General features: G+C 42.8%; 1 protein-coding gene across 1 annotated transcript; it reads left to right on the top strand.

The window, feature by feature from the left end:
• The first annotated feature begins 27,420 nt into the window (after positions 1–27,420).
• Positions 27,421–44,026, top strand: LOC125506858. The gene is made up of 12 exons (XM_048671560.1): positions 27,421–27,717; positions 27,790–27,945; positions 28,024–28,176; positions 28,317–28,480; positions 28,877–29,155; positions 29,248–29,378; positions 29,604–29,721; positions 29,826–29,918; positions 43,057–43,134; positions 43,238–43,325; positions 43,409–43,477; positions 43,741–44,026. Exons 1-11 carry the CDS (start codon positions 27,471–27,473, stop codon positions 43,459–43,461), a joined length of 1,560 nt encoding a protein of 519 aa, XP_048527517.1. The 5' UTR covers positions 27,421–27,470; the 3' UTR covers positions 43,462–43,477; positions 43,741–44,026.
• The last annotated feature ends 25,511 nt before the right edge of the window (positions 44,027–69,537 follow it).

The raw sequence follows: 69,537 nt of genomic DNA, 5'->3' as shown, positions 1-69,537 counted from the left end.
AGATCATGATACTATGCATTGCCAATTCCCATATGTAGCTGCTACCATGATTGCAAACCTTTGATGAGATTGCTATTTTACTTTGCAAATCATTGGCACTGTTTATGCTCTTTCCTTTTTCTTTTTTTTTGTTTTCTTTTTGAAAAGGAGGAAAACCTCCGGCCTCTGGATCAATTGTTGCATGCAGCCATATTATTAATAAAAGTGTATAAAAATTTGAGATCTACAAAGGTTTCACAATCCGAGTGCAAAACGAAGATAACATAAAGAACAGGCTACGATGCCTATACACCTAGCCTATTATTAGCTCACCATCCAAATCAGCTGAAGATAGACCGTGCCACCATTTTCCAACGGTTGCACCCAATAACCAAAAGCTCCCTGTAGTCCGCATGAGTGAGTAAGGAACACATAAGGATCCAGACTGTAACTCTGTAGATAACCTGCAAAAAAATAGTGAAGTTTGTCCATTAAAAATCAAATCATTTCTAATATTCCATATCGCCCAAAATAGTACGCATATCCCTATCGAATATGTTTGGCTATATGTATGTCCACATCATTAAGCCACGTCCCAAATAACGTGTTGATGCTCGTTGGGGTTGAACGTTAAAAGCTATATTTATTAACGCCATAATAATTTTGCAAGTGGACAGTCGAGAAAGAGGTGTTTAACCGTTTCATTTTGATCGCAGTAACAACATCTGGAATTACCAACCCAACTTCTTTTCAGCAAGTTATCTTTGGTCAGTATGACTCCTTTGTGAACGAACCACATGAATATTTTAATCCGGAGCAAAACTTTAATCTTCCATATGTGCAATGATCTAGACAATGGCTCGGAATTAATTAGGTCCAGATACATAGATTTCACTGAAAAGGATCCATTCGCAACTAACTTCCAGCGAATCGTATCCTCATGGTCCGACAGTTGAACATCCATCAACCTGCGGACCAGGTGCAACCAATCATTCCAATGTTCCCCCACTAGGGATTTCCTAAATCGGATATTAAGCAGTACCGAATTTAATACTGTGGCGACATAGTCTTTCTTACTTTGCACAATATTATACAGGGAAAGATATTGCAGAACCAAGGGGGACGCGGAGTTTCTGCACCCGAGCTCAAATGAGCTCGGGTGAACAGTAAAATCAAAACAAAATCAAAAAAAATTAAAAAAATCCAATTTTTTTTGGGAGAAACATTGACAAAAGTTCTAAGTGCTTGCAAAAATTCACCATGAAATCACATTTCTAGAAGGCGTGGCAAAAAAAACAAAATCAGTACTCTGAAAAAGCTACTTTCAAAAGCATTTTGGAGCACTGAATTTGTTTTTTTGCCATGCTTTACAGGAATGTGATTTCATGATAAATTTTTGCAAGCACTTAGAACTTTTGTCAATGTTTCTCCCAAAAAAAATTTGGAATTTTTTGAATTTTTTTATTTTATTGTTCACCGAGCTCAAATGAGCTCGGGAGCAAAAAGGCACTTTCGAACCAAGGGCATCTCCCCTACTCATGTATCTTCCTAGAATCTAGTCTTGGTACCATTACCTACAATGAACTTTACCTGTTGGAAGAAGGTTACCTTTATCCTCATTAACCCCTTCCAAAAAGGCAAGTCCGTAGGCCTAGCTGTAGCCTGGGCCAAAGTCTTGGTACGTAAGTACTTATTAATTCCTTCTTGTTGGTCTTGGTATGTAAGTACTTATTAATTCCTTCTTGTTGTTAGCTCTGCTTTTCTTAACTGGCCATCAAGTGTAATATAATAATTAAAGTTAGTTTAATGTGATATGTGGTTGCATCAAATAGTTTCATGCTCTAGGAGAATCTTGATAACCTGATGAAAATGATGCATGTTTTATTGTTTGCATGTTTTAAAATTAAAGCTTTCTTCCTGGGGCCACACTACACATCGGCCGACGGATCTTTTTCATCGCAAGCCATGGGATCTGACAGTTTGAGTGACCGAGCCTTACCCTCTATCATTGCAACACAGGTCACGTTGCGAATATTTCTGCAACATGGGTCATGTTTCGGACATTTTTGCAACATAGGTCAAGTTGCAGATTTTTTGTTTGTAACAGACATCTTGTTACAATCTTTTTTTAACAAAGGTCTTGTTACAATTGTTTTTCTTGCAACAGAGGTCTTGTTGCAATTTTTTTTCTTTCTATAGAGGCCTTGTTACAGTTTTTTTTTCAACAGAGACCTTGTTGCCGAAACTCTCCATAGCGGACAGCAAGCAGCGACCACGACGGTGGAAAAGAAGGGCTGCCGGCTGTCATGGCCTCGAGCAGAAGCTCGGTCTGGGAGGGAAGGGAAGGAGAGGTGTGGGAGGAGAAGAAAAAGAGGAAGGGAAAGGGCGGCGACGGAGGCCTGCCACACCAGTGAACGGCGGCTGGTGGCGAGCATAGGCATGCAGATGGCATGGGCGAGCTCTCCCCTGAGGGCGCTGATTTAGGACAAAGGGGATTGGGGAGACGAAGGGCCTGTTCGGCCCTCCTCCGCTCCACACTCTCACTCCGGGAGCTGGCGGAGCAAAGTTAAAAATCCCGGAGTGAAGGAGTAGGTGCTATGCAGATCCTCAAATTTGACGGAGCTAGTGGATCACCAAACAGCGCCGAAGTATGAGAGAACAAGATGTCTCAGTTGGGATAAGGATAGCAGTGGGGTTGGGCTCCACCGGCATATACACAAATTTGAGGATCTGCATAGCACCTACTCCTTCGCTCCTTGATCTTTGAACACTTCATCCACACAAAACTTTAATAAAAACTTTGTGAGATCCGTTAGTATAATAAAACAAATCACTATCTTTAGGTATTGTTGCAAACTCATTCCAATTTCATATTAGAACTATATCTACTGTAATCCAACTTCACCATGGTTCATACCCCCCAATACTACCTATAGATTCATCAAAATAAGCAATCAACACATAGAAAACAGAATCTGTCAAAAACAGGACAGTCTGTAATAATCTGGAAGTTTAGTATACTTCTGCAACTCCAAAAAATTCTAAAAAATGACAATTTAAACAATTTGTACAAAAGTAATGTGCAAAAAGTTTCAGAACCATTTGACTTTCCAGTAAAAACTGTAAAATTACGCGCTACAGCCAAAGTTTTTGTTTTTTTACTGTACATAGTAAACAAGCAATCTAATCATCTTAAAACCAATGCTTGGTACATTATTTTTATAATAATGGATATATACAAGGGGATTATTATTTTTAGAGAAGCTTTCATGAAATTTTTTACATTGTTTCCATGAGCATGAACACACGTGTTCAAGGTCAACCCTCATTTCTCCAATGCATAACCTTCCAACCATTTCACTAATTGAAAAACTTTTTAGGTATGAGAGGCAAGTAAATTTTTTTGTATTTTCATTCTTTTAATTTTTTTATATGTTTCACCCATAACTAAACAGAAACAAAAAAGGAAAAACAAAATATACTTAGTGAAGAAAGCAAACAAGCATACACAAGAATATCAACCCCACGCTATTGCTTCCCGGCAACGGCGCCAGAAAAGAGCTTGATAATCCCCAAGTGCAGGGAATCATCGTAGCAATTCTCAATGATGGAAGTGATAAGTATGGAGTGTCGGACTCACAAGGAGCTAAAGGTAAGATCAATATTCTCTCAATCCCTATCTGCTACTGATACAACTCTATGTACACCAAAAGTTTGCTTCCAACGACCCGCACCTTGTCAGTGTAGTCGGAGCATCGTCATCCGCCAACGACCCGCACGAACGAAAGCACGCAACCCGTCTTTCCACCTCTAGCATGACTAAGAACCCGCAAGCCCGAGCCATCTTCCTCCATGCGCACATTCGTGGGCCCGCCAACACACCACGGTTGTCGCACCAACTCCAAACATACAATCGTACACAAAGGTGGCCAAATGGGCCAGTCCTGGCGTGCTGGCCCGATAGCTCGCGTGCCTGGCCTATGGTGGGCCAGGTTGACACGTTTATAATTAGGCCGAGTGCATGCACAACACGACCCATTTACTTTTTTTCAAGAATAATATATATTGCCCCCCAGAACAGCCCGAATAGGCCTAAAAACAGCCCAAAATCAAGAGAATTCCTTATTTGGCCCACTCTTAAAATTTAGTTTCCTTTTTGACCCAGAAAACTGTTTTCTTCCCTGTTTGACACTCAAACTTTATTTTGTGCCTTATGTGACACTTTCATTATTTTTTCCATCCGGAGGTGTTAACTGACACGTGCAAAGACAATTTTGTCCCTGGTGATAGTATGTCACTAGAAAAGGGTAGAGGAGGGTCGTGAACAAACAAAAAATACGACGAAGTCCACCTGTGTCATGTCCGGTTAGATACATGTGTACATGTGTACGTTCGTGCGGCCATCAAACTAGCTAGCCTTTTTTTTAGGGTATCAAACTAACACAAAGAGGGTATCAAACCAGCTAGCTATTGCGTGCATTTCCTGTGTGTGCAGCTAGCCGGATGGATCAAGCAGATTAGTCTGCTGTTTTATACGTGCGTGAGATGCTTGTGTCAACGGCCGGTGTACGTACGTCACGTACGTGTGTGGCGTACGTAGCTAGCTTTGCTAGTCTCGGTCGGAAGTCTGTTGCTTCGTCCGTCATCATCATCGTCGCGCGCTGCCGTTGCCGAAGTACTCACGTAGTCTGTACTGGGCCAACACAACCCGTCACGTATTGCAGCTTGATCCCTGAGAGCCGATCTGTATTGCAATGGCCTGTGCGTGTGCAGCACTTAGGCATGAACACATCTATGCGACATGACCCATTGACATGCCGTGTTCCTTATCACACGCTAGATTAATGTCTACAAATTTATATGCTACAGTAGAGACTAAATAGGTTCGTCACTGTTCCACTCATCGTATTATTATTATTATTAGTTATATAAATAATTTTGTTTGGTTTACTTATTTAAACAGGACAAAAAATTTCACATTACCTTTGTGTTTGCATGTAAATAATCTGTTCACATACTATATTAGGGGTAAAACAGTCTTTTTAGGTCAGACTTAACACCGTTACTACCAAAACTGACGGAAGTGTCACATAGGAAACAAAATGAAGTTTGGGTGTTAAAAAGAAAAGAATACAAAATTCTGGGCCAAAAAGGGAACCGAACTTTTAAAAAGGGCCAAATAAAGAATTCTCTCCCCAAAATCAGACGGGATGGTGGGCTAAACATGTTAGTAGGACGAGCCATTTCCCTGATGTGTCTGTGCCTGGGCCAGGAAGTGTGGCACGAGTGCCGGCCCGACATGGCCCGTGTACTAGGCGTTTCTGGGGTGGGTTGTGCCATGCCTGGCCTGTTTAGGCCAGGGCGGGTCGTCCCGGCCCGTCTGGCCAGGCCTGGCCGCACAACGGCCGCGACCCCATGACACTGATCAGGCCCGGGCTGGGTCCAGATCTAGCCCGCGCCGCGGCCTCGTGTAGAAAAAAGCGATCGACAAAAACGAAAGGATCCGCCGGTGGATTCAACGTTTCCCTTCTTCCTGGCTATGTTCAAAGCTAATTACTCATGGCTCGGGACTGTTTTTTGGTATTTCCCTAAAAAGCATGTGAGTTCATGTCACCGCATTTTTATGGGTGAAGTCAATGCACTTTTGGCTCACCTTTGCAATGTTGATTAAGAAGTAAACTTTGGAAGAACAAACATTCAACACTCAGACAACTAATACCCTGGGGCGTGCTACGCATCCGCCGACTAATCTTTTAAAAAAACCGGCCAGGTCACGAACCATCAGATCGTGTGACATCGAGTGGCCGAGCGGTGTTCTTCAATTTTGCAACAGAGGCAATGTTTCTGAAATCTTTGCACCAGAGGCTATGCTGCAGTAATCTTTGCAATTGAGGTCATGTTGTAGAAAACTTTTGCAACAAAGGTCATGTTGCAGAATATTTTTGTCTTCGACTTTTTGTAACATAAGTGATGTTGCAGAAGAAACTTTTGCAGCATAGATAATGTTGCAGAAAATTTTGCAATGGAGATGATGATGCGGAAATGCCACCCACCATTGCCGACGCATATTGCAACAACACCCCCTTCGTTCGTCGTTGTCGCAATTGCAACATGGAGGCAGCCCATGATGATTGGGAACTGCATGGAGGAGGTCGGCGGGGCTGTCCCAAACTCGGGTGCTTCGCTGCGGCCAATGGCCCTGCAGCGGTCGACGGTCGTGGTGAAGGCAGTCGACGAGTTGGTGAACTGCGGCACCTCACTAGTGCATGCGACCTCTCCATGTTATGCATGCGACCTCTCCATGTTCGTGAGTTCCTGATAGAGAGAGCTCAGAGAGAAAAGAGGATTTGGAAGGGATAAAGAACGAGCAACTGAAGTGAGATAAGGGAGAAAGGATTAGTGCGGTGTACGGGCCCATAGGGGACATGTGTCATGCGCTAGTGGCGGCAGACAACCCGCGCTGAACGGCTGACCATAATTATTTCCCTAATATCCCTCACAAATGAAAATTAAATGTTCATTTTTTTTCATAAAATGTTCAAAATTTTGAAATGTTGGTGAGTTTTTAAAAAATGTATATAGCTTTCATTTTTTTAAAAAAAATCACTTTTCAAGAATTATTATTTTGAAAAAATGTTGAAATTTCTAAAAAAAAATCTTCAAAAAAGTGAATGAAAAAAATAGTAGTAATAAACCGCTGGAATAGTAACCCGAGCGGCTACAGTGCCCAATAAGCTGCAGTTCAGAAAATATGCGCGCACGAATTCCTACACATCATGATAACCCACGTGACACCTTAGCAGTTGTGACTCCTATGCTTCTTTTCTCTTCTTCAAATATAATGCTAAAATAATACAGTGGTTTCTTAGGTTTGGTTTATTTCCATTTTTTGTTTTGGCCGAGTTTTCTACTGGTTTTTCCTTTTTATTATTTTTAAAACGAAATATGTATATGGCAACCGTGTGGCAGATTGCGAAATTGCCACATATTTCTTTCCTTTCCCTCACGTCCTCCCCCGATTTATTTTCTTTCCCGCACATCCTCCCCTCCCCCGATTTGATTTTATCGAGTACACCCGCTCGTACCTTTCTAATTTTCGTAATCATCATTTATGGCCCCACATGCCTTCTTGATTTTCAGCAAAATTAATGCTTGGACTAGGATTTGATCTCTGGTCTATAAGTAATTAACAAATGGAGCTAACCACCTCACCTATGACACTCATTGTTGAACATTCTAAGGGAAATACTGTTTTCGACATGTTTTTGCCTTTAATATGTTAGCATTTTTTTTTTGTTTCAAGCATTGTGGTAACTTTGATCATTGGAAATAAATTTGTTCAAGCCGCCCCCGGTAATTTCTGTAAATAGCACGATAACATTCACACCATAGACCTGATAATTTAGATACAAACGTCATGGTAACTTTAACCATTGGGGAAGACAAATGCGAAAAGATATCCAAATAATTTATGTGTAAATAGATGGTAATATACGCAGCACACATCTGACAACTGAGGTAGAAGCACCATGGTAACTTTGACCATAGGGAATATTTTTTTTGAAAATATACTCCGGTATCTTCTGTGTAAATAGCACGGTAGTATACCTCCCTCCCCTGGCATTTTTATGTGTAAATAGTATGAAAACATATGCACTGTGATAACTAAACATCATGATAAGTTTTTGACCCGTGAGGGGGGGGATTTGTTGCTGAAATATATCTCTGATAAATTTTGTGTAAATAACATGATATTTTAAGCACTACGGGCTTGATAGGTTACCAAGAACCACCATGATAACTTTTTGCCCTGAGAAAAAGTTGTTCAAAACATCCCCAATATTTTTTGCGTAAAAAACATGATAATATAAGCACCGCATAACCGATAAATTGCAATATAAACATGATGGTAACTTTTTTAACAAAGGAAAATAAGTTGTTAAAAACATACGCCCGCCTCGCATGTGGGCCTCTTGGATGAACACAACACGTGGCGTGCCACGGGAAAGCCACATAATATTTAGTGTCATGAGGGGCACACATGCTATAGGCGTGATAAGTTACGCAAAAACATCATGGTAATTTTTTACCTATGGAAAAAGGTACCGAAACACACCCAGGTTTTTAGGTGCAGGTACCATGATAATATACAAACCGTAGACCCGGTAACTCATGTACAATCCCCCATGGTAACTTTGGCGGGGGGGTTGATGTACATATACCATGATAACTTATGTGTAAGTACCACGGTATTTTATACATCGAAGACCTTATAACTTGTGTACAAAACACAGTGGTAACTTTGAAGGGGTGTAGTTGTTGAAGCATAGTACCTGATACGTTCTATGTAAATAGCACGGTAAGTTATGCAACACAGGCCTAATAACTTGCATACGAATATCATGGTAACTTTGTTACCATGATATTCGTATGCAAGTTATCGCAGAGTACTTGCTCATATATTTTGTGATCTTATTTAATGGAACACACAAAAACATGAAATGCGGTTGTGCAAGAGGTTTACAACACAGAGCGTTACCAAAAAGTAAAAAAAATTGTATATTGCACCTCTCTCAAACATGAGCATTACCAAATTATTAGTTGACCTCCCTAGCAATTGTACATCTTTGGCATTCTTGATGGAGTCGAAGACGTTGAATTGCTTCTGAAAAAGGTTTGCAACCACCACAACCCAATGCCTCTTGTGGACAACTTGGAAGAAAAGTTGCAATGGAACAAGCAACAAAAATAAGACAAGAGCTTTAGCTCAGAAAAATGGGGAAAATGAAACCCAACAAAATAGAAGTTGGAAAAGTTAGAAGGAAAAATGGAGGAGTAAAAAGAGAAAGCTTACTAGATCACATTTTGAGATATTATTCTTCTCACAAGCCTTCCTGAACTCTCTTTCGCACTTTTTGGGATCAAATACATCAGGCTCAGCAGCAAGTTATACCTGAAACTTTTTTCTTGTTGGTCTTCTTCACATGACTGCGACCCACTTTAGCTGTAGTATCTTGCATGGTCACCAAAAAGAAAAAGGAAATGTTGCATGAGTATAGTTAGTCTTTGCCATATAAAAAAAGCTTGCAACAGGAGGGATGCTTGCCAAAAAGGTTATAAAAAATGAAAAAGCAAGGGTGAGACAAACCTGGAGATCTAACACAAAAAGGGGTTGCAACAACAATTGGAGATACATCATAAATGGCCTTCTGGATGTCAGTTGGCTTGGGAAGCTTTGGATCAGTATCGAAAAGAAGCCCAAGGATGTCGGTTGGCATTGGAAGCTTTGAGGAATTGTCATTTTTTCGGACCAAGATGTGAGTTTGCCTTGCTATCTCTGGAGTGTCATCAATGGTAGGCCCTACTGAACCCGGTTGTTGCACAACAGAGAAGGTAGCAACTGAGTTTGGAGTGTGCAAATATTTAGATGGACTCTCATGTATGCTTTTAAATCACTCGTAGTCTGCACTTCCCTTTGGAAAAAGGTTGCTAGATGGGCCATGTTTGAAGGAAATATGCCCTAGAGGCAATAATAAAGTTATTATTTATTTCCTTATATCATGATAAATGTTTATTATTCATGCTAGAATTGTATTAACCGGAAACATAATACATGTGTGAATACATAGACAAACAGAGTGTCACTAGTATGCCTCTACTTGACTAGCTCGTTAATCAAAGATGGTTATGTTTCCTAACCCTGGACAAAGAGTTGTTATTTGATTAACGGGATCACATCATTAGATGAATGATCTGATTGACATGACCCATTCCATTAGCTTAGCACCCGATCGTTTAGTATGTTGCTATTGCTTTCTTCATGACTTATACATGTTCCTATGACTATGAGATTATGCAACTCCCGTTTGCAGGAGGAACACTTTGTGTGCTACCAAACGTCACAACGTAACTGGGTGATTATAAAGGAGCTCTACAGGTGTCTCCAAAGGTACATGTTGGGTTGGCGTATTTCGAGATTAGGATTTGTCACTCCGATCGTCGGAGAGGTATCTCTGGGCCCTCTCGGTAATGCACATCACTTAAGCCTTGCAAGCATTGCAGCTAATGAGTTAGTTGCGGGATGATGTATTACGGAACGAGTAAAGAGACTTGCCAGTAACAAGATTGAACTAGGTATTGGATACCGACGATCGAGTCTCGGGCAAGTAACATACCGATGACAAAGGGAACAACGTATGTTGTTATGCGGTCTGACCGATAAAAGATCTTCGTAGAATATGTAGGAACCAATATGGGCATCCAGGTCCCGCTATTGGTTATTGACCGGAGACGTGTCTCGGTCATGTCTACATTGTTCTCGAACCCGTAGGGTCCGCACGCTTAAGGTTTCGATGACAGTTATATTATGAGTTTATGAGTTTTGATGTATCGAAGTAGTTCGGAGTCCTGGATGAGATCGGGGACATGACGAGGAGTCTCGAAATGGTCGAGACGTAAAAATCGATATATTGGACGACTATATTCGGACATCGGAAAGGTTCCGAGTGATTCGAGTATTTTTCGGAGTACCGAAGAGTTACGGGAATTCGCCGGGAGAAGTATTGGGCCTTATTGGGCTATACGGGAAAGAGAGAGGGGCTGCCTAGGGCAGGCCGCGCGCCCCCCAAGGCCTAGTCCGAATTGGACTAGGGGGAGGGGCTGCGCCCCTTCCTTGTTTCCTACTCCTACTACATGGAAGGACTCCTAGTTGGACTAGGAAAGGGGGAATCCTACTTCCGGTGGGAGTAGGACTCCCCTAGGCGCGCCATAGAGAGGGACGGCCCTCCCCTCCTCCACTCCTTTATATACGGGGGCAGGGGGCACCCCATAGAAACACAAGTTGATCCACGTGATCATATTTTTAGCCGTGTGCGGTGCCCCCTTCCACCATAGTCCTCGATAATATTGTAGCGATGCTTAGGCGAAGCCCTGCGACAGTAGTACATCAAGATCATCACCACGCCGTCGTGCTGACGGAACTCTTCCCCGACACTTTGCTGGATCGGAGTCCGGGGATCGTCATCGAGCTGAACGTGTGCTAGAACTCGGAGGTGCCGTAGTTTCGGTGCTTGATCGGTCGGGCCGTGAAGACGTACGACTACATCAACCGCGTTGTCATAAAGCTTCCGCTTTCGGTCTACGAGGGTACGTAGAAAACACTCTCCCCTCTCATTGCTATGCATCACCATGATCTTGCGTGTGCGTAGGAAATTTTTTGAAATTACTACGTTCCCCAATAGTGCCATCCGAGCCTAGGTTTTATGTGTTGATGTTATATGCATGAGTAGAACACAAGTGAGTTGTGGGCGATATAAGTCATACTACTTACTAGCATGTCATACTTTGGTTCGGCGGTATTGTTGGACGAAGCGGCCCGGACTGACATTACGCGTACGCTTACGCGAGACCGGTTCTCCCGACGTGCTTTGCACATAGGTGGCTTACGGGTGACAGTTTCTCCAACTTTAGTTGAACCGAGTGTGGCTACGCCCGGTCCTTGCGAAGGTTAAAACAGCACCAACTTGACAAACTATCGTTGTGGTTTTGATGCGTAGGTAAGATTGGTTCTTGCTTAAAGCCCGTAGCAGCCACGTAAAACTTGTAACAACAAAGTAGAGGACGTCTAACTTGTTTTTGCAGGGCATGTTGTGATGTGATATGGTGAAGACATGATGATAAATTTTATTGTATGAGATGATCATGTTTTGTAACCGAGTTATCGGCAACTGGCAGGAGCCATATGGTTGTCGGTTTATTGTATGCAATGCAATCGCGCTGTAATGCTTTACTTTATCACTAAGCGGTAGCGATAGTTGTGGAAGCATAAGATTGGCGAGACGACAACGATGCTACGATGGAGATCAAGGTGTCGCGCCCGTGACGATGGTGATCACGACGGTGCTTCGGAGATGGAGATCACAAGCACGAGATGATGATGGCCATATCATATCACTTATATTGATTGCATGTGATGTTTATCTTTTATGCATCTTATCTTGCTTTGATTGACGGTAGCATTTTAAGATGATCTCTCACTAATTATCAAGAAGTGTTCTCCCTGAGTATGCACCGTTGTGAAAGTTCTTCGTGCTGAGACACCACGTGATGATCGGGTGTGATAGGCTCTATGTTCAAATACAACGGGTGCAAAACAGTTGCACACGCGGAATACTCAGGTTATACTTGACGAGCCAAGCATATACAGATATGGCCTCGGAACACGGAGACCGAAAGGTCGAGCGTGAATCATATAGTAGATATGATCAACATAGTGATGTTCACCAATGAAACTGCTCCATCTCACGTGATGATCGGACATGGTTTAGTTGATTTGGATCACGTGATCACTTAGAGGATTAGAGGGATGTCTATCTAAGTGGGAGTTCTTAAGTAATATGATTAATTGAACTTAAATTTATCGTGAACTTAGTCCTGGTAGTATTTTGCAAATTATGTTGTAGATCAATAGCTCGCGTTGTTGCTTCCTTGTGTTTATTTTGATATGTTCCTAGAGAAAATTGTGTTGAGAGATATTAGTAGCAATGATGCGGATTGGATCCGTGATCTGAGGTTTATCCTCATTGCTGCACAGAAAAATTATGTCCTTGATGCACCGCTAGGTGACAGACCTATTGCAGGAGCAGATGCAGACGTTATGAACGTTTGGCTAGCTCAATATGATGACTACTTGATAGTTTAGTGCACCATGCTTAACGGCTTAGAATCGGGACTTCAAAGACGTTTTGAACGTCATGGACCATATGAGATGTTCCAGGAGTTGAAGTTAATATTTCAAGCAAATACCCGAGTTGAGAGATATAAAGTCTCCAACAAGTTCTATAGCTAAAAGATGGAGGAGAATCGCTCAACTAGTGAGCATGTGCTTAGATTGTCTGGGTACTACAATCGCTTGAATCAAGTGGGTGTTAATCTTCCTGATAAGATAGTGATTGACAGAATTCTCTAGTCACCATCACCAAGTTAGTAGAACTTCGTGATGAACTATAGTATGCAAGGGATGACGAAAACGACTCCCGAGCTTTTCATGATGATGAAATCGATGAAGGTAGAAATCAAGAAAGAGCATCAAGTGTTGATGGTTAACAAGATCACTAGTTTTAAGAAAAGGGCAAAAGGAAAAAGGGGAACTTCAAGAAGAACAGCAAGCAAGTTGCTGCTCAAGTGAAGAAGCCCAAGTCTGGTCCTAAGCCTGAGACTAAGTGCTTCTACTGCAAAGGGACTGGTCACTGGAAGCGAAACTACCCCAAGTGATTGGCGGATAAGAAGGATGGCAAAGTGAACATAAGTATATTTGATATACATGTTATTTATGTGTACTTTACTAGTGTTTATAGCAACCCCTCAGTATTTGATACTAGTTCAGTTGCTGATTAGTAACTCGAAACGGGAGTTGCAGAATAAACAGAGACTAGTTAAGGGTGAAGTGACGATGTGTGTTGGAAGTAGTTCCAAGATTGATATGATCATCATCGCACACTCCCTATAATTTCGGGATTAGTGTTGAACCTAAATAAGTGTTATTTGGTGTTTGCGTTGAGCATGAATATGATTTGGTCATGTTTATTGTAATACGGTTATTTATTTAAGTAAGAGAATAAATTGTTGTTCTGCTTACATGAATAAAACCTTATATGGTTACACACCCAATGAAAATAGTTCGTTGGATCTCGATCGTAGTGATACACATAATCATAATATTGAAACCAAAAGATGCAAAGTTAATAATGATAGTGCAACTTATTTATGGCACTGCCGTTTAGGTCATATTGGTGTAAAGCGCATGAAGAAACTCCATGCTGATGGGTTTTTGGAATCACTTGATTATGAATTAGTTGATGCTTGCGAACCATGCCTCATGGGCAAGATGACTAAGATTCTGTTCTTCAGAACAATGGAGCGAGCAACAGATTTGTTGGAAATCATACATACTGATGTATGTGGTCCGATGAATATTGAGGCTCGCGACAGGTATCATTATTTTCTGATCTTCACAGATGATTTGAGCAGATATGAGTATATCTACTTGATGAAATATAAGTCTGAAACATTTGAAAAGTTCAAAGAATTTCAGAGTGAAGTGAAAAATCATCGTAACAAGAAAATAAAGTTTCTACAATTTGATCATAGAGAAGAGTATTTGAGTTACGAGTTTGGCCTTCAGTTAAAAACAATGTGAAATAGTTTCACAAATTCATGCTACCTGGAACACTACATCATAATGGTGTGTCCGAACGTCATAACCGTACTTTATTGGATATAGTGCAATCTATGATGTTTCTTACCGATTTACCACTATCGTTTTGGGGTTATGCATTAAAGACAGCTGCATTCACGTTTAAAAGGGCACCATCTAAGTCCGTTGAGACGACACAATCTGAACTGTGGTTTGGCAAGAAACCAAAGTTATCGTTTCTTAAAGTTTGGGATTGTGATGCTTATATGAAAAGGTTTCATCCTGATAAGCTCAAAACCAAATCGGAGAAATATGTCTTCATAGGATACACAAAGGAAACAGTTGGGTACACCTTCTATCACAGATCCGAAGGCAAGACATTCGTTGCTAAGAATGGATCCTTTCTAGAGAAGGAGTTTCTCTCGAAAGAAGTGAGTGGGAGGAAAGTAGAAAACTTGATAAGGTAATTGCACCTTCTCCCTTATTGGAAAATAGTTCATCACAGAAATCTGTTCCTGTGACTACTACACCAATTAGTGAGGAAGCTAATGATGATGATCATGTAACTTCAGATCAAGTTACTACCGAATCTCGTAGGTAAACCAAAGTGAGATCCGCACCAGAGTGGTACGGTAATCCTGTTCTGGAGGTCATGGTACTTAACCATGACAAACCTACGAACTATGAGGAAGCGATGATGAGCCCAGATTCCGCGAAATGGTTTGAGGCCATGAAATCTGAGATATGATCCATGTATGAGAACAAAGTATGGACTTTGATGGATTTGCCCGATGATCGGCAAGTCATAGAAAATAAATGGATCTTCAAGAGGAAGACAGACGCTGATAGTAGTGTTCCTATCTACAAAGCTAGAATTGTCGCAAAAGGTTTTCAACAAGTTCAAGGTGTTGACTACGACGAGAGTTTCTCACTCGTATCTATGCTTAAGTCTGTCCGAATCATGTTAGCAATTGCTGCATTTTATGAAATCCGGCAAATGGATAAACAAAACTGCATTCCTTAATGGATTTATTAAAGAAGAGTTGTATATGATGCGACTAGAAGGTTTTGTCGATCCTAAAGGTATTAACAAAATATGCAAGCTCCAGCGATCCATCTATGGATTGGTGCAAGCATCTCGGAGTTGGAATATACGCTTTGATAAATTGATCAAAGCATATAGTTTTATACAGACTTGCGATGAAGCCTGTATTTACAAGAAAGTGAGTGGGAGCACTACAGCATTTCTGATAAGTATATGTAAATGACATATTGTTGATCGAAAATAATGTAGAATTATTGTGCAACGCATAAAGGAGTATTTGAAAGGAGTTTTTTGAAGAAGGACCTCGGTGAAGCTGCTTACATATTGAGCATCAAGATCTATAGAGATAGATCAAAACGCTTGATAAGTTTTTTCATTGAGTACATACCTTGACAAGATTTTGAAGTAGTTCAAAATGGAACAGTCAAAGAAAGAGTTCTTGCCTGTGTAACAAGGTGTGAAATTGAGTAAGACTCAAAGCCCGACCACGGCAGAAGATAGAAAGAGAATGAAAGTCAATCCCTATGCCTCAGCCATAGGTTCTATAAAGTATGCCATGCTATGTACCAGATCTATTGTATACCCTACACTGATTTTGGCAAGGGAGTACAATAATGATCTAGGAGTAGATCACTGGACAACGGTCAAAATTATCCTTAGTGGAATAAGGATATGTTTCTCGATTATGGAGGTGACAAAAGGTTCGTCGTAAAGGGTTACGTCGATGCAAGTTTTGACACTGATCCAGATGATTCTAAGTCTCAATCTGGATACATATTGAAAGTGGGAGCAATTAGCTAGAGTAGCTCCATGCAGAGCATTGTTGACATAGAAATTTGCAAAATACATGCGGATCTGAATGTGACAGACCCGTTGACTAAACTTCTCTCACAAGCAAAACATGATCACTTTTTGGGTCTTAATCACATAGCGATGTGAACTAGATTATTAAATCTAGTAAACCCTTTGGGTGTTAGTCACATAGAGATGTGAACCAATCACATAAAGATGTGAACTATTGATGTTAAATCACATGGCGATGTGATCTAGATTATTGACTCTAGTGCAAGTGGGAGACTGAAGGAAATATGCCCTAGAGGCAATAATAAAGTTATTATTTATTTCCTTATATCATGATAAATGTTTATTATTCATGCTAGAATTGTATTAACCGGAAACATAATACATGTGTGAATACATAGACAAACAGAGTGTCACTAGTATGCCTCTACTTGACTAGCTCGTTAATCAAAGATGGTTATGTTTCCTAACCATGGACAAAGAGTTGTTATTTGATTAACGGGATCACATCATTAGGTGAATGATCTGATTGACATGACCCATTCCATTAGCTTAGCACCCGATCGTTTAGTATGTTGCTATTGCTTTCTTCATGACTTATACATGTTCCTATGACTATGAGATTATGCAACTCCCGTTTGCCGGAGAAACACTTTGTGTGCTACCAAACGTCACAACGTAACTGGGTGATTATAAAGGAGCTCTACAGGTGTCTCCAAAGGTACATGTTGGGTTGGCGTATTTCGAGATTAGGATTTGTCACTCCGATCGTCGGAGAGGTATCTCTGGGCCCTCTCGGTAATGCACATCACTTAAGCCTTGCAACCATTGCAGCTAATGAGTTAGTTGCGGGATGATGTATTACGGAACGAGTAAAGAGACTTGCCGGTAACGAGATTGAACTAGGTATTGGATACCGACGATCAAGTCTCGGGCAAGTAACATACCGATGACAAAGGGAACAACGTATGTTGTTATGCGGTCTGACCGATAAAAGATCTTCGTAGAATATGTAGGAACCAATATGGGCATCCAGGTCCCGCTATTGGTTATTGACCGGAGACGTGTCTCGGTCATGTCTACATTGTTCTCGAACCCGTAGGGTCCGCATGCTTAAGGATTCGATGACAGTTATATTATGAGTTTATGAGTTTTGATGTACCGAAGGAGTTCGGAGTCCCAGATGAGATCGGGGACATGACGAGGAGTCTCAAAATGGTCGAGACGTAAAAATCGATATATTGGATGACTATATTCGGACATCGGAAAGGTTCCGAGTGATTCGAATATTTTTCGGAGTACCGGAGAGTTACGGGAATTCGCCGGGAGAAGTATTGGGCCTTATTGGGCCATACGGGAAAGAGAGGGGGGCTGCCTAGGGCAGGCCGCGCGCCCCCCCAAGGCCTAGTCCGAATTGGACTAGGGGGAGGGGCTGCGCCCCTTCCTTGTTTCCTACTCCTACTACATGGAAGGACTCCTAGTTGGACTAGGAAAGGGGGAATCCTACTCCCGGTGGGAGTAGGACTCCCCTAGGCGCGCCATAGAGAGGGCCGGCCCTCCCCTCCTCTACTCCTTTATATACGGGGGCAGGGGGCACCCCATAGAAACACAAGTTGATCCACGTGATCATATTCTTAGCCGTGTGCGGTGCCCCCTTCCACCATAGTCCTCGATAATATTGTAGCGGTGCTTAGGCGAAGCCCTGCGACAGTAGTACATCAAGATCGTCACCACGCCGTCGTGCTGACGGAACTCTTCCCCGACACTTTGCTGGATCGGAGTCCGGGGATCGTCATCGAGCTGAACGTGTGCTAGAACTCGGAGGTGCCGTAGTTTCGGTGCTTGATCGGTCGGGCCGTGAAGACGTACGACTACATCAACCGCGTTGTCATAACGCTTCCGCTTTCAGTCTACGAGGGTACGTAGACAACACTCTCCCCTCTCATTGCTATGCATCACCATGATCTTGCGTGTGCGTAGGATTTTTTTTGAAATTACTACGTTCCCCAACAATGTTCCCATTCCAAGGCAGCTCCCTACATTGCTTGCACTGTGCCCTGTGATAGAATCACCTTGCCGGCCTTGGTGGTGTCCCCCGAAACCTCCTTGATGCAACCAACATTTAATATTGCCTCTGCATCCTGATGTGTCGCATCCTACTATTCCACCTCCTCTTGTTGCACATCCTCCTATTTCAACTCCACATGTTCCTTTCTTACTTGATCGCAACTATGCCCATGTTTCAAACCAGTATCCCCATCACCTTGAGCATTGTTGATATTGGAACCAGTTGCAACTTGGCTGTCGAGTCCAGCTTATTTTGCTGAGCCACTTGTATCAGGCGCAACTATTGCGTTGCCTGCAGAGACAACAAACGTAACATCTCCTTCTTCACCCTCATGCTCCTTGCTACGTGTCTTTGGTGGAGTGGGCTTCAACCGAAAGCTCTCCCATCCTCTTACAGAAGATAGCATGTATAACCTGCCCAACCGAAGCCAAAGTGTTCTTCACCTCAACAACATACAATTTCTTATGCTTCTCATAAATATGTTGCATGTGCTTTGGGATCTGCTTCGAACAAAAAACACAGTGAGGACAAGAAAGGAAGTCACAAAAATCCGATATAGGATGATAGGAAAAATATATTTAAATATAGAACATGTCTACTGACATAAAAAACAAGGCAAAAAGGTACACATGTACCTCCAAGTCTAGGCTTGAAGGCAGTGGATGCAATCACTCGTCCAGATAGCCACAAACCTCGTCGCCTATCTCATTATCATCTGGAACTTGCACACTTGGTGCATCACGTATGTTTGCTTCTGCCCCGTGTTGTTGGTTCTGGCCCTCGACTTCATTGCAGGCCTCATGTGTTGCATATGGCGCCTTTGACAAAGGATGAAGCTGCAAACAACCAATAACATAAGCTGGACAACAACAAACAAACAAAAACAAGTAAGAATAAAATTACATTGAGCTTTCATCTTACATTTGGTTTCCCACAATCAATCTTGTGAAGTGTGAGCTTGTTCCTATCAATTTATGCAACTAGTTTGAAATCAGCATCACAAACGCAGCACACCCTGGGAAGCGTGTAGTTCAACATGTGCTCAGTAGCCAATGTCCTAGGAACATCCAAAAAGTCCATGTATATTACCTGTATTTTATTGATGAAAACAAAGGGAAGTCGACGGTATTAACATGGCTTGTTGCAACCAGAAAAATATGAACTTGAAAAAAGAAAATGAAATGGGCATACCGCAAACATCGGTAGACAACCGCCAATCTAGAAGACAGCTAACCCAGCCTCCCTCTTTTGTTGGTACTTCTTCACCTCTCTCATAGCAACAACCAGAATATGCTCGTCCCACGCAAACTGATTGAGTTCAGCCATGTCCTTCAGGCGAGCAAGATACTCTAGTGGTATCGTGTTGCTAGTGCTAGGGTTAGCACGAGGGCGAGGCATAGTAGGACCCAATTTATCTCTATGCTCACAACATCGGTGTTGCTCACCTCCTCAAGCATACTGATACAATGCTTGATGGGGGTCCTTGACCCTACTCGGTAGATGTCACACAGCTCGTGTGGTTCATTCCTCTTTGGTAGCTCCAACGTCCTTGTTTCGGATGGGACATTGAATTTTTTTGCACCATGTCGCTCGTAAAAAGCATATATAGTCTTATTTTTATGACTGAAAAAGAATAAGCAGTAGCAAGACACATGTCATTGACTGGAAAAAAAAGATGATGAGCTATCTGACAAGAAAAGCAATGCAACAAACATATTTGCCAAGCATGGGGTATACCTGAACATGCTTCGATCGGGGTCAATTTTCATAATCACCCGGTCCATACGATCGCCTGGTACAAAGAATGAGGCGATATTCAATATCGATCTGAAGCTGCACTGGTTTATGACTGCCCACTTAACATCATCTACTTCCAGAAGTTTGTGCACGACCATATGCAACCGAGAGGCTAAAAATCGTGATGAGAAAGACCCATCAGTAGGATCCTCATCATTCATTGTCGAGTCTTTGCAAAAACAGAAAGAACAACACTCATGACATATTATACGGCTTTGTTATGAACCTATGCAACAATAGCGGTGGAAATAATTTGAAAATGAAAACACCACTACACACCATTGCGACACCAGTGAAGAAAAGAGATCAAGCAAATCATCGCAATATAAAACCTCAAAAGCAAAAGATAGTATGTATGTCAGTATGTGCTGCACTCAGTGTTTCATGTTAGTCAACTGAAAATGCGCATTGGCCAACATGTAATTCCTAGTCCATACCTACGACTAATTACTGAAAATGGCCATGTTAAAACAAGACCTGTTAGTGTTCTACAAACTAGACAAATTCCACGACAGAACATAGCAGCCGTGCCAATGACATGACCTCTAGTGGATTCATGGGAAGATGCAAATTTTATTAAACATGTTTTCCCCGTCCTTTTCTCATTCTATTCTACTGCGCAAGCATCCCAATGAAGCCCCTCAAGAACAAGTTGAATTTCAAGAGAGGGGCATTGTCAAGCCTTAAGATGTTATATACAGAAGAGTGCAGAGCCTACCTCTACAATTATTGTATGACTATCAATCCTCCAATCGACCGTTCAATGTTTCGCGGAAGAATTAGTTCTATTGAGTACTTTAAATCCAAAGTTACAGTTCCTACGATGTTTACTAGCCTTATGTACTCCAGCTGCACCTGGGCTTTCCTTCATTACTCAATTTGCTTTGCTATCTGTATCAAAACACAAACCCTAGATATGCTACTTGAACACTATGTATACTAGTGGAATGCCCGTGCGTTGCAACGAGCAAAAGCCGAATGTCCATGTGTTGTCACATAATAATAAAAAACATAGAAACATTGATCAAATTATTCTTTTAATTCGGAAATATGTGTTAAGAAAGGTGGGCATCTGATTTCCATCATACATCAACAAATAAAGACTCTCTTCCACTTGTTTTTTTCTCGGTAGTCATTGTGTCTCCTTAACCAACCAAATCGTTCGCTAACTGGATATATGTCGTCAACGATTAAGTAGTATTAATATTACTCAACTTCACGCATCCATGGGTGCCACTATTATAAGGTACACAAAGCTTGACAATTCCTCAGACTTATAGTGCGCCTCTTAATTTCAGCAATAATAGCACAAGAAGATATATCCAATTTTGTGAGATTGTTCTTCATCGATAGCATGGATGTTTCATTCTCCATAGCAATAATCAGCCTGACAATGACACTACAAATGGTTCAAGTCCGTGTCAAATATGAAGCCGAAGCTATTAACTGCGGCAATTTTTCAACCAACAACACATCACCCTTGGTAAGTATATAGTGCACCATGGCTTGTACCGCACCTGAATTCGGCTTGTACATACAAATATGTTTTTTAAACTGAGAAAAAGTCTACAAATGGGCACAACATGAACCGATAATTTTTACAAAAATCAAGTACCTTTTGAATCTCAACTAATGTCAATTACCTTTTGAATCTCAACAGATGTGCACTAAGTGGATATCTCTATCCATGTAGAACCATCTATGTGATCAATCTTACTGAAACTACAAAAAGTATGCAAAAGACAACACGTTATATCAGTGAACACCGGAAGATTGCATTCTTAAGTAAATGAATTTTAAGAAATTCATAAGCTCCAAAGCACGGCAGATTAGGATTAGACCAAATATGCTTTGACATGTAGGACATCCCCTAATTCCCAAGGAGAGGTGACACAAAAATCTAAACTATGCCAAAAGTACATGGAAGGAAGCTTTTAGATAAACACTCTTATATTTTTTTTACGGAGGGAGTAGTAAACAGGCACCCGAACGTTTCTGAGATGTGTGCAGACTATAGAATATACAGTGTGCACACATAAAAGCTAATAATTTGATGTTGCAGACTGCAGAATATATAATGTGCACACAAAAAAGCTAATAATTTGATGTGTATTGGAGTAGACATGCAATTTAAATTCTAATAATTGGTGTGAGCTCCTCTACACAATCTGAAGAGAGGTGACTCTGCAGATATACACTGGCGCATATAATCCATTGGCAAGAACAGTAAAACGCATTCCTGCTCCCGATGCAATAAAATATAGCCATCAATTGCTCATGGATGCACGTTGTGCTTTGCCACGGGCCAACAAATGTGGACCATGTATGGGCCTACAGATGTGTGCTTGTGGTGCGAGATGGGTGAGACCACATACGAACCACACCTGTGTGTGCGCGTGCGTGCGTGCGTGTGTGCGTGTGTGTGTGTCGCATCATCCTGTTTCACACCATGAACTTATTCTAACTCCAAAATTTGTGGAATAAGGTATCTTGTGCTCCTCGTCTCAGATACCTGATTCACCTAAGTGACCTTATGCTCCACACGGTCAGTTTCCAACAAATATAACAAATTATCAAGTCGTCAATTTATGTTGTATGTTTAACTTTCATAAAATAATCATGCATAGCAATGCCTTCACTAAAGGTGGATTTCTGATAATTTAAGAATCTCAAAAATATGGAGATAGCATACTACTCCCTCTGTAAACTAATAGAAGACTTTTTAGATCACTACTTTAGTGATCTAAAAAGTCTTATATTAGTTTACAAAGGGAGTAGAATATAAGAGTAATGCATTATCTATTTTTTGCAAATGCATGTACTTCTATACTTCGGTTGGCATCACAAATAACTCTTTGTGTCGGGTTATATTCTGGATATCACAAATAACTTGGTTGGAATCCATGATGGTCTCGATAAGTTGGATGGTTGGCAATTGCTTGAACCATTTCGGCCTTCTAAATCTCTCACAGTCCACGCAGGAGGAGCCTTGCCCAATAAGTTGCCTGAACCATTTCGGCCTTCTAAATCTCTCGATAAGTTGGATGGTCGACAATTGCCTGAACCATTTCGGCCTTCTAAATCTCTCGCGGTCCACACAGGAGGAGCCTTGCCCAATGCCTGAAGAAAACATGGAAAAGTGAACAACACAAGTGCATAAATTTTCTGTAATTACAGACCTAGAAATTGAAGTCCATTACTCTTTCAACCCAAGGGAAATTTCCAATAATTTAATTTCATAATATAGGTCCAAACAAAGCTTTTTACCATCCTCAATATGTGTTTAACTCCTTGTTGAGAAAGTATATACGGTTGGCATACCTTATATTATGAAAAACAATAATAGTTCAATATATTCCTTTCACCATGCTAAATCCCTTCCTATTCTCAAGTTTTCACCGCCACATAGTCAATAAACACACATCTTACCAAGTGGTCCGATCCGCTTGGTAAGCTACCAACAAAAAAAATAAATAATAACACACATCTTGCGAACAGTTAATCATCAGGTAGAAACAAAAATAGAATTCCCCAAACATTCATAATCATGTCAACCCTCGAAAAAAAATATTGTTACTATCTTGCTATTACTAAGCTTGCGGTTGCACTTGAGAAAACCATGGCGGTAAGGGCTGAGGAAACAACACATGAACTGAACACATGAACCTCGCTGCAGTATAGAAGGATCCGGCAATATCAGACGGTGTCATCCTAACTCATGGTCACTAACACATATTAATCAACACCAAACCTCCCTCCAAGGTCCTCAAGTACTAACCAAACAACTTGGAAGTAACCAATCGAGTATGTCTACTGACCCATTATCCACCACACGGGACAAACCATAACAAACTCCAAATTAAGTCCCTCGATGTAGCTATTTTTATCTCATATATTAGCCATATAATTACATCATCAATGCATCAATCAAACTGCCATACATATTTCGTTTTCTGAAATTTCAAGCGCACCAATTATTGTGGTAAGACAAGCAAATGATAAGAGTATCCACTTTCGCGGTGAAAATATGCCATTTACCTTTATTTGTACTTGTTCAACTCATATCTTGTTATGACCCAAGGAATATCGCTCACCATTAGCAGCTCTCCCATAAGGAAACATTAGTCTGCAAGAGGTAAGAGAAGATATCAGTTAAAACAAAGAGAACAAAGTACAAACCAAAACAATTCGACACCACAGGAGAATCTGAACAGCCTAATCGCGCGTAGTGGCTTGCTTGTGAATGCAACACCTATCTACCTGCGTGAGATAGGCTGCAGGAAATGCATTGATTGTTTCAGGCTTAATAATTTACAACAAAGCAATATAATAGGTCCATGGTTGGACAGAAACAGGCATCTACCTGAGTAGAAAATATTGCTACTAAAGCGAGTTAGTACTTATAGCACTAAAATATGAGGAAAACTACAACACCAAAGTCGGTTTTACTACAAACAGATCAGGGGAGATACATATATAAAAAACATGTATACATTTCTTTCTTAATCAAAACAAATTATACACTTATGTATATGGAAAGAGAAACCAGATTTGTCAATATGATGTTGGACTGTCACTACTTGCAAAACTGGGCTTTCTTCTCTCTAGTAATTTCTTCCTTAAAAGATGATAAATTAACTCATGTCTGCCAAAATACAAACATGTGGATCAATAGATAATTTCTTCCTGAAAAGATGTTAAACTCAGAACCTTTACTGGATGGTTGGTGCACGGGGCAGCACGACAGAACCGGGGAGTGCGCTGGGAGCGGACGGTCGATCTGGCTCTTCATTGAGTCGTGCTACAGTCCTCTCATCCAAATAAGTACATGTTCTTGCAGGACAAGAGATTTAATTGATAGCTAACAAGTACCCGATGCTTGCAATTAGCCTGATTTACGGGTCTGATTTTATTAAAACTGGTGGGTAGGTCCAGCTCCTCATATTGATGGCCATCAAGATGCGCTTTGTGCTGGCATATGGTCTCCTTCAGCCTCTCCAACCTCTGTATCACGACGCATCATTGTTCAGTTCACAGTAAACAATTTTGTTTAGGTTAGAACATATGCAACAGTGCAAAACATATGTTGGTGTGTGGCCATGCATGGCTAGAGTTACCGTACATACCTTTCATAATGTTCCTCTGTAGCTGAATGTTTGCCATGCTTCTTATATCCACCACCATGCCCATGTCCTCGTTCGGCCCAAGCAGGTCATTTTGCTAGGTTCAGAAGGAGTGAAAACAAGAGATGGCTTCAGTATTAGTCAAATAGGTTCAGAATTCACAAACTGCTTTCAGAAAAATATACAGACCGACCATTGAAACTTGGCACATAGAAACTACAAAGAGAAGCTTCCTTGGCAAGTGCCCCGGAGCCCCTCATCTCTTCCATGATGTGGAGGCTCGCCCGCCATCTTCCTTGAAAACTGGAGGTCCGGCCACATCCGACACTCCTCGGCATGGCATCCTTCTGCTGGTGTGTGGCTTGAACCCACAAATTGTTACTACTTACCAAGTTACCCCCAATGCGAAACCTAACGTTAGTGTATATTACTTCTAATCATTTTTTATCACACCCTCATGCATCATTACAACCAAAAGAACATCAGCTAGAAAATAGAATGAGTGAACATGTACTTGTGAAAGAGAAAAAAAGCAAGATGAAACCAATATACAGTTTTTGAAGCCTTCCCAAGCCAACCAAGGCCATGCTGACGTTGATTGTTCCGTCTGCATCGCCATGTAAGTCGCATAGCCATCCTGCATTGCTACCCAACCCAATGCCTGGAACACACACAGGCCATCGTCGTGATCCTCCCAGCAGCTGGCACGTGATCTCCACACCAACCATAACCTCCGTCGTCTCCACTCCACCACATCTTGCGCCTGGTCTCTCGCCAACCAAGTTAACTTCCTGACAGTCTCATCCCCTTCCAAGCGAGGGCCAGCACGCCCTTGCAAGCATCCGCATTGGAGTGTCCGACCATCCTGCGTTTCATTGGATCGAGCCCCTGGCAACCACCAGTATCGTGACTTCAGGGAGAGATAGGAGACGATGGTGCGGCGCCGGATCGGGAAGAGATGGGAAACGGGGCGGCGGTGTCGGGAGAGCTCCATGAACGGGATATGAGCCCACCCTCGCCGCAGCCACCGTGGACTGCCCTCGGATACGCCAACCCCGGCGTCGGGGGTGGCCCCTCCCCGTCGCTGATGTCGCCGCCCAGCCGTCCGCCCCTAGCCCGGATTCCTGTCCTCACACTCCTGAACATCCTCTCGATAACCGCACTGCTCTAGCATGGTCTTGAGCGTCCTCCGCCGTAGCTGCAGCTCCAGGGCCTCTGAGGCCGCCCTTCGCATATTCGCCGATGACATGGAGGCCGCAGGCTCCATCGAGAACCCTAGGCGCACGTGATGGATGGCGGCCGGCTGGCTTCAATTCGCGGCTAGGGAGGAAGAGGGACATAGGTTCGTAGGTTTCAGTCACGCTGGTTTTTCTTGCTTGTTTCTTTTGTGCGTGCAGAATCGTGGGGAATCCTCGGGGATTGTGCGATCGAGGTTTGGGAGTAGGAAGCGAAGATACCACCTACCAACTGAGTAGAGATCAGAAAAGGTAAGAATCAATGTGTTAGGAAAGTTAGGATTTGAATTGATTTCCATGAAAATGGGTTTTATTGTTTGTAACGTGATATCAATACCTGCCCGTTTGTGACATGCCTACCAACTAAGTAGAGATTAGAAAAGGTAAGAATCAATGTGTCAGGAAATTAGGATTTGAATTGATTTCCATGAAAACGGGTTTTATTGTTTGTAACATGATATCAATACCTGCCCGTTTGTGACATGCATGGTTAGGAAAGTTTGCAATTGTTAAGAAAGTTTTTAATGGGAGAGTGAAAAAAATCACCGTGAGGATATAATAATGGAAGGTGAGACAAAAATAAACCAGACGAAAAAAACGACGAAAAAAAATCTACGAAGGTTAACCTACGAAAAAAAAACCGGACGAAAGTGGTGGGACGAAAATTGACCGGTGAAGACTACCAACTGCTCCATTAGAAATAGAGATTCGATGTTTCTTTATTAATGAACTAGTCAATGTGTACTTGCAATGCATATTAATTAGGAAGTAAATCAATTGCATGAGGTTATTAAGTACAATATTATCTGTAGGATTAAATCAAGATAACAACGCTAAACGTGTTGAATACTCGTTACTGAAATAGTTTAGGTCGTTGGATTGACTTGGTTTGACGACCGAAGGTAGTTGAATCTATATATTTAATTTTTTTATGTCGGTATGGATATAGATATAGATAATTAGTGTTCAATTATTTGTCGGGTTAGATCGAGATTAGAGAGTTTCTTAAAGAAAAAAGATCGAGATTAGAGCAGGTCCTCTTCCAGGACTGACATGGTCGCCACATATGCGCGTCCTTAAAAAAAGACTTCTTCGATCAAAAAAAGGGGAAAATAGGTGGAAAAAAGAGACGCGGACCCACACACTCGACGCGGACGCGAGTCCATCGATCCCCAAACCGTCTCCCGGCCTCCCCGGTGCAGAGGCGGCGGCGCACGAGGCGAGAAAGATGCCGAGGGCCGTCAGGATCCGCGGCGACGAGCCGGAGACGGAGCGGAGAGCGAAGAGGCGAAACGTGGCAGGGGAGGAGGAGGAGGAAGGGACAGCTCTCCGCTCCACGAGCCCTAGATCTCCCGGCGACCGCGTGGATCGGAGGAGGAGGAGGAGGAGGAGGAAGGGAGCTGTTCGGACTTCCCACCCAGAGATGCTCTTCGCGGTCTTCGAGCCTGACAAAGATCAATCAGAAGGAAAACAAGGTGATTTTCCCTCCACGTTCCAACATCTTATCCTCCTCGTCACGATGCTTACTCGTTCGTTGTCTTCTGTAGATCGTGTGTACGATGTGGACGAGTCGGCGACGGAGGAATCCTCCGATCCACCCAGCCCTCCGATCTACGAACCCTACATCCCCGACGAGCTGGTTGATGATCCGGACATACTCGCTGCCTTCGACTACGCCAAGGCCAATTACGAAGCAGAAAAGTGTAAAATCCCCATCCTTTTCTCTTCTTCTCATCGCTAATTTCCGGCCTGATGTTAACTTAATTGTCTTCTTTTGGTAGCTCGTCGAGCTAACCTCTTCACTATGGATCACTACGGTTATGAAGCACCTTCTTGCTTGTTCGATGACCATCGCTTTCTACCTATTCGTGAACGGGCAACGGGTGCAGTACTTCTTGCTGCTAAATCCGTCGTTTTACTGTCATCATTTCTAGGTGTGTATGTAACATCATAATTGCTTCTAAATTAGTACTTCCTCTGTTGAGTTAGTACAAAGTTGAGACACTTATTTTGGGACGGAGGGAGTACTATATGCTAGTCGACCAAATGTGTGTGACTTTTGGTTGCTTTGCAGGGAGTCAGCCACTCAACAAGTGTTGTGGTTTGTGGTTTCAAAGGAACGACAGAAGCAAAACCGCCCATGTTTTGACGTCTGCGCATCTCATTCGTGAAAAGAATCCCTCCGTGAAGAACCATTGGAAATCACAGTGGATAGGAAAATATCATCGTGGCGCTGAGGTGACCTTCTTAACAACATTCACTAGTTGGCGTGTAGGAGCCTTGCACTTCTATACAAGGAAAACTAATAATTCAGCAGTCTATTTATTTACCCGCACGGCTCACTATTGATTGTTTTCATTTGTTTGTTTGTTTGTTTGTTTGTTCTCTCTATGATTAAATTATTTGTAATGCATCTGTTGCTAAACCGTAGACTAGTTACAAAGTAAGTGTGTCATCATCTTCAACTTTCCCAAAAGAGAAACTGGACTAGTATTTATTTATACACTCTGTGCACTAACAAAAGATTTTATTCTGCTGCTTGACTTTCATGATAGTTGACTTCTAAAAAATATTTTCGTCAATATAAGATCTCTAAAAAATGTAGCATCATAACTTTTACCGCCGTTGTTTTAGGTCAATGTTCACTTCCTCGACAAAAGAGTTGTACCAGGCCAACTCGTCTATCTTCAGGAGCATTATGAACTTGCTCTTTATGAGGTTAAAGTGAATAAACCAGTTCAGCTGCCCACTTTTAATGACTGTGTGCGTTCTGGTAAAGATGTTTTTCGACTTGGAAGAGATGAAAATCTAGATCTGAAGATAACACATGGTATGGCAGCCTATGAGGTTCCATCTTGGTATGAAAGATGCCACTACATGTATTTTTGTCGTGATGCATCTAGTCGCAAACTGGTGCGTTATATCTCAAATTTATGTTTTTCTATTTTGATCTTGCTATCTTATTACTACAATCATAATATTTTATTACTCTTACTATGCTATAGCTTGCTGATGATGGAGGACCGATCATTGACTTAGAAGGGAAGGTTGTGGGTTTAGTTAATAATCATATCAATGAGACATTCATACCTTCGTCCATATTGCATAAGTGCTTTGATTTTTGGAGAAGATTCGAGTATGTATTTTCCTCATTTTCTCATAATTCTTTGTTACTACTTTTTTGTGATATACTTCGTCCGTTCCAAAATAAGTCGTGATTTTAGTTCAAATTTGAACTAAAACCACGACACTTATTTTGGAATGAAGGAAGAAGTACTAATGTCTTGTAAGAGTAATCATGTTATGATCTTTTTCTTAAATTTGTGTGATACTTATTTAGCCTTTGTTTTATTTCTTACAGTTGTATGCCTCGCCTTCATCTTGGAATGACGTTCACTTCAATCAAGCATTTAGATCCTATCTCTATTGAGAGAATGACTCGAGATCATAACATCGAGTCCGGTCTTATTGTTGAACAGGTATATATTGTGGTGCTTATTTTATTTTTTCTTTCACTTTTCTAATAGTTTCTTCTAAAACCATTTCTCATATGCATATTATGTTGTAATAATGCTAAAAATAGGTGTCTAAAGGATCGCATGCTGAGAAAATTGGAATTCGTGAGGGTGATGTTATTGAAAGCTTTAATGGAAAGTACATTTCTACTACAATCGAGGTATGTGTATTGTGTATTTATTGAATTTCACTTTTTTCTGCATCTAGGCTTAGTTACACTCTAATCCACCTTAGATTAATCTCCCGTGTCCTATAATCGGTAGCAAGTAATTTTGTATTCTTAATCAAATAATGACGTGCTCTTCAGAGTATCACCAAAGAACTAGAGGTCGGGGTAGACCGAATTTGACATGGGAGGAGTTCGTAAAGAGAGATCTGAAGGATTGGAGTATCACCAAAGAACTAGCTATAGACAGGGGTGCGTGGAAGCTTGCTATCCATGTGCCCGGACCATGAGTTGGTCGTGAGATCTTATGGGTTTCACCTCTAACCTATCCCAACTTGTTTGGGACTAAAGGCTTTGTAATGACGTGCTCTTTAGAGCACCTTCTTGATTCTTGGTTGGATAGGTCAACTTTCTGCACGGATGGTTATTCTCATTAGTTGGATCAGGCCACACCCATTGGTCAACCTCAAAGTAACCTCATGGCGCTTGTCATCTTAGTATTGAGCTTTCCCGGACTAAATTCCACTACAAAGTGCAAGTAGCTTGTTGACCCAATGATGTCGAGGGATGTAGACAAGCCTTGGTCCAAGAAATACTTCTCACTGTCGTGGTTTGTTTGCACTCAAAACGCGTGCCCCAGAGATATGGGTGCCAATGGTGCACTAGATGGACGATGTGAATCAACTCTCGTCCTTATGCAGCGACTTTGACGTGGCACGAGGCTATAAGGCGGCTGAAGAAGGCTACAACTCGATCCGCCTTGGTGTAACACAAACCCCAAACTTAAGGTGTCGCGGTCAACGATGAATTGCTTTCAGAAATTCTTCATGTGTTGTACTGGTGTCATCGTGAGTGTTGCTTCAGTTTGTCAAAGTCAGTTGTCGCTTGAGCCGACGAACGATGCCCCTCTTTTTTTAAGAGCGTCATTAGGGGTTATAGCCCTGAAGTCGCAAATGAACTTGCGGCACGAGGCTATAAGGCGGCTGAAGAAGGCTACAACTCGATCCGCCTTGGTGTAACACAAACCCCAAACTTAAGGTGTCGCGGTCAACGATGAATTGCTTTCAGAAATTCTTCATGTGTTGTACTGGTGTCATCGTGAGTGTTGCTTCAGTTTGTCAAAGTCAGTTGTCGCTTGAGCCGACGAACGATGCCCCTCTTTTTTTAAGAGCGTCATTAGGGGTTATAGCCCTGAAGTCGCAAATGAACTTGCGGCACGAGGCTATAAGGCGGCTGAAGAAGGCTACAACTCGATCCGCCTTGGTGTAACACAAACCCCAAACTTAAGGTGTCGCGGTCAACGATGAATTGCTTTCAGAAATTCTTCATGTGTTGTACTGGTGTCATCGTGAGTGTTGCTTCAGTTTGTCAAAGTCAGTTGTCGCTTGAGCCGACGAACGATGCCCCTCTTTTTTTAAGAGCGTCATTAGGGGTTATAGCCCTGAAGTCGCAAATGAACTTGCGGTAGTAGCCCACCAGTCCAAGGAATACATGCAAGACGATAATGGTTCATGGTGCCGGTCAATCCCTCACACTCTGAACCTTGGCAGGATCCATAGCTGCCCCCCTTTGCTGAGATGATGTGGCTTAACATGCCATTGTTTCATCCCAAAAAATGCACTTGGGCCGTTTAAGCGCCATCTGATGCTACTACATCAACTGGAATACATCATGCACATGGCGTAGGTGGTCAACCGAAGATTTGCTACAAATCAAGATATATTAAGAAACACGGGGACAAATCTTTGTAAGAAGGGCCAAAGGACGACATTCATCAAGTCTTGAAATGTCAATGTAGCGTTTGTCAAGCCGAAAGGCATGGCTAGAAACTCAGCCTCCCATGGGTGCAGGATGCTGTCTTGCGGGTGTCATTGACATGCATTATGATTTGGTGGTATCCCGAGCGCAAGTCGAACTTAGTGAAATAGCAAGCGACCTTGAGTCCGTTGAGAAACTCGTCCACCAATGGGATGGGGAACTTGTCCTTGGGGGCGTGCTTATTGAGGGCGTAGTAGTTGATGCAGAAACTCCATGAGTCATCTTACTTCCTGACCAAAAGGATTGGGACTAAAATTCATAATGGCTCCTTCGAATCAATTCCTGATCTAGCATATTGGGGCATTGCTGTTCAATCTCGTCCTTTTGAGGTGTGATAGAGATATGGACGGACCACCGACGACGGTACTGAAAACCGTTAGTAGTCCCAATAGGGCAGAGCGCGTGACCGGAAGTACTAGAAGGGATCGCACATGGGGGTACCTAAGGTTCGGACCCTTGTCTTGGAGATAATACCCTACTCCTGCTTTTGCTTTGATTGATGTGGGGAAAACGCCTCGTGTGAGGGGGTTACAATATGCATGGAGATGTTGCTATTGAGACTATGACTAGATGTCAGATGGCTCAAACTACCCCTAGGAGTCGCCTTATAAAGGGAGACGAGTCCTTAAGTTACACGGTTTGCTTACCAACCTAGAGCCCCAATCGGATGGATAGCCTCTGACTTGCATCAAAGGTTCGGATCTTCTGGAAACAAGGGGGGCGCTTGGTGAGAGCCCCATGGGGTGGGCACCACCATATCGTGCACCGTCGGGTATGAGCCATCGGTGTTGTACACCGTCAACCAGCATTGGAGCCACCCTTTAAGGCACTATTAGGGAAAAGGTTAGCAGTAGCGCGGGTTTTAGGTATATCAGTAGCGCGGGGACCGGCGCTACTAATAAGGCGCTACACCTAACACGTACCAGTAGCGCGTGCTCACCAGCGCTACTGCTACACAAGTGTAGCAGCAGCGCGCTTCATGAAAGCTCGCTACTGCTAATAGCTCTAGTGCTCTTTGCCTGGACGCGCTACTGCTATCGTGGCGTTGTTGCTAACTTTTCTCCACTCGCTACTGCTAATTTTAGTAGTTTTTGTTTTTTTCTGCATATTTGTTTTGTATTTGAACAGGCTTTATAGAAGAATCTTTAGCAGATACAAATGTCATCATGATACACATACCAATGGCTGCGAGACAACAAACGTAATCATAGCATAAACATACAAATAGTCTCATCATAATCATCATCCAACACAAAGTGGTATCTCGTCATCATCTCGAAAATAGCGATACATGCAAGTCTCGAATACTTGCAACTACAACGTCATCCATCTAAACAATGGTATATGCGAGAAGAGCTATCACTATGAGTGAGAACGGAACTATGCAGTACATGAGGCGGCGGTTACGAGTCCTCTCTCGCGCTAGCGTGAACCTCAAGTAACTAGCTTCTCCTTCTTGTCTACATCCTCAACGACATAGCACCGCCATCTCGCCATCAAGAAACTAGGTACCTGTTAGAGATGCATATTCATCAAGAGGATGTACAATCATATGCAACAAAATATATTAGAGCAACACGAAAAAGAAAGGGTTAATTAGCAACTAGATGCAACATACAGTACGCAAACTAATTAACTAGAGGTGCGCAGGTCGTCGTACCCAAACAAACAAAGCAGTGTTATGCAAGTTCGGCAGGGACCGTGGACATCGCAAAGTTTCATCGCTATAGAAAGTATACAAGTTCAACCGACACGTATCATCATCATCGGCATCGTAAATCACTAGAAGTTCCATCCTTCCATATCATCGAGGATGGACCCTAGCTTCTTGAACGGCGTGAGGTCTTGACGTTGCATGCCTATGCGAGTTCGGACGTCAGCTCGTGATATTGGGCCGTGGTGGAACATCCCCTTCTCATCGATGACTTCTTTCATGATGATCGCCGCAATGTCCCTTTGGATGCGAAAGAAGTCATCTCTAAGTTTATAATCCGCTTCTCCATGAGAGTCTAGCCACTTGTGGATATGTTCATCATTTATGCTTGTCATGCGAAGCTTTTGGTGATCCGTGTTGAACTCAATCATGAGATGGAGGATGTAGAATCCATCCTTCTTGCTTGGTTTTGGGACATGGATGCAGCAGAAGTTAGTTTTATGTGCAAAACCCATCTTCTTGTTCCTTTGAGGGTCCCGCACGATTGAACTTAGTACTGACGAACTCTGCTGCGTGGAGTCCACGTTCTCTCCGCCGACATGTCCAGCCCCTTCTCCTCCGCCATGTCCGGCCCCTTCTCTGCCGCCATGTCCGGCCTATTCTCCGCCGCCATTATCGATCATCTCTTCGTCTTGCCCACTGTCGTCATTGGCTGCCCCGTCAGCGTCCTCAACATCATCATCCTCATCTTTAATTATCCACCGAGTATAGCCATCCATGAAACCGGTCATGAGCAGGTGCGCTTCGACACGACCTTTGTCATAGGGGTCGAGCCAAACTATTCCTTTGCATCTTCGACATGGACATAAAACCTTTGTCAGGTTATTTTCTTTCATGGCCTGCACCGCCGACCGCAACCACCTGTCCACCATTGTTCCACTGACCATCATGAACACCTGCACGGTAGTAATAAACAAATTGATTATAAAAATGCGTGCATGCATCAAAGTCATACAAAAATTCGGCATGACCTTCCCTAAAAATAGGACATATATAGATCTAGAGTTTGCCCGGAATTCGCCGAAACGGAAATAAATCGACATTTCGGCAAAACATAGGCAACTCAAAAGCATAATTCAGCGTCAACTCATGCCACACACACAATTTCCATCATATTTCCCAATTATCATATCACACACACACATACACATATTTCCATTTTGCAAAAGCATGAAAATTTAATCACCTCTAGCTACGAGATCGAGCACACGGTGTGGATGATGATGTAGGGAGATCAAAAGTGCACAAAGCTCTTCTTGACAAAGAAAGATCTAGTTAGGGGGCAAATAGGTCACTTAACTAAATGCTACATCTACCTAGCTAGCTAATTTGGGAGGATACAACTTCAACTAGTGGAGGGGGAAGGAAAAAAAGAAAGGAGATGCACTAATGGAGGTGGTGTAGTTAGCTAGGAGTAATGAAGAGAGAGAAAGGTAGGTAGAAGAGGGAGAGTAATGGGGGGAGAAGTATTGAGGAAGATGAAGAGTGAGAGAGGGAGGATGTGGGAGGTAGGGGAAAGGGGGGAGAGATGGGAGGGGGAGGTGGAAAAAGGTGGTGGGTGGTGCCTCTTAGCAGCAGCGCGGGAGCAAAAACGCGCTACTGCTATGATCGTAGCAGCAGCGCGCTTTCCTATCACGTGCTACTGCTAAACGGGCCAACCGTGTGGACAATTTCAAAATTAGCAGCAACGGCGTGACTAAAAAGAGCGCTACTACTATGGCATTAGCAGTAGCGCGCTTCTTGACGCCGCGCTGCTTGTAAAGTTAGGTCGTTGTGTACTGTCGGTGGATTTTTATAGCAGCGCGGTTTAAACATCACACGCTACTGCTAAATTTACATCAGTAGCGCGCTTTCCCTAACCACGCTGCTACTAATTAGCAGCATCGCCTCTTTTTGTGTCGCCCTACTGCTAAGATTCTGTGTATAAGGTTTTCCCTAGTAGTGAAGAGGTAATGGGGCCATCACATCACCATGCTAAAGGTAATGTGTGCGGCTTGATGAACATGCCCTCAAAATCCTCTAGCGAGGTTGTTAGGAGGTCCCTCCCCTCACAAACAAGGGAACGAACGCCCAGGGTCGCCTCCCTGTGCAACGTGACTGCATGGTCATGATGCCAAAAGGACATGGTGAGCTTGGTGAGTCCCAACGAGCCCCTAGCCATTGCATGCTGAGCACCGTGTCGTAACTCTACAAAGGAAGGGTGTAGGAGTCGATGGTGAATGGTTGTGTGCCCACCAAAACTTCAAGGCTACAACAGATCCTACGACTGATGAGCTTGTTGCCATTGGCCACATGCTTGCGTGTTGGGAAAGCTCCATGTTGGTGCGCATGGTTGCCTGGTCTGATAGGAAATTGTGGGTGGAGCTAGAGTCAACAACAGCGATGAGGATGATTTCACAGATGACAACTGCCAACTACATCGTCGAGCTTTTGCGAATACCTGTGAGTGCGTGAAGGGAGACCTCTACATCCGCATCCTTCTCGATAGAGTCACCATCGTCCCTCTTAGGCACCCAGATAAAAAATTTCTTACAGTAGTGACAAGGTGTGAATTTGTTGGTCACCGTTGAAGCAAAGTTTGGCACGACGGTCGTTCATCTCTGTAGTCGTGAGGCGCTTGAAGGGCCTTCTACCTAGTGTGGCCCGCGTGATTCCTGAGGTTTCTATTTGTGCAGCCTTTGTAGGAGCAGTAAGGGCCGGGGTAGACGAGCGAGTGGGTTGAGAGGGTGGGTGTTCGGCAGTAGCCGATGGACCCTAGTCCTCGTCCTCTGTCTTGTCACAGTCTCACATGCCTGGGCTTGGTGCATTGTGTCTCTTGTGTCGCCTTATAAAGGGAGAAGAGTCCTAGGGTCACAAACTCTCCCAGGTAGCATGCTTTTTCTTAGACTTACGGGTGCATTAAATTGTGAAGCCTCTACTGGTTCACGGTGAACACACCTACTATTAGATTTGCCTGCCATCACTTGTGTACGACCATGGTTCAATCATGAAGTACAAAAACTGGATTATAAGTAAATTCAACCATGATTCAAATTACTTATCATATCAAGATATCTCAAAATCTGGGACACCCATATGACCAGAATTGCAATTAGATGGCTTAGATTAGTGTTTCTGTAGGATCAATGAGAGGGCTTGAAAGGCGCCTCATAACATTATCATCCAACATATTAATTTCCCAACTTGTATTATTTCCTAAGTTCATTTATTGGGACTATATACTGCTTTTGTGTTAATCACTAAGATATACTAAAAATTGAGTTGACTGGATCTGAATGTTTCAGTAATCTTATTAACCTTGTAAGTAAATTGCACTGTATACAAATGAAAGAAAATATGAGCTGCACTTTACTATTTAAAATGAGCTACAACTTAAAAAATTATCAGTTTTACGTAGATAGATATGAATGAAAAGTTTGGATCTTACAATACAATACGTAAGGTGAAATATTAGACCATAATGTCTCTGGCTAAAACAAAACTAAAAGCTATATGTATCCTAAACTGAACCTTTACATTCACGAATTTGCAAGGCCATCAACTTTGAATTCGTAACTTTCATAAAAACACAGATTTTCCTAATTGATGTCAGCTGAAGCTAATAACCTTCTCAACCATCTGAAAGAATTGTTTCATTTGTCCCATCCAGTTGAAAGAGGGGTGATACAATCGATCACTAACAGGTGAACAAATAAGGAGAATAGGTTGAGGCGATAAAAACTACAATGCAAATAAAAATTAGCATACCAAATCTATCAGTAACAAAATGGAGCGGCAATATAAGAAGAGTCAATCACATAAAAATGTCGGTCAGTTAAATAAAAATGCTGCGAAGTGAGAAACATTACTGCTAAAAAAATTGGAAGACGCATGCAAAGATCAGCTTGAGTGGTACTTCAAGGAAAACAATAAATAGTTACACTCATGAATTCGTGATGCGGGACTCCAAATGAGAATGAAAGCAAACAACAAAATAAGTTCACGCTCTGAAAACATAGGTGAAGGTTGGCACTGTAGTAGATAAATGTTTCTAGATTAATAAGTGGAATAAATCATTTCATCAACCGTTGAACAAAGGGGTCGTTATGTGCATAACTTTCATGTAGCTAATGGCGAATAAGATGGCAGGCGAACAACCATCTGAAAAAAATATCCACACATTATTCTTACCATATTTTTAATAACAATTTATTGATGTCAGAAGCCACAGGTATCTATACATTTCTCTGGCAGTTGGAAGAGAAACTGAGATCCACCAAGAGAGATATCATCCATACCTGTGAAAATCAGCAAATATGACCATCATGTACAATAATCGTGGGCTTTTTTTTAGAGAAAAAGGGCTTTCGGCCCCGGCTCCATTTTGTATTACCAAAATGAAACCACAACATTCAGACATCCTGTTACAAGCACGCGGGGGGGATCCAGCAACACACGCTGCCCCAGCAAGATAGAAGTTCTAGCCTCCACAGTAAAGTGCCAAAGAACAGCTATCAGCGATAGAGACTAAGCTCCAGCAAAACATAAAAGAACAAACATCTCGAAGGGAGAGGGAGAAAACTACAAAAGCGCTCGCCCAGATCTTATGCATTGCCGCAATCGAACAGCAACTCCGAGCACTTCAGGAGTCCTAGCCAGGGTCTGGCCACATCAGGAGGGGGGGTGCACGCGCTTCCTGCTCCATCTTTCTCACCAAGTACATCCCTCTTTCTTTTGCACCGCCTGAGCATCGGACCATCCAGCTGCTTAATATAGCAGCAGTTTTCCTCCTCAACACCTGCATCCCAAGCCAGGGAACATGTTTGAAGCAAATGTCATTGCGATGATTCCACAAAGCCCAAAGGGCAGCAGAGTGTAACATGCAGTCTGCTGAGAGATTTTTGTGATTAAACCACCAAGCTAGCATGTTCTCAATGGACATACCAACTTGTTTTTTAGATATGTCAAAAATCCCTCTCCATAGCTCTATCGCAACAACGCAGCCAAAAAATAAATGATCAATAGATTCAGATTCTCCACAAAAAAGGCAGGTAGCGTCATCTACATGCTGTCTTTTTTGCAGATTGTCTCTTGTTAAAAGTTTGTTTTTGGCCACGAGCCAGAGAAATATCTGGACCCTAAGGGGAATGTTAATTTTCCAAATAATTGTAAGGTTGGCCGGATCAATTCCCCTAAAGTTGATAAAGTTGTAAAAAGATTTGACAGTAAAGACACCTTTGGCTTCAAAATTCCAGCGCACGGTGTCTTCAACGTCATTTAATTTTACATTAGCCACTCGGCTGAACAAATCGTCCCACTCTGCTAGAAGCTTATGGGTGAAACACCTTCTAAAAGTAATTTTTAGATTGGTGCCATCCCAGACCTCACTAACAGAAACATTGTGGTCGTTGGCAATAGAGTATAGCTCCCAATATTGGGTAGCTAGGGTAGTATGTCCCAGCCACTGGTCTTCCCAAAATCTAATATTCTTGCCATTCCCCACTATCCAGGAATATCCTACATTGGCAGCTTTAGCAGCCCGTAGTATTCCTTTCCAAAATGGGGAGGCACCATTTTCCGGGCAAGTAAAAATATTAGGGCTGTGAGTCTTATACTTGGCATCAATAATTTGTTTCCAAATTTTGCCCTCATCCAGGAAATATCTCCTGATCCAAGAGGCTAAAAGACATAAATTCATATCAGCAATATTAGGAATACCCATACCCCCATGCTGCTTTTGTAAGGTTACATTACCCCAGGCAGCAAGATGATATTTAAAATGACCCTCATAATCGTCCCAAAAGCAGTGAGCTAGTTGAGAATTAATCAGATTGATGGCCCATTTTCAGAATTTAATAATCCCCATAAGATAACTAGGGATAGTGGATAAGCAAGTTTTCACTAATGTGAGTCTTTTGCCCGAAGACAGAAGTCTCCCCCTCCATCCAGCCCCTCTCTTGATAATCTTATCAACAGTAGGTTGAAGCTCACTTTTCGTAAGCTTCCTGTGATGAAGAGGAGCACCTAAATATTTAATAGGGAACTCACTCAATTTGCAACCAAGTATTTGTGCAAAGATATTGGCATCATCCTCATTGATATTAATGGGAACCAGGTCACATTTATGAAAATTAATCCGCATGCCAGATAGATGTTCAAAGCAGGAAAGTAACCACTTAAGGTTTTTCGCATGGGATTTATTATTGCTGAGGAAAAGTAATGTGTCATTCGCATATTGCATACTAATGATGCCAGCAGGATTGGAACTAGGGAAGAGGCCTTCCAGGATATTATTTCTGGAGGCTTTAATAAGAATTTTTGTAAAAACATCAGCTACTAGGTTGAAAAGCAAAGGGGAATAGGGGTCCCCTTGCCTCACTCCTTTGCCCGCAATAAAAAAATCACTATTCCTATTATTGATAGTGACCCCAACAGAACCTTTGTATAAGAGAGATTTAACTTTCCTCATCCAGTTAGTACTAAACCCTCTCTTATACATCATGTCTATCAGGAACTCTCTGTTAATCATGTCGTAAGCTTTCTCGTAGTCTAGTTTAAACACAAAACCAGTCTGCTTGCTAGAGTGAACAGAATGAATAATTTCATGGGCTGCAATAATGCTCTCAGCTATATACCTGCCTTTTATAAAGGCTGTCTGATTCACAGAAATTAAATCTTTGCAAATGTGTCCAAATTTATTCGCGGCACACTTGGCAAAGATCTTGAAACTACAATTAATCATAGCAAGAGGCCTAAATTTCTCCATCTTAGTGGCATCAGCCTCTTTAGGTACTAGAGTAAGTAAAGAGAAATTGAGCCTATATAGGTCTAGCTCACCTTTCTCCCAATCATCAAATAAAGCAAATAGATCACCTTTAATAAGGTCCCAAAATTGTTGATAAAATAAAAAAGGAAAGCCATCTGGCCCAGGAGCTCCTTCAGCATATGAGCCAAAGACAACATCCTTTATCTCCTTTTCTGAGAAGGGGGTATCCAAAATGCAATTATGTGCATCAGTCACCCTCTCTCCATCTTCCCAAAAATCATTTTTCAGGTTAATGTTGATTTTATCTTGGTAGCCAAAAAGAGTTTTGTAGAAGTTCACAGCATAATCGTGGGCTTCTATGTCAGTAAAATAATTCTGAATTTTGAAAACAGCAAATATGACCATCAGCAAATAGGATCACCGCAGCAATCTTCTTTGTTGATTCTGAATTTTGAATTGTAACTAAAGAATACACAACATGTAGAATGGGGAGGTTCCGGTTGGTGAATATAAATGTTCAAATTGCACTATTTTCCACATGGTCATCTGGCGACCTTTTTTACAGCTCCATGTAGGGAACCTGGTCGTAACTCGTAAGCAGGCACAGATTGATACTACATGTACTCTTCTCTAAAACAAACCCTACAACTTCAAGCATGAGAAATTAGGATGTACGTATGCAAAAAGAAAAAGAAAAAGAGTTCTTGTCAGTGGGTTGCTTTATGATCTGAATTTCTAATCAAACAAAAGTTCATTGCAGTTTCTACAGAGATTTGTTTTTACCATTAACCGGTATGTGCCAAATGGAAAGCTCTAGCACATATTACGATTCCGAGTCGTTACAGAAGTGCCAGAAAATCATAGCTATAAGAAAAAAGTGCATTGCCTATACATATACTGAATTGTGAATAAATTATTGTCTTATTTAATATTTACACGTAAATGCAGATGTTATATTTTTGGCTAGTGTAATAGATTTCTTGCACAATTAATGTCATACCCAAAAGGAAGTTAACAAAATATCTGATACTACAAAAGTTTTGACTGATGTGAGCAATTATTCTTTACAGAAATTGTGACTATTACCTTCTAGGTACAAAAGTAGGAGATGTATCATTAGGTTGAAAAGAATAAACTTACCTATATAACCAGCCATTGACACTACCAGATACAAAAAATGCTCACCAAAGAAAACAGAAGTGAGGATATTCTAAATTGCATTTAACGCAAACCAACTGGCATACTGTTTAGAAGGGAGTGAAAAGATGTGTTTTAGGTACCCAGAGTTGATGTTCAAAAAAAATATCAGGTTATTAGATAATTTTATCCATATCTTAGGTACTAATCCTTTATATATCTTTGAGTCCAGGATATATTAGCATGCAAGAGAAAGAAACCTGAGCTTCTAAAATGCTAAATGAGGATTGCTCCTTCAGATCATTACATTTGTCAGCAGAAAAAGTTGGAAGAACAAATACCAAATGGATAATCCATGAGATTCTCCAAGTAAATATGCGACAACATTACACCTTATGACAATACACTTGTATTAAATAATCAATAACAAGAACTCAAGCTCACCAAAATAAGTAAAAATATACTGCTCCTGCAGTGAACACAGATGGAATACCTGATTAATTATCATGGCTGGTGTAGAACCTATGCACCGAAGTCTACTCTTGTAGTTCAATTGCCGAAAGAGGCAAAATTACAACACTATTTTATTAAAGGAGAATATGTTAAAATTATTATCACAACCAGAAAATATAATAGGACAGTGGAAAGATAGAAAATGCATGTACTGTGAGAAGACACTCACAGAAGCTAAGATAGGAGTGACACTGAGCTGTCAAATATTGACATTCTTTTTATTCAGCATTTCATGCTATGCTTTCTAGGTTCGTGGTACAGTTATATGAAGAAAGTTCCTTGCTTAATCAAGGGACCATACATTCTCATGTTGTGCATGTTCTCACCAACCTGAAAGCAATCAAGCATCATGTGCGCAGAGCTCGCTGCTCCCCTTGTCACCTTCACTGTCACCTTGCCAACAGGGTTGTTCTCCTTGTTCTGTGGATTGTATGCAAGAGCAGGAGCCTATCTACATTTGAGGCACGTGTTCTTTCCAACCATCAGCTACCTCTGATGCTCAGACCTCACCTTGAGCACCGGCTGTCATAATTCTCCGTAGGCTGCGTGCTGCTCCCTTGAGTTCTTGGTGTGCTTCAGTTTATTAGAGATTGAAAAGTAGATCTGCTCCCTTGTGTTTTCTGTTGCGTGCTGTCTGTTGTAGTGTCGTGTAGCTGTGCCTCCTATAACCCCAAACTCTGTTATCTTTGCATAATAAAGTTTCAGCTGGGGCAGAGCCGCACCCTTGATCTGCTCGAAAAAGAGGCATAATTAATTTTATTTCCATCTACTGAAACGTATTCCTGGGAACCATAGAACGCACATGAAGCATGAAATTCTCACGATCCAAACTGGCATCCAACAATTCGATCCAATCATCAATAAATCCTCAAATATGGAGTATGTTCTTTCAAAGGAAGTATATAATATTTGTTCATTTGATATTACAGAGTTTGTAATATGGATCATGGAGTATGCTAGTTTAGTGGAGGTGCTTTTGATATGAAATATCTTTAGAGTTGTAGACATTATATATTTCAAAAATCACACAACAAGGATCTTTATGAAATATCTTTAGAGTTGTAGCCATCTTGTATTTAAAAAATCACAGAACAAGAAAGAATCTCGTGTGAGGGAGAGGGAGAGGTGCGAGGGTCAGTACACTTGGTTGTAGGGTATATTCTCTATATTTTTAATGTGACACTCGACTTTTGCAATTTCGCCAGTTGGAGCAGATGTTGATAGACATATGCTGGGAACATTTTGATCAAGGAAAAGATTTATATGCTGAAAAAGATGTTTCGGTAAGTTATTTCTATATTGTAACTATGAATAACTTAATTCATGCCGACCATAGCACTACGAAAAAGATGTTTCGGTATGTTAATTCTATGGATTACTTTATAGGTGAAAATATTTGATGCCATCAAACATCGCCGGAGAACTAGAAACTTGACTGTAATTGTATCGGATCTTGGAGAAGACATTGTGAAAGGTAAACATGTCTCTATTATAAGTCATATTTCACAGGAGCCAAAGATACATCTACTCTAATTGTGATGTTTTTATTTGTTGTAGGCACTTACCCTATCATGGGTAAAGAAGCCATGCCAGTCTCTTATGATTCTTGAGCTTGGCCTGAGAGAGGTAAACATCTTCCTTTTTAACATAGTTTAGATTCAACATGTTTGAACTCAAATTCTAAGGTTGTAGAGGAGATTGTTCTGTGCGGTAAACAACTTCATGAAGAAATCATTTGTTATTTCTCTTATCTCATTCTGTTTGCATTGGAAAAACACATACTATTTTGATCAATCTTTAGCTGGCAATTTAACCACTGATCGCTAGTGAAGCATGCTCTTCAAAGTTGTGTCTAACCGAACCTTGATGCTTTTTTTTTGTTTGTGTAGGTGCTTGCCTGCTGCTGGCCTTCATGGACGAGTCATTGGAAAAAAAACTTTGCCTGCCAATTGCAAATTCAAGTTCGACATAATCTTTGTGTGTCTGTGTTCCCAGACAAAAACTTCAAATTGTGCATGCCTTTGGAACGGTAGAAGCAGCTTAGTTTAGAGCATAACCTGCATGCTAGAGCAGGTTAGAACCTGTATATTACTGGCTACTACTTATTTTGAGTCTTGTGAAACTCACATCCTATCCTTATGCAAGTGAAGCTGCCGTGGATGATGAATTGAACCCGGTAATTATGCTAGTGTAATGTTTAGACTGCAGAAGCAGAATAGCTTAGGGATTACTGGCTGCTACTCAGTAATTGTTTTCAGTTCGGTGAGACTCACATCCTGTCTCTACACTGTGGATGATGAATTGAAGCTGGAAGTTGGTAACAATGCTATAGCGAAATGTTTGCTACATTGCGAATTCATTCCCGTTGTGTGTATGTGCACCCTTGCTGTGCGGGGTAAAACAGAGCAAGAGTCTCTAATTTCACCAAGCTCCCTAATTCTGGAACCCTCTCATTTAACAGAGGTCTTCAATTTGAGATTGCGTGCACAATTTCAACTGCGGCGAATGATTACCGAGGAGGGACCTCAGCAGCCTGCAGGCAACCATGTAAGAGGACCTGCGCTTGCACCCACCAGGACCTTTACTCCTACACTAGTCCACGGTTGACGGATATGACATATTCGCCAAAACATGTACCCCTAAAGTTAGTATAAAGTTGGGTTATCTATTTTGAAACAGAGGGGTACCATTGTAAACGGTTGGGTCATTGGGAGAGAAGACATGATTTCATGCCGGAGAGGTTTTCCTACCACAAGGTCAATATTTTAAGTACTTGCCATTTGGATCCGGACAAAGGATGGGCCCCAGGCAAATTTGGCGCTCGCTACAATGGAGATTATGCTAGTAAATCTCATGTACCATTTCGACTGGGAGAGTCCCAATGGGAAAGAGGGAGTAAAATGCATAGAAACGCCAGTCATGTCACGATAGCCGAAAAACATCCCTTTACGATTCGTGGTATTGTGCACCAAATCGAATTTCTGACAATGGCAAAAACACTGACCTACTTTTTGAGCACGTTTTGACTGGCTGATCCCTCTCAGGCCGACAATGGTGACGGTGTGGCGCTAACGGCCGTTGATTGCTCTGTCGGAAGCAGCTAGGTCGGAACGAACCTGAGCTCTCTCTCTCTCTCTCTCTCTCACACACACACACACACACACACACGCACGCACGCCCGCGCCCGCCCGCCCGCACGCACGCACACACAAATGAATGTTGCTGTCCTATTTGAGTGAAGTGAATTTATTGAATTTTGCTGTCCTGTTTGACTGAATTTAGGGTTTTGAAAATAGGGATTAAGTCTATCTAATTTGTAGTTTGTGAATGATGCTTTGAAATGAGTACTCATTTAGAAATGTTGATGCAATATTGATCTTCAATTGCTAACTGAAGTTTATACTTTTCATTTGTAGTTTGGAACATGCTAGCGTTTGGAATTTGACGTTCCAATTCTATGATAGGGATATGATGTCTACTACACAACTTATTCTTGTAGACTCGTGTTAGGCCTCCAAGCGTAGAGTTTTATAGGACAGTAGCATTTTTCTCTCAAGTGGATGACCAAAGGATTATCAATCCGTGGAAGGCATAGGATGAAGATGGTCTCTCTCAAACAACCCTGCAATCAAATACAAGAAATCTCGTGTGTCCCCAACACACCCAATACAATGGCAAATTGTATAGGTGCACTAGTTCGGCGAAGAAATGGTGATACAAGTGTAGTATGGGTAGTAGATATAGGTTTTTGTAATATGAAAAATATAAAAACAACAAGGTAGGAAGTGATAAAATGGAGCACAAACAGTATTGCAATGTTCGAAAACAAGGCCTAGGGTTCATACTTTCACTAGTGCAATATCTCAACAGTGTTAACATAATTGAATCATATAACCATCCCTCGACGTGCGATAAAGAATCACTCCAAAGTCCTTATCTAGCGGAGAACCTAAGAGGAAATTGTTTGTAGGGTACAAAACCACCTCAAAGTTATCATTTCCGATCAATCTATTGAGGTATTCCTATAAGTGTCACGAATAGCCCTAGAGTTCGTACTAAAATAACACCATATGATACACATCAACCAACTCTAATGTCACCCAGATAATCCAATGTCACCATAAGTATCCATGAGTCAATTATACGATACGCATCAAGCAATTTCAGATTCATAATATTGAATCCAACACAAAGAACTTCCAAGAGTGCCCCAAGATTTCTACCGGAGAAAGTAGGACGAAAACGTGCATCAAGCCTTATGCATAGATTACCCCAATGTCATCTCAGGAATCCGCGAGTTGAGTGCCAAAACATATATCAAGTGAATCAATATAATACCCCATTGTCACCATGGGTGTTCATATGCAAGACATACATCAAGTGTTCTCAAATCCATAAAAGTATTCAATCCTGTAAGTGCATCTAGTGCCATCCCTAGTTGGTTTTGGAGTATTGACGACAAACTTGGTTGAGAGACTAATGTGTTTGTGAGAATTGCAGGTAACACAGGTAGTAGTCCCATATTGATTCGGTTTACCTACCAGAGATGACCCCTTAAAATGTGTGAAGACATTGAAGACAATGGTGGTCTGTGAAAACATTCACATTCAGGACTATGTCATGAGAAGACATCGTATGAAGACTATGGAGTACGAAGACATAGTTGTTTTGTACTTTCCTTTTCTTCTTTGTTGGGTCATAAGAACCACCGTATTGTTAAGTGGGGTCCAAGTGAACAAAGTCAGAGTGACTGATGTGATGCTCAACCAAATCCTATGTCTTCGAGCGAAGACAATGCGAGCAAATCTTATCCAGAGCTGGATAAGTCAGCTTAACTTGTAGCCCAAGTCAAGTTGTCGCGTGTGTTTGAAATCTGACCGTTGGACATGTGTCAGTTCCTTAGTGACCCATGGTCATTTCGGACAAATCAGGTCGGGTTGCCTCCTGGCTATAAATAGCCCACCCCCTACACCATAAATTGGTGGCTACTCAGAGTTAGTGCACGGCTTTTGTCGTTTGAGAGCAACCCACCTCCAAAGCATTTGAGAGAGAGATCCTTGCGAGGACAAAGCCCAAAACACCCAGAGCCAAAGAGTGTATCACTGAAGTCTTTCTGTCTGCGTGACCTGAAGACTTGTTACACTTGAGGACTGTGAATCCTCCAGCCGGTTAGGCGTCATGTTCTGAGCGTCCAAAAGTCATTGTGGATCGTCGGTGAACGAAGTCTGTGAAGGTTTGGAAGTCTACCTTGAAGACTTACTAGAGTAATTGGGTGAGGACTGTGTGTCCTTAGCTCAAGGGGAATAAGGTGAAGATGCGGTCTTCTGAGTTGAATCTCAGCCTCCCTAACCAGACGTACAGTTGTCACAGCAACTGGAACTGGTCTACGAAATCCTTGTCTTCATCAAGATACTGGTTCTATCCTTCACTTCCCTTTACTTTACAGTTTGTCTTCGTGAAGTCATTGCATGCCTGTATGATCTGATTGACTTCATTGAGTGAAGACTCTTTACTGTTTGGCTTCATACTATCTTCCAGCCTGATCCATACTACCTAGCTGCTGATAGTCTTCGTGTTTTCACTTCATTGCTTAGTTGACTATGGCTTGTCTAGTGTAGTCTACCTTCCGCTGCATATCAATAGGTTCAATCCTTCTGTTTGTCTTCAAAGCCTCCGTGTTTTGAAGAATTCCATAAAAATCGCCTATTCACCCCCTCTAGTCGATAACTAGCACTTTCAATTGGTATCAGAGAAATGTGCTCCCTTATTCTGTGTGATTCGGTTTAACCACCTGGAGTTTTAGCTATGTCGACTACAGGGATGATCATAGTCTCCACTGTGTGCCCTGTCTTCGATGGCACTGATTACCCCTACTGGAAGAATAAGATGCGCATGCATCTTGAAGCCATTGACGTCGACCTCTGGTATGTCATCAAGAACGACATTCCCAAGGTCGGTGAAGGTGTCACTGCTGCTAATGTCAAGAGGTTCATTCAACTGGACTCGACTGCCAAGAACATCATCTGTGGTCATCTGACCAAAGGGCAGTATGGTCGTGTGAGTGCTCTGGAAACTGCGAAGCTAGTCTGGGACTGGCTCTCCAAGGTCAACAAAGGTGTCTCAACCTAGAGAGACTCAAGGATCAGTGTTCTTCGCAACCTCTTCAACCGCTTCAATAGAAATGACAATGAGAATGTCCAACTCACATTTGATCGCCTCACTGATATCACAGATGAGCTTCATGCACTCGGCGCCACTGAGATCACCAAGCACGAAATCGTCAAGACGATTCTGAGATCGCTTGACAGCTCATTCGACACCCTGCCCTGATGATTCAAGAACGCCCTGACTTCAAGACTCTCGATCCGTCTCACATACTTGAGAGACTCAACACACATGAGTTCCAGCAATTTGAGAAAAGAGATATCTGCGGTCCTAACTATGGCCGAACTCGCGCTTTGAAGGCAAAAGCTGTTTCCTCATCTGAAGAAGAATCTGACTGCAGTTCTAAGGATCCTGAAGACATTGGAAAGGAGCTTGCTATGCTTGTGAAGAAGTTCCAGAGGTTCACCAAGAAGAAAGACTTCAGAAAGTCTTCAAGATCCAACTCAAGAAACGATGAAGCTTCCTCTCGTGACTATAAGAAGAGAACATGCCACGAGTGCAAGAAACCTGGTCACTACATCTTTGAGTGTCCACAATGGGACAATGAGACCAAGAAGAAGAAGAAAAGCAAGGAATATGATTCTGATGACAAGAAGAAGAAGAAATCCTCAAAGTCTTCTTCCAAGTCTTCGTCGAAGTCTTCATCACACAGGAAGAGCTCATCCAGCATGGCTCGTGCGTTTGTTGGCAAGGAGATGGATTCAGAGGAGGAGTCTGCATCTGAGGAGGCAGAGGTGGAGTCTGAAGAGGAATCTAATTCAGGCGTGGCAAGCCTGGCTCTAGCTTCAGCGTATGTCGCCAAGTCCATCTTCGACACTGAAGACGATGGCTTCGTCACCAACACTGATGCTAATGATGAGGATGACTATGCTCCCACCTACTGCTTCATGGCCCGTGGTGCCAAGGTAAACTCACGATGCTTACTTTAAAACTTCAAGTGAAGATGACTCTGAATGTGAATCTAAACCTAGTAACAAAACACTTGCTAAAATTGCAACAGAACAACAAAATGCTATGGAACATATTCAAAAGTTGCTAGACAAAAGCGATGACCTGTTGGACGCGGAAATGACTCGAACTCAGTCCTTAATTGAAGACAGTAAAAATCTTCACGTTAAGTACGAGGAACTTGAAAGTCATCATGATACGCTCTCAACTACTCATGAAAAGCTCTCCTACAATTATCTTCGAAGGAAGCAAGAGCTTGAGAACTTGAGATCGGATCATGAAGATCTTCAAAAAGAGAACGAGTCACTCCGCGCTCAATAGATCAGTTCCACTAAGGAAGACTTTGAGCCAACATGTTTAATATGTCTTGAGCATGATAATGCTGCTTCTGTTGCTGGATGTTCTACTGCTACTACTGTTGCTATGTCTTCAACTGCTGATGTGGAAACTAACCCCTCTTCTGAGGATACCACTACTATTGCTGATGAGAATGCCAGGTTGAAGACATTGCTTCAAACAGGGATGTACAAAAGCCTCAAAGGGCATCAGACACTCTACGATGTCCTCAAGAAACGGATTCTGAACCGAAACCCTAGAAAAGAGGGTGTTGGGTTTGAGAGGAAAATGAATGTTGATGGTTCCTACTGGAAGCCTAGCAGTACCCCAAAACCACATGGGTTGCTGCAAAGGGACCTTCAGTGGATCCATCTACCTTATCTGGCTTCACTTGTGCTAACCCTATTATCATTGATGAATCCTTTGATGCAAACTATAAATTGTTTAAGAATCAGAATGGTGAAGTGTTTGCTAGGTATATTGGTACTAACTGCAGGAATGGACCCCCTTTGAAGAAGATCTGGGTGCCCAAGAGTTGTCTTGAAAATCTTCAGGTGAATGTTATCATGACACCACCTGGGAAGAAGACAAACCCCAGACCACAGGCTTCATATGGTCCAAAGGCTTCATACAGACAGAGGACTCACTAGAGTCACCCTAACGCCAATGTTTTGCAGGGAAACCATACTCGAACTTATGAATATGAGCGTGTTTCATCAAACCGCTATGTTCATAAGACCAAGAACTATTCTGCTTATTCTTATGAGTATTATTCACCCCCTACAAGGCTATTTGCTAGGGCTCCAAAGCCAAAATTCTCAGATGCTGCACTTAGACTCATTGCTTCTAAGCCACCCTTGAAGATGTGGGTGGTTATGAAAAATTAACTCTCTTTGGCAGGGAAAGGTCTCCAACCGGAAATCAAAGGCATCTGATGCTCATGCTGGGGACCTAAAACATCTTGTGGGACGCAAGATAAAATGTCCAAATGGTCTTATTATGTATTTCGTCCCAGCATTTCTTGACAAACATCCTACTTATCCTAACCGAGACCTGAACTTTCATGATGCGCTTGTTCGTCAAATGTTTATGCTTCACTTTTCCCTTGGTGAAGCTTATCCCCCTAACTGCACTATAGGGTACGATACCAAAGGCTTCTGAGTGGATTATGGACAGTGGGTGCACTAACCACATGACCGGTGATCGAAGTCTTCTCATGGACTCAACCTTATGTCCATCTGACAAGAGTCACATCACATTTGTTGACACTGGTAAAAGCAAGGTATTGGGTCCAGGTAGAGTTGCAATCTCGAAGGATCAGCACATTGATAAAGTGATGCTTGTTGAATCCCTTGGTTTCAACTTAATGTCTGTCTCAATGCTTTGTGATCTGAACATGGTTGTGATATTTGGAAAATATCGTTGTCTTGTGCTTATGGAATCTGACAAATCTCTAGTCTTTGAAGGGTACCGAAAAGATGATCTGTAGATGGTAGATTTCTCAGCAGGACCACAGTTGGCCGTATGTCTTCTAGCAAAAGCTTGAGAGTGTTGGCTCTGGCATCGGAGGCTAGGGCATGCTGGCATGAGGAACTTGTACACTCTCGCGAAGAAGAAGCATGTCATAGGCATCGAGGGCGTCAAGTTCAAGAAAGATCATCTGTGTGGTGCCTGCGAAGCTGGAAAGATGACTAGGTCCAAGCATCCCTCGAAGACATTCATGACTACATCACGTCCCTTCGAGCTGCTTCACATGGACTTATTTGGCCCTACTCACTACTAGACTCTTACTACCACTGCTTGCCTCTATGGCTTCGTCATTGTTGATGATTACTCAAGATATACATGGGTGCATATAATCCTCTATAAGAATGAAGTGCGGGATGTCTTCAGACGATTCGCCAATCGTGCCATGATGAACTATGGCATCAAGATCAAATGGATGTACCAAATGGATGTGAAGAGTGCTTTTCTCAATGGCAAGGTTGAAGAAGAAGTGTATGTTGCACAACCACCTGGCTTTGAAGACCCAAAACATCCTGACATGGTATACAAGCTCAACAAGGCACTGTATGGCCTCAAACAAGCCCCTTGCGCTTGGTATGACACACTCAAAGACTTCCGGAAGAGCAAAGGCTTCAAACCTCGTTCACTCGATCCTACACTTTTCACGAAGACATATGATGGAGAATTGTTTGTGTGCCAAATCTATGTGGATGACATTATCTTCGGCTGCACCAACAAGAGATACAGTGATGAGTTTGGACACATGATGCAAGAGCAATATCAGATGTCCATGATGGGTAAGCTAAAATTCTTCCCAGGTCTTCAAATCCGTCAGCAGAGCAACGCCATCTTCATATCACAAGAGAAATACCTCAAAGATTGCCTGAAGAAGTTTGGAATGCAAGACTGCACAGGATACACGACGCCAATGCCAACCAAAAGTCGTCTGGGCCGCGACGACAATGGTAAAGAGTTCGATCAAAAGGTATACCGCTCCATGATTGGTTCTTTACTCTATTTATGTGCATCTAGGCCAGATATAATGCTTAGCGTTTGCATGTGTGCCTGATTCCAAGCGGCACCAAAGGAGTCGCATCACTTAGCTGTGAAGCGAATTCTTCGGTATTTAGCTTACACCCCAACACTAGGATTGTGGTATCCAAAGGGCTCAGAGTTTGACCTAGTAGGATTCTTAGATGCTGATTATGCTGGTGACAAGGTTGATTGCAAGTCCACATCAGGCACATGTCACTTTCTTAGACGATCTCTTGTCTGTTGGTCTTCAAAGAAGCAGAACTGTGTATCTCTCTCCACTGCTGAATCTAAATACATTGCTGCTGGATCTTGCTGTGCTCTGTGGATGAAGCAAACTCTCAAGGACTATGGCATCCACCTGAAGCATCTGCCACTCTACTGCGATAATGAAAGCACCATCAAGATTGCCAATAACCCAGTTTAGCACTCGAAGACAAAGCACATTCAGATCCGTCATCATTTTCTCAGAGATCATGTCATGAAGGAAGATATTGATATCATTCACGTCAACACTGAAGAGAAATTGGCAGATATCTTCACAAAGCCCTTTGATGAGAAAAGGTTTTGCAAGTTGCAGTGTGAGCTAAATATCTTAGAATCCTCGAATGTCCTGTAATTGGACACACATCCTAATGCTTATGCATGTTGACGACTTAGATGTGCAACACAAAAAGTAACGTATATCTTCAATCAATGAAGACATACACTCTAAGTGTGAATACATTAACGCAGAATTTGACTTCGGAGCGCCATGATAATTGTGCGTCGTCTCTGGGTCTAATACTTCCTATACGGTGGGTAATGCCACCACCAAAATCTTTTTGAAGTGTTTCATTTGGCATCATAATCGCATAGTCTTCACATTTTATTTGTCTTCACTTCAACATTGATTTGACTTCAAGGTTTATCTTCGGAATGTTGAGTTGGTCTGATATATATATATTCATGTTCTGTCCTCTACAGCATTCACTTATAGTTATGTCTTCATGCTTGAATCTTTTCTTGATCTAAGTGAATGTGATCGGACCCTAACCCCCTCTATGCTTCTATCTCAAACTCTATCTGTCCAAATCATATGCATTCTATTGAAACCTATCGATTGTCTTCTCTGAGTCCTTGTCAGCAGAAGACATAGAGACAAACATTTAAATCTGGTTTAATTGCCATATCCTTTTGCCAGAATACCGGAGAAGCCGGAACGACCACCCGACAATCCAGGCATGCGTGGGAACATGGATCAACTCCCAATGAGTTGCAAGAAAGCCACATGTCCTTCATATGTGAACCGCCAGGGGCACCTGCGTAATTACGCTGTGTTGTCCCTATCCCTATAAATACACAACTCACCACGGTCATTATCTCTTCTTCCACCTCTCAGCCTCGCACAAACCCTAGCGCCTCTGCTAGCTCGCGTCGACGCCGGAGACGAAGCGCTTAGCTGCCGCGACCTCTTCGACGCCGTCCTCACACCGGCCGCGGACCTCATCCTCTCCGCCGCCACCGTAGGTGTTTTCCACTGCCAAGTTAGGGCACGGGAGATTGAACTGCTCGGCCTCTCTCTTCACCTCGTCTAGCAGTTCATCAAGCGGTAATCAAATCTTACTTTTTACTGCCTTTTTGATTCCTCACTTCAAAATATGGATCCATCCTTTGTTGGGGAACGTAGTAATTTCAAAAATTTTCCTACGCACACACAAGATCATGGTGATGCATAGCAACGAGAGGGAAGAGTGTAATCTACGTACCCTTGTAGATCGACAGCAGAAGCGTTATGACAACGCGGTTGATGTAGTCGTACGTCTTCACGGCCCGACCGATCAAGCACCGAAACTACGGCACCTCCGAGTTTTAGCACACGTTCAGCTCGATGACGATCCCCGGACTCCGATCCAGCAAAGTGTCGGGGAAGAGTTCCGTCAGCACGACGGCGTGGTGACGATCTTGATGTACTACTGTCACAGGGCTTCGCCTAAGCACCGCTACAATATTATCGAGGACTATGGTGGCAGGGGGCGCCGCACACGGCTAAGAATATGATCACGTGGATCAACTTGTGTGTTTCTGGGGTGCCCCTGCCTCCGTATATAAAGGTTCAAGATAGGAGGAGGCCGGCCGGCCCCTATGGCGCGCCAAGGAGGAGTCCTCCTCCTAGTAGGAGTAGGAATCCTACTAGGAGGGGGAAAGAAGTGGGGAGGGAGAAGGAAAGGGGGGCGCCGCCCCCCCTCTCCTAGTCCAATTCGGACCAGGGGGGAGGAGGCGCGCGGCCCACCTTTGGCTGCCCCTCTCTCTCTCCACTAAGGCCCATATGGCCCATTACTTCCGTGGGGGTTTCGGTAACCCTCCGGCTTTCCGGTTTTCTCCGATATCACCCGGAACACTTCCGGTGTCCGAATATAGCCGTCCAATATATCAATCTTTATGTCTCGACCATTTCGAGACTCCTCGTTATGTTTGTGATCACATACGGGACTCCGAACAACCTTCGGTACATCAAAACGTATAAACTCATAATATAACTGTCATCGAAACCTTAAGCGTGCGGACCCTACAGGTTCGAGAAAAATGTAGACATGACCGAGACTTGTCTCCGGTCAATAACCAATAGCGGGACCTGGATGCCCATATTGGCTCCTACATATTGTACGAAGATCTTTATCGGTCAGACCGCATAACAACATACGTTGTTCCCTTTGTCATCGGTATGTTACTTGCCCGAGATTCGATCGTCGGTATCCAATACCTAGTTCAATCTCGTTACCGGCAAGTCTCTTTACTCGTTTTGTAATACATCATCTCGCAACTAACTCATTAGTTGCATTGCTTGCAAGGCTTAAGTGATGTGTATTTCCGAGAGGGCCCAGAGATACCTCTCCGACGATCGGAGTGACAAATCCTAATCTCGAAATACGTCAACCCAACATGTACCTTTGGAGACACCTGTAGAGTACCTTTATAATCACCCAGTTACGTTGTGACGTTTGGTAGCACACAAAGTGTTCCTCCGGCACACGGGAGTTACATAATCTAATAGTCATAGGAACATGTATAAGTCATGAAGAAAGCAATAGCAACATACTAAACGATCAGATGCTAAGCTAATGGAATGGGTCATGTCAATCAGATCATTCAACTAATGATGTGATCCCGTTAATCAAATGACAACTCTTTGTCAATGGTTAGGAAACATAACCATCTTTGATTAACGAGCTAGTCAAGTAGAGGCATACTAGTGACACTCTGTTTGTCTATGTATTCACACATGTATTATGTTTCCGGTTAATACAATTCTAGCATGAATAATAAACTTTTATCATGATATAAGGAAATAAATAATAACTTTATTATTGCCTCTAGGGCATATTTCCTTCAGTCTCCCACTTGCACTAGAGTCAATAATCTAGATCACATCGCCATGTGATTTAACATCAATAGTTCACATCTTTATGTGATTGGTTCACATCTCCATGTGACTAACACCCAAAGGGTTTACTAGATTCAATAATCTAGTTCACATCGCTATGTGATTAAGACCCAAAAAGTGATCATGTTTTGCTTGTGAGAGAAGTTTAGTCAACGGGTCTGCCACATTCAGATCCGCATGTATTTTGCAAATTTCTATGTCAACAATGCTCTGCATGGAGCTACTCTAGCTATTTTCTCCCACTTTCAATATGTATCCAGATTGAGACTTAGAGTCATCTGGATCAGTGTCAAAACTTGCATCGACGTAACCCTTTACGACGAACCTTTTGTCACCTCCGTAATAGAGAAACATATCCTTATTCCAGTAAGGTTAATTTTGACCGCTGTCCATTGATCTACTCCTAGATCACTATTGTACTCCCTCTCTTAACACAGTGTATGGTATACAATAGATCTGGTACACAGCATGGCATACTTTATAGAACCTATGACTGAGGCATAGGGAATGACTTTCATTCTCTTTCTATCTTCTGCCGTGGTCGGGCTTTGAGTCTTACTCAACTTCACACCTTGTAACACAGGCAAGAAACTTTTTCTTTGACTGTTCCATTTTGAACTACTTCAAAATCTTGTCAAGGTATGTACTCATTAAAAAAACTTATCAAGCATCTTGATCTATCTCTATAGATCTTGATACTCAATATGTAAGCAGCTTCACCGAGGTCTTTCTTTGAAAAACTCCTTTCAAACACTCCTTTATGCTTTGCAGAATAATTATTGTAAGTGCATCTAGTGCCACCCCTAGTTGGTTTTGGAGTATTGACGACAAACCTAGTTGAGGGACTAATGTGTTTGTGAGAATTACAGGAAAACACAGGTAGAAGTCCCTCATTGATTCGGTTTTACTACCAGAGATGACCCCTAAAAATGTACGAAGACATTGAAGACAATGGTGGTTTATGAAGATATTCATATTGAAGACAATGACAGGAGAAGACTCCCTATGAAGCTTTTGGAACTCGAAGACCTAGATCCTTCGTAGTTTTATTTCATTCATGTTGTGTCATAGGAACCACCGTACTATTAAGTGGGGTCAAAGAGAACCAGTCAGAATGACTGAAGTGATGCCTAATTCAAATCCTATGTCTTCGAGCGAAGACTTTGAGAGAAAATCTTGTCCAGAGTCAGACAAGTCAGCGTTACTTGTAGCCCAAGTAAAGTTGTCGTGTGAGTTCAAAATTCGACCGTTGGTACACGTGTCAGTTCCTTAGTGACCCAGGGTCATTTCGGACAGATCAGGTCGGGTTGCCAAGTGGCTATAAATAGTTCACCCCCCACAACCATAAACGGTTGGCTGCTCAGATTTCAGTGCACGGCTTTTGTCGTTTAAGAGCAACCCACCTCGAAGCCTTTGAAAGAAAAATTCCCAGTGAGGAGAAAAGCCCTAACCACCCAGAGCCAGAGCAAATTGGGCATCACTTAAGTCTTCGTGTCTGTGTGATCTGAAGACTTATTACACTTGAGGACTGTGCATCCTCCAGACGGTTAGGCGTCGCGTTCAGAGCATCCAAGAGAAATTGTGGATTGCCAGTGAACGAAGTCTGTGAAGGTTTGGGAGTCTACCTTGAAGACTTACCTGAGTGATTGGGCAAGGTCTGTGTGACCTTAGCTCAAGGAGAAAACGGTGAGGACTGGGTGTCTTGGACTAAGTGTCCTTGACTGGGTGTCCGGGACTGTGTGTCCTTTGGTTTAAATACCTAGCCGCTCCAACCAGACGTACAGTTGTCACAGCAACTGGAACTGGTCAAACAAATCATTGTCTTCAACGCATCGCTGGTTTCATCTTCACTTCCTTTTACTTACAGTTATTCATTGTGAAGCCATTACATGCCTGCTTTACCGTTTGTCTTCACAACATGAATGTATGATCTGTTTGGCTTCATAACTTCTTCCTACCTGATCCTTATTACACTGAAGCTGTTTGTCACTGTGCTTTCACTCTATTGAATACATGACCATGGCTGGCCCAGTGTAATATAACTTCCGCTGCATAGTAATAGGCATAATCTTCACTGTTTGTCTTCATAACTCTCACGTTTTGAAGACTTTCATAAAAATCGCCTATTCACCCCCCCTCTAGTCGATATAAAGCACTTTCAATTGGTATCAGAGCGAGGTGCTCCCTTGTTCTGTGTGATTCGGTTTAACCACCTGGATTTTTAGTTATGTCGACTGCAGGGATAATCAAAGTCTCCGCTGCTTGCCCCGTCTTCGATGGAACTGAATATCCCTACTGGAAGAATAAGATGCGCATGCATCTTGAAGCCATTGACATCGACCTATGGTATGTCATCGAGAACGGCGTTCCCAAGGCTGGAGAAGGTGTCACTGCTGCTGATGTCAAGAAGTTCACTCAACTGGACTCCACTGCCAAGAATATCATATGTGGTCATCTGACCAAAGGACAGTATGGCCGTGTGAGTGCTTTGAAGACATCCAAGCTAGTCTGGGACTGGCTCTCAAAGGTCAATGAAGGCATCTCAACCCAGAGAGATCAAAGAATCAGTGTTCTTCGCAACCTCTTCAACCGCTTCAAGCGAAATGACAATGAGAATGTCCAGCACACATTTGACCAGCTCACTGACATCACAAATGAGCTTCAAGCCCTCGGCGCCACTGAGATCACCAAACATGAAATCGTCAAGACGCTGCTGAGATCACTTGATAGTTCATTTGACATCCTGGCCCTGATGATTCAAGAACGTCCTGATTTCAAGACACTTGATCCGTCTGACATACTTGAGAGGCTCAACACACATGAGTTCCAACTTTCTGAGAAAAGAGATATCTACGGCCCAAACTATGGGCGAACTCGTGCCTTGAAGGCAAAAGCTGTCTCCTCATCTGAAGAAGAATCTGACTGCAGTTCTGATGATCCTGAAGACATTGGAAGAGAACTTGCAATGCTAGTGAAGAAGTTCCAAAAATTCACTAAGAAGAAAGGCTTCAGGAAATCTTCACGATCAAGCTCAAGGAATGATGAAGCTTCTGCTCATGACTACAAGAAGAAAACATGTCACAAGTGCAAGAAAACTGGACACTTCATCTCTGAGTGTCCACAGTGGGACAATGAGAACAGAAGGAAGAAGAAAAGCAAGGAATATGATTCTGACGACAAGAAGAAGAAGAAATACTCAAAGTCTTCCTCCAAAACTTCATCTAGGTCTTCATCACACAAGAAGAGCTCATCTGGCAAGGCACGTGCGTTTGTTGGAAAGGAGATGGATTCAGAGGAGGAGTCCGCATCTGAGGAGGCAGAGGTGGAGTCTGAGGAGGAGTCTGATTCTGGCATTGCGAGTCTGGCTACAGCATACGTCGCCAAGTCCATCTTCAATACTGAAGACAATGACTACATCATCGACACCGACGCAAATGATAAGAACGACTCCACTCCTACCTACTGCTTCATGGCACGCGGTGCCAAGGTAAACGCACGCACAACTCGCTATGAAACATCTAGTGACGATGACTCTGAATGTGATTCAAAACCTAGCTACAAAACACTTGCTAAAATTGCAACTGAACAACAGAAAGCTATGGAACATATTCAAAAATTGTTAGACAGAAGCGATGATCTGTTGGGTGCTGAAATGACTCGATCTGAATCCTTAATTGAAGACATAAAAAACCTTCATGTTAAGTATCAGGAACTTGAAGATCGTCATGATACTCTCTCAACAACTCATGAAAAGCTTTCCTATGATTATCTTCAAAGGAAACAAGAACTTGAGAAATTGAGGGCGGCTCATGAAGATCTTCAAAAGGAAAACGAGTCACTTCGCGCTGAACACATCAGTCCCGCTCAGGAAGGATTTGAACCACCATGTCTTAAATGCATTGAGCGTGATAATGCTGCTTCTGTTGCTGAATGTTCCACTGCTACTACTGTTTCAATATCTTCAACTGTTGATGTGGTAACTAACCCCTCTGCTGAGGATACCACTGCTATTGCTGATGAGAATGCTAGGTTGAAGACATTGCTTGAAACAGGGATGTACAAAAGTCTTCAAGGGCATCAGACATTATGTGATGTCCTCAAAAAGCAGATCCTGAATCGTAACCCTAGGAAAGAGGGTGTTGGATTTATGAGGAAAATCAATACAGATGGCTCTTACTGGAAACCTGAGCAGTACCCCAAAACTACATGGGTTGCTGCAAAGGAACTTTCAGCAGATCCATCCAATTTATCTGGCTTCACTTGTGCTAACCCTATTATCATTGATGAATCCTTTGATGCAAACTATAAACTGTTTAAGAATCAGAATGGTGAAGTGTTTGCCAGGTACATTGGTACTAACTGCAGGAATGGACCGCCTATGAAAAAGATCTAGGTTCCGAAAAAATGTCTGGAAAATCTTCCTGTGAATGTCTTCATGACACCTCACTTGAAGAAGACGAACCTCAGACCAAAGGCTTCATACGGTCCAAAGGCTTCATATGAACAGAGGACTCACCTGAGTCGCACTAACGCTAATGTTTTGCAGGCAAACCATACTCAGGCATACGAATATGAGAGCGGTTCTTCGAACCGTCATGTTCATATGACCAAAAATTATTCTGCTTATTCTTATGAGTATTATTGTCCACCTGCTAGACTGTTTTCTAAGGCTTCAAAGCCAAAATTCTCAGATGCTGCACTTAGACTTATTGCTTCTAAGCCACCCTTGAAGATGTGGGTGGTTAAGAAAGCTTGACTCTCTTTTGCAGGGAAAGATCTCCAGCAGAAAAACAAAATCTTCTGATGCTATTGCTGGGGACCTTAAAAATCTTGTAGGGCGCAAGATAAAATGTCCAAATGGCATCATTATGTACTTCGTTCCTGAATCGCATGCTACTCTCCCTATTAATCCTAATCTGGATTTAAGTTTTAATAATCCACTGGTTCGTCAAATGTTTATGCTTCACAATACCCTTCGTGAAGCCTATCCCCCTAACTGCACTGTAGGGTACGACACCAGTGACTTCAAAGTCTTCAGAATGTATTATTGACAGTGGGTGTACAAATCACATGACTGGCAAAAGAAGCCTTCTCATGGACTCAACTTTACGTCCATCCGACAAGAGCCACATTACTTTCGCTGACACTGGTAAAAGTAAGGTATTGGGTCTAGGTAGAGTTGCAATCTCAAAGGATCAACACATGGATAAAGTCATGCCTGTTGAATCCCTTGGCTTCAACTTAATGTCTGTCTCAATGCTTTGCGATTTGAATATGATTGTAATGTTTGGCAAATATCGCTGCCTGGTGCTAATGGAATCTGACAAATCTCTAGTGTTTGAAGGGTATAGGAAAGGTGATTTGTATGTGGTAGATTTCTCAGCAGGACCACAACTTGCAGTATGTCTTCTTGCAAAAGCATCAGAATGCTGGCTTTGGCATCGAAGGCTTGGGCATGCTGGCATGAGGAACCTCCACACCCTTGCGAAGAAAAAGCACGTCATAGGCATCGAAGGCGTCAAGTTCAAGAAAGATCACTTATGCGGTGCCTGTGAAGCAGGGAAGATGACAAGGGCAAAACATCCTTCGAAGACAATCATGACCACTACTCAACCCTTCGAATTGCTTCACATGGATCTTTTCGGTCCCACTCACTACTCAACTTTTACTACTTCTGCATGTCTCTATGGCTTCGTAATTGTTGATGATTATTCTAGATATACTTGGGTGCACATAATCCTTTACAAGACTGAAGTGCAGGATGTCTTCAGACGCTTCTCAAATCGAGCTATGAACAATTTTGGCGCCAAGATAAAGCACATCAGAAGTGACAATGGCACTGAATTCAAGAACACTGGCCTTGATACATATCTGGATACCTTGGGCATCACACATGAATTCTCAGCTCCATACACGCCTCAGCAGAATGGCGTCGTCGAACGCAAGAACAGAACACTCATTGAGATGGCCAGAACAATGCTAGATGAATACAAGACTCCAAGAAAATTCTGGACTGAAGCCATTGATACTGCATGCCATATAATCAATCGTGTTTATCTTCACAAGCTTCTGAACAAGACATCCTATGAACTCCTAACTGGCAAGAAGCCAAATGTCAGTTATTTCAGAGTATTTGGCGCAAAATGCTGGATCAAGGACCCACGCCACACCTCAAAGTTTGCACCAAAAGCACATGAAGGCTTCATGCTTGGATATGGAAAGGATTCGCACTCCTACAGAGTCTTCAATCTCTTCCACTACAAAGTGGTTGAAACAGTGGATGTGCGATTTGATGAAACCAATGGATCACAAAGAGAGAAATTGCCAAATGTGCTAGATGAAGTTCCAGCAAATGAATCAATCAAGCTTATGGTTACTGGAGAAATTGTACCTTCTGAAGCTCAACCTGAAGAAGAACTTATCATCTCAGCACCTGATCCACATGAAGACAATGCTCAGCCTGAAGATATACCTTTAAATGACCACATAGATCAGCAAGAGCAAAGTCTTCGCCCCACACACCCTCGTGTTGCAAATGAAGTACAAATTGACAAAATACTGGACAGCATCAATGCACCTGGTCCACTCACTCGTTCAAGGGCAACTCAGCTAACAAACTTCTGTGGGCATTTCGCATTCGTCTCAATATCAGAACCCAAGAAAGTTGAAGAAGCCTTCATGGAACCTGAATGGATTCAAGCTATGCAAGAAGAGCTTCAACAGTTTGAGCTGAATAATGTATGGGAACTGGTTAAGCGTCCTGATCCACGGAAGCACAACATAATAGGCACCAAATGGATATACCGCAACAAGCAAGATGAGCATGGTCAAGTTGTCAGAAACAAAGCTCGTCTAGTTGCTCAAGGATATACTCAAGTGGAGGGCATTGACTTCGATGAAACATTTGCTCCTGTGGCTAGGCTTGAAGCCATACGCATACTGCTGGCCTATGCAAATCATCATAACATACTTCTCTATCAGATGGATGTGAAAAGTGCCTTTCTCAATGGCAAGATTGAAGAAGAAGTGTATGTTGCACAACCACCTGGCTTTGAAAATCCAAAACATCCTGATATGGTATACAAGCTCAACAAGGCACTGTATGGCCTCAAACAAGCCCCTAGGGCCTGGTATGATACACTCAAGTACTTTCTGAAAAGCAAAGGCTTCATACCTGGTTCCCTGGATCCCACTCTTTTCACGAAGACATATGATGGTGAACTGTTTGTGTGCCAAATATATGTGGATGACATTATCTTCGGCTGCACCAATCAGAAGTATAGTGAAGAATCTGGATACATGATGCAAGAGAAATATCAGATATCCATGATGGGGGAGCTGAAGTTCTTTCTCGGTCTTCAAATACGGCAACAACGGAACGGCATCTTCATATCACAAGAGAAATATCTTAAAGAATGCCTAAAGAAGTTCGGTATGCAAGACTGCAAAGGCTTCACAACACCAATGCCAGCCAAGCATCATCTGGGTCCCGACGACAATGGTAAAGAGTTCGATCAAAAGGTATACCGCTCCATGATTGGGTCTTTGCTTTATTTATGTGCATCTAGGCCAGATATCATGCTTAGTGTTTGCATGTGTGCTCGATTTCAAGCGACACCAAAGGAGTCGCATCACTTAGCGGTGAAGCGAATTCTTCGATATTTGGCTCACACCCCAACTCTAGGATTATGGTATCCAAAGGGCTCAGAGTTTGATTTAGTTGGATTTTCGGATGCTGATTATGCTGGTGACAAAGTTGATCGCAAGTCTACATCAGGCACATGTCACTTTCTGGGACGATCACTTGTATGTTGGTCTTCAAAGAAGCAGAACTGTGTATCACTCTCCACTGCTGAATCTGAATACATTGCTGCTGGATCTTGCTGCGCTCAGCTTCTGTGGATGAAGCAAACACTCAAGGATTATGGCATTCATCTGAAGCAAGTGCCACTTTACTGCGACAACGAAAGCGCCATCAAGATTGCCAACAACCCAGTTCAGCACTCGAAGACAAAGCACATTGAAATTCGTCATCACTTTCTCAGAGATCATGTTGTGAAGGAAGACATTGATATCATACACGTCAACACTAAAGAGCAATTGGCAGATATCTTCACAAAGCCCTTGGATGAGAAGAGATTTTGCAAGTTACGGTGTGAGCTAAATATCTTGGAATCCTCAAATGTCCTGTGATCAGGCACACATCCTAACACTTAAGCATATTGATGACTTAGATGTGCAACACACAAAGTAGCGTATATCTTCAAACAATGAAGACATACATTCTAAGTGTGAATACATTAATGTGGAATTTGACTTCGGAGCGCCACGATAATTGTGCGCCGTGTCTGGGTCTAATACTTCCTATACGGTGGGTAACGCCACCACCAAACATTCTGTTTTGAAGCGTTTCTCACATGGCGTTACCTCTCAATGTCTTCACAATTGGTTTGGTTTAATTCTCAATATGTCTTCATGATTATCTTCACTTCGTTGATTATATGGATATATATGTACTGATGTTCTGTCCTCTACAGCATTCACTTTAGCTATGTCTTCTTGATTGAATCTTTTGAACTAAGTGAATGTGATCGGACCCTAACCTCTCTATGCTTTCTATCTCAAACTCTATCTCTCCAAGTCATATGCATTCTGTTGAAACTGTCGAATGTCTTCCCTGTGTCCTTGTCAGCCGAAGACATTAAGACAACCATAAAAGTCCGTTTTTAATGCTCATTCCTCCACATAAGATCCGGAGAAGCAGGAACGACCGTCCGACAATTTAGGCATGCGTGGGACATGGAACAAATCCCAATCTTCCTCTAACTGGCCACGCGTGCCTCAAATGCGAACCGCCAGGGGCACCTGCGTAATAGCGCTGTGCCGCCTCTATCCCTATAAATACATGATTCACTGCGATCATTGTCTCCTTCCACCCTCGCACGAACCCTAGCGCCACCGCTAGCACTCGACGACGCCGGCGACGACGCGCTTCACTGCCGCAACCTCTCCGACGCCGTTTTCACGCCGACCGCGGACATCGCTCTCTCCGCCGTCGCCGTAGGTGTCTTCCGTTGCCAAGTTAGGGCACGGAGGATTGAACTGCTCGTCTCAAATCTCACTTCGTCTAGCAGTTCCAAGTGTGGTAAATAAAACCTCTTTTTACAGCTTCTTTTGATCCTACAGTTCAGTCACTTTCTGCCATAAGAAGTTTCTCTTCACACCAGTTAAATCTCTCGCTGCATCTCATAACATGCCTAGTATATTCACTTGTGCTTCATAAAGTAGTTAGATTCCTCACTTGTACTGATCTGTGGGTTCGTACAAATCTGGAACCAACTTCTTATCTATAAGTGAATGTCTTCGCATAATGAGGTCAATGTCTTCTAAACCGATTTATCTTCAAAATCTTCTGAGAATGCATATGACCTCTTCCCCTTCCCTCGCACCTTAATGCTGTCACAGGTACATGTCCGTGGGAGAATCCTTTGGTTCTCATAGTCTGCATTCATTTGCAGAGTACTTGCAGCATCACATCAACTCGCCTGAAGCCAGTTCTTGCAAAAGGAATCCTTTGAAGCCTTTGAACATCTTGAAGCCTTGCAAGTTATTCATGGCTTCAGAAACAGTAGCAAGGAAGGGAGGAAGACAGCGACGTGGTGAAACATCCAAAGATCTGCCTGATGAATTGGCAGAGATGTACAAAACTGATCCTGAAGAAAGCTATGGTCAGCGCAAGACATGAATCCAATGGATTTGAAGATATTGGGCAGAGCAATGGTTCCACTACCGCTTCGTCACTCAGGAATATGCGGAGAAGTGCGCCATCAAGAGACCGTGGGGAGATGTATTATACAAAAATCTCGTACCCAAGTCCAGAGACGAAGCCATTGCTCAAGGCTTCTATCCATGCATGGTGAGAGGACCACAGCTAGCTGAGGCACATCCGTCATCACTTCTCTGGTGCCGCGATGATAATCTCTTCAAGCGCAACTTTCAGTTTGCACAACAGTCAGCGAAGATAAACAAGAAGAAATTTGGGCTTGACTTCAACCCTGGTCCCTCCTCACCAAGGGCAGATGGCACACGCAACGCCGATCCCAATATCATCGGGCCGTATGCCAATCTTGCTGGCCTCATCACTCGCATCCTAGTCCAAGGGACTGCTGTGAATGACCCTCCAGCAGATACTGAGTCAGATGACGCCCCTGCTGCTCCGAAGCCAAAGCAGAAGAAGCCAAAAGCTCCAAAAGCTTCAAAGCCAGCCGCTTCTCCCAAGATAGCAAGAGTGAAGCCTTTAGCAACTGCACCTCCTGAAGCCAGTGTGCAGTCAGAAGGCTTATCACGAGTGTCCAAGACCCAAGATGCCAAGAAGCCTCAGCCACTCACAGGCAAAGAGCTCACAGCTGCTGACATTCTGCGCTGCGAAGCCATTGATCTCTCAAGCGATGAAGATCTTGGAGATGATGCTCTTGAGCAGCTCATCAAGAGCAAGGAGGAGGCTGAAATCTTCAACAATCTACCTCTGTTTGATGTCGCCATCATCCACAACTTCATCGATGAATGGTTTGACACACCAGACATAAGCTTCAATGATCTGCAGCTACCCATAGGCCTCAGTGTTGCCTTTCAAGGTGCAATCGCTTCAGAACTTGCAATAGCCCAGCGAATTGTAGAACTGAAGCAGAAAATTGATTATGAAAAGGCTCAATTCAAGAAGCACGTGGCCAAGCTCAGTGTGCAAGAAGTGAAATGCTTCAAAACTATGTTGCATGAGCTGAAAGAGAGCTTTGTGAAGACGCGTGCTGAAGCTCAAGGCTCGCGAGAACGCATGAAGACTTTGGCTGATCACTGCGTGCAGGCCTACAATGAGGCAGAAAAGCGCAAGGCACTTGGGCGTCCCGGCATTGACCCCAGGATGACCGCGAAGAAGAAAAAGAAGGCATCTGTGCCGAACCTGAAGCGCCAATGTCAGAACCTGATGCTCCGATTGTCTTCCCCGCTGCAACGATTGGCTCAAAGCCCAAGAGTCGATCAATCGCCTCACAGCACAAGAAGACACGGACTGCAGAGGCTAAAGCTATGAAGAGAAAACATTCTGAAGCCTCTCCTTCTGAACCCATTATCAAGAAGCGCAAGACCAAGAAATCTCGGCCTGCTCCCACAGAGCCCCTGATAGTTGAACCACTCTGCGTCCGCTATCCTGACGCAGATCGTCAGATGGCTGTGCATGAGCCTGGTTACATAGAGGCTCCGCACGCTGAAGACATTCCAGCAGCCAACCCTAATGCTGCTGAAGACATTGGTCCCCAAGACAATGTGCAAGGTGATGCAGCCCTTCCTCAGCTTGAGACAAGCGAACAGATCAGTATTGGTCGTCCATTGACGCCAATCACACAAGATGCGTCGTGGGCAGATCGCCCACAGGAGGAAGATGAGCTCCAACCCACTTCAACTCCACCGGCGCCTACCCTCCATAGGCTTCGCAGAGGGCCAAGGTCTCAGGCTGTTGAAGACATTCCGGCTGCATCAGCCGAAGAGCAAGCAGAAATACCACAAGCTCCAACTCCCCCGCACCAACAAGAAGCAGTTCTCAAGGAGAACGTGCCTGAAGCTGAAAATGTTGAGGCTGCCACAAACAACGCCGAAGCAAATGTGGAGCCCTCCCCAACAACAGCTTCAGAAGACACCGAAGCTACTGCTCCTGAACATTCTGTGCCTGAGTCTGCTGCCGGACCACAATTCCACCATCATATTGCGCACAGGCCCCAGGTCCAGAAGCCGATCCCACGACTACCAAGGTTCCCAGGTCCTGCATCAGCTCCTGGTTCCTTCAACATCACCGGCTTCAGGGCAGATAACACGTTTTTCGACCGCTCCAAGAACCCTTATTCAAGGGAACGGATTGTATCAGATAGGTTCTGGAGCCATCAACAGCGCAGCTATTATTCATGCATCCTCTACAACCAAGGCCGCATCTTTCCTCACAAGCGCCTTGAGGTTGAAGCTGTTGCAGGTCTGCCTGGTCTGGAAGAAGCACTGGATTGCTTCAAGCAAGTGGGGTTGCTGCCATTTATCACTGACGAAGAGCACTGGAACGAAGAGCTTCTGCTCCAGTTCTATGCCACTTTGCATATCAAAGGCTATAACAGAGACCCGAAGACATGGATCCTGGAGTGGATGACAGGCAATATCCATCATGAAGCCAATGCTTTCGACCTAATTGAGCTTACCGGCCTTCCCACTCCTGGCGAATTCTTTGAAGAAGGGTGCCAACTCCATGCTGAAGCCATTGAAAGCATATTTCAGCGTCCTGAGCCAGATATGAGTCAGATGCTCTCAATGATGAAGCCATTTCCTCCAAATGCACCCTATCCAACTAGGTTCTTCGTTGAAGACTTAGAGTACCTGCCCAAAACAATATATCACATCATAAGGCGGACTCTCTGGCCAGTCAAGGGACACTCTCGATATGCAACGATTGATGGTGCAATGAAGACTCTCATCTTTTTCATTCTTCACGGCAAATGCTTCAATACACAGGATCTCTTCATCCGTCAATTTGCAGCGTCTGCTTCAGAACTGTTTGGCTTAAAGTTTTATGCTCCTTGGGTTATGAGGCTGATCAAGCTTCACTCTGCAATCTCCTATCAACCCTCCGCCCGCAATCATAAGATATTTTTGCCCGACATGGACACATCTGCTGAAGCAATATATCCAGAGCCGGCCAAGCAACCACTAAGTCTTCAGAATGCAGAACACTAGAGCTTCACTCAAAATATTGAAGGTGTTGAAGCTCTCTCCCGAGTGTATCCAATGGCTGGCACCACACGTGCCCCTGCATCAACTGAAGCCACCAACAGCACAGCTGCAAAGAGACCCAAGAAGCGCGCTCATGCACTCAATGACAGAGAGCTTCTTGTGGCTCTTCACCAAAAGCAAGATAGGCATCACGACTGGCTCAAGAGGCAGATGAAAAGCATCATGCAAGAAGTCAATCGCATCAGAAATCTGGCAACCAAGAATGCATTTGTCACACACAAGACCTGTCGCCGCACTTGGAAGGGCCTCACTATGATGTGCCCTGAAGCTGAACTGCATGAGGATGGCTTCACAGAGCACTTCAAATTTGACTCCACGCCTCCAAGAAGAGCGGTGATGCGCAGCACACCATCACTTGAAGAGTCAGAGTTCTCTTCTTCTGCTGCCACCGTGTCTGCCCGGATCATTGAAGAAGAAAAAGACGCGACATCATCTCCACCTGCTTCAAAGCGCGTCGAATCTGCACCAAGCTCGTCTGCACCACCGCCAAACAACTCCACCGACCCTGCTGCGCCTGGGAACGCGTAGAAACCTCTATGTCTTCAAACCTTTTTGGTCATCACTGACAAAAGGGGGAGAAGCATATGATGGTTATAGTCTTCAAGCGGGTCACTATGGGAGGGTGCCTTCATATTTTTGCTATATTTTGCTTCGTGCTTACAACTCCCGTTCTTTGGCTACATTTGCTTCATTGAGTTGTAACACTTAGCCCTGATGGTCGTCTGCTACCTGTTTGTCACTCCGTTTTGCGAAGATAAATTCCGCATGTGCGACGATAAATTCCGCACTCATCTCTTACTGCAGACGTCCATTCTCCATTATGCATGACATTATCTTCATATACTTTCACATGCATAGTGGATTGTCATCATAAGTTGAAGTGGATCTCCACAAGTACAACCTGCCATGTGCATTTGCATTCAAAAGGCAAATTACTTATATGCACATCTTCAGGGGGAGCCCTTGCAACTTATGAAGACAAATTCCTTTACTATTTCACAAATTATGTTCCCCGTTGAAAACTTCAACTAGTTTGTCATCAATCACCAAAAAGGGGGAGATTGTAAGTGCATCTAGTGCCACCCCTAGTTGGTTTTGGAGTATTGACGACAAACCTAGTTGAGGGACTAATGTGTTTGTGAGAATTACAGGAAAACACAGGTAGAAGTCCCTCATTGATTCGGTTTTACTACCAGAGATGACCCCTAAAAATGTACGAAGACATTGAAGACAATGGTGGTTTATGAAGATATTCATATTGAAGACAATGACAGGAGAAGACTCCCTATGAAGCTTTTGGAACTCGAAGACCTAGATCCTTCGTAGTTTTATTTCATTCATGTTGTGTCATAGGAACCACCGTACTATTAAGTGGGGTCAAAGAGAACCAGTCAGAATGACTGAAGTGATGCCTAATTCAAATCCTATGTCTTCGAGCGAAGACTTTGAGAGA

Source organism: Triticum urartu, chromosome 5, assembly GCF_003073215.2.
Source record: "Triticum urartu cultivar G1812 chromosome 5, Tu2.1, whole genome shotgun sequence".
Classification (NCBI taxonomy): Eukaryota; Viridiplantae; Streptophyta; class Magnoliopsida; order Poales; family Poaceae; genus Triticum; species Triticum urartu.
The sequence above is the reverse complement of the archived record's forward strand: the minus strand, read 5'-3'. Positions and strand labels throughout refer to the sequence as shown.

Excerpts from the sequence above, each read along its gene's own strand:
- LOC125506858 (XM_048671560.1), top strand. The coding sequence starts at position 27,471 with ATGCCGAGGGCCGTCAGGATCCGCGGCGACGAGCCGGAGACGGAGCGG. Across the intron at positions 29,379-29,603 it reads GATTTTTGGAGAAGATTCGA|TTGTATGCCTCGCCTTCATC; the intron begins GTATGTATTTTC and ends TATTTCTTACAG. Across the intron at positions 43,326-43,408 it reads TGGAGAAGACATTGTGAAAG|GCACTTACCCTATCATGGGT; the intron begins GTAAACATGTCT and ends TATTTGTTGTAG.